We start from the raw sequence: 72,089 nt of genomic DNA, 5'->3' as shown, positions 1-72,089 counted from the left end.
CTAGACGCTGAGGCTAGGCTCACTCTAAGACATTGCCATTCCTGTCCTGATACGTCCCATGCTACTGAGACCAACATTTTAGATTCTAAGTTCTCCCCGACTCAGAGGGGAGACCTGCGGTGTTTCACGTAACGGGAGGGACATTTCGTGTTCAGGCAGTACCACAGCACGAGAAACTGATTGCAAGGACTGCCAGGTACCTCTGGGAGTTTTCCAGGGTGCTAACAATAAGGGAAGGCCCCTCTAGCCAGGTTCTGATGAGTGCTGCGTATGTGGTTTTGCGGAGAGCCAAGAGACTGTAGTTGATGACTTTGTGGCTCTGATAAGTCGCGTTACTTTAGATCCCCTCATCCCTTCAGGGAGATGATTTCCCGAAAGTTCTCATCGCCTAGACTCCATTTTCATTGCATAGTAGGACCTCCGTGCTACAGGCCTATGGCGATCCTCTAACAAAACACAAAAGCTATCCCACAAGCTTAGGGAGCCATAACTTAGGGAGCTTTTACTGCTTAAAAGCCTCTTATCAAAGGAAACATGGGCTACATCCCTCCAAAGTACCTTCTGCTGATTCTGTCCTCTCAACTACTTGCACTTGATTGGAGAGGAGTTTGGCTAGGCAAACATGTGGGCCATATGGAATCGATTGCCACTCATTAAAGTTATCCTTAAGACAAAGGTTTGAATCTTCATCCCTTCACTCAGTATCACTAAGGTAAACAGGACTAAGATAGGGGAATTGAAGGAGATTTCCCAGCCAAGAACACTGATGGCTGAAATACAATCATTTTCTAAGATTTACAATGCTATTGACTTTTCTTTTGCATCATAAATTTCACCGCTGACTGTATGCCCAGATTTTATTATAATATCATATTAGGGAGAACAGCTTTGCTGGTGACAAATGAAAACCACTGATACGAAAGAACTCCCCATTATCAGCTCATCACCTACCCATATTAGCATCCTTGTGTCCTATTATCAACTTTTTACATAAGACAACATGTCCTAATGGCAGGGATCTCGCTAATGCTATACCAGTTTGATGCTAGCATCATTTGTGGTTCTCATCATGCATATCCTACTTGAAAGCAGAGTGTATCTATTTTCTACGTAGACTTTGCAAATATTTTCTAGCCACTCAAGCAAGAACACTGCTTTATGGAAAAACCATTTGCTTGATGAAGATCGAAGGCCCTTGCGAATCTGGTCCCAACCTTCAGTTAATTTGACAATAACTCCAAAATTTGAGGACAGTTCAAGCAGATAGGAAAAAAAAAAAAATAAGCTGCTGGGCCACCACAGGCAAAGACTTTAGTTATCATCGCTGCAATTCTCAGAGTCAACGCACGCTAACTTTAATCGAGTTGCCTGTTACCCAGGACTACCAATGTCGATGTCATTGATACAAATTCCCGTATCAATGGGAACTTGACTCTGCTCGTAGCACTCCCCAATGCTCTTCACACAGCTGGGAGCCTGCCGGATAATGCAAACTTCTAAGATTTTTTTTTTTTTTTAGGTTGTGATCGAGTCATTGGAGTTGGTGGCTGTATCTGCAAGACGCCGAGCCAGCCTATCAGCTCTGCAATTTTGTGTGACATGCAGTCAATGCAGTGAGAAAATCCATTTTGTCAGCTCAATGAGCTGCAGGGACGCCTGTGGACACATGCAAATCACAGCCCTCCATGGTTTCTCTACACAGCAGGGCAGTCCCTGTGCTCTTCTGCTGTGAGGAGGGGTTCTCACCCAACCACAGTCGCCACAAAAGGGCAGCCTGGATCTTTTCTGGATTTTTGGGTTCTCCCTGATATCTGAGACACTCAACAACTATGCAGCAACCTCAGCCTAGGACCCAGCAGCACACGCACCTCCCTATCTCTTGATGGGCGCCCTGCTTGTCCTGCTCACTCTTGAACCAAGGGCTCACCTCAGTCTGTTTTTGTTGTCGTCGTCTTGATTTTTTTTAATTTATTCACTTTACATCCCAATTGCAGCCCACTCCCTTGTCTCAGGCCAGTCCCAACCCTCCTTCCTTCATCCCCCCATCCCCCTCCCCTAGTCCTCAGAAAGAGGAAGCCTTTTAAATGCACACTCCTACCACCCCAGAATGCACAGAAGGACCCCTCACTAAGATTTAACTCGGGGACTTTATTGGATGGCCTCGTGATAGGACCCCATACCTTCAGGATCAGCTGGGAGACTTCAGAATTCCTGGAGTGCTTACACAATCCAGCTAGACTTCTCTGCTGTTTTTCATGTACCACAGCATAAATGCATGTCCTTGAGATGAGGAAACCATGTCTTTATAACCCATGCAATGACTGGCAGGCCACAGGGATAATTAACCCCTCCATGGATGCACTTTGCACTTACTGGTAAGACAGTGGGATTCAAACCTTAGTCAGCATAGATAGATAGATAGATAGATAGATAGATAGATAGATAGATAGATAGATTGATAGATAAATTCAGAGGACACTCTGACAGACTCCTGTCTGCAAGCAGCAGAGTATAGTTCATAGTGTCAGGGGTTGGCTCTCTCTGATAGGGTGGGTCTTTGGTTGGGCCAGGCACCGATTGGGCATTCCCTCAATCTCTGCTCTATCTTCTCTGTCTTTACCTCTGCACATGTCATAGGCAGGGTAAATACTGGGTTGAAGTTTTTGTGGGTGAGTTGGCGGTCCCCGCCCTTTACTAGAAGACTAGTCTAGTTAGAGGATGTCCTCCTCAGTCTCTATGGCCTCTGCTACTAGGAGTTTCCCCTCATGTCCTCCCAGGAGCCTACCCCGACTTAGGTCTATGGCTAGTCACAGGGTTGTTCCCTCCCTCCGTTTCTCTCTTCTGTGCAGGCCTTCCAGCAGAGCCTCAAAACAGGTGCTGAGACTCACAGGGAAACATTGGTTGATGCATAGGAAGTCTTGGGAAACAATGGGAGGAAAGAGAAAAGGACCTGGAAGTGACAGGAGCTCCTCAAGAAAAAAAACAGAGCCAACTAACCAGAGGGGCTTGCTGAGAATGAAGCATCAACCAAGGACCACAAGGACCATGTGTGAACTGGACCTAGACCCCATACAAATAAGTAGCAGATGGGCAGCTTAGGCTTCAAGTGGGTCCTCTAATAAGGGAGGTGGGGACTGCATCGGACACAGACCACTTGCCAGCTTTTAGATCACTTTCCCCTGGCAGGACTGCCTTGCCAGGCCACAGGGGAAGAGGACAAGCTCAGTGCTGATACAACTTGATGAGCTGGGGTGGATGGGAAAGGGAGCTCCCTTTTTCTAAGGCAAGGGGCAGAGGAAGGGGAAGTGAGAGAGGGCAGGACTGGCAGGCGAAGAGGAAAGGGACTACAAGGATGTAAAGTGAATAAAATAAATAAATGAGAGAAAAATAAAATAATTTTTAAAAAACACCTGAAGTACTTTTAAAATGTAAATTTTTGGAATCAGTGTCCTAATTTTCTTATTTAATTCAGCCCTACATTGAGTACAGGTAAATCTCTCAAATAGTCCAGCTGGCTGACAGGCTTTCATTTAAATATCAGTTGTCTTCAACCAACTGATTCATCTCTCATTTGAAAAAAGAAAAGAAGAAAGTATGTAAATGTTTTATACAAACAAAACCTCATTAGTTGACACAATTCTGCCGTAAGTATCCATTTTTACTGCTATTTTCAGGCATTGTTTGTGTAAGCCTACCTAGGAGAGTGGCCAAACATTTCAAACCCGTATCCAGAATGAGGCTGGATGGATGTTAGTCAGAAGGAAGTCCTAGGGAAATTCATGAAAACATAGAAAGCCTGAAAGCCTTAAATAGTATGTGTCTCCCTATTTTCTGAATGTCCCTCAGCCTCTATCAGCTGCACAGAATGCATGCCAGTCCCCTCCAGTTCCCAACACAGGGGAGAGGAGAAGGGTCGCAGAGACCCTAATGACACAGACAGGCTAGGCACCAGTCTAAGGAGAAAGGGAGGGAGCAGGCTTTCAGTAAGCTGGGGGACACCAGTGTGTCACTGCTCACCCAGCCTTGGACCACACACGGGGTACACCTGGCTCTGGGTGTGCCTGCATTTCAGTGATTTGTGCAACAGGGCCTCTACTGTAGCTGGAAGCTCTTTTAGGATGGCGTCTGTGACGGACGCTGAGGATCTGCCACATACTGGCTGTGTGGGCTGGGCAGCTACCTAAACCTCAGCTTCCTCATCTAGAAAGCAGACTAACTTCTCCTGAAGGATGTCTGTAGGGATTGAACTACACAGCCCTTGTAAACTGCTGGGCAAAGTTGCACTGCCCGGATTTGGATCTTGTCGACGCTTGCACATTATCGTTCAGCCTAGGCGTCTACTTCAGCTCATGATAAATGAAGTGGAAATGAGGATGTCACGATAGCCATCTTGCCACAGCCAGCCTCTAGCTCCCGCTGGCCAGCCCCCAAAGGAAGAGAGATGACAGGAGCAGTCAGTTTCCTGCTGAGTACTCTAAGTACCTGCCAACAGCTCTGAGAAATGCTAGCCCATGCACAGGGACCTGGAGCTGGTGGCCCCTCCTCTGGGTCCACCCACTTGTCTCCTCTGCTCTTGAGATTTCAAACGACTATATAGAGAAAAAGTGAGCCAGAGAAAGCTACCAAGAGCAAACTCCTCCCTAAGTCATACTCCTGGGTAGTGTGACCCCCTAGCATAGTTGGGCTGGGCCCTGCTGCCATATTTTTAATAACAGGTCTTGCTCCCTCCTCTCTCAGTTCAGATGATAAGTTCTAAAGGGCATAAACTCTTCCCGTGGGACCACAGTGGCTGCAGCCAAAACGTGCTGAATGACACCAACCACAGTGACTAACAGGGAAGGGAAGCAAGCACAGAGGGAATGGGATCCCCAGATACGAGTGGCTGCCCCAATATTCGAAAAGCTCTGCCTTGGAGTCCAACCGTCCCTGGGAACTCCTTTGGCCTGGGACCACTTCTAAAACTCTTCCTCAGGATGGAAGGAAGGGTCCAGGGGAGGTTCATACAACGTTCTAATGAAGCAGCTCAGCCCAACTCCTGATGGGAACCCAGCCAGAACAAGAGATGCCAAATAACTTCTCTTTTAGAAAGTCTTCCCACAGACTTAAAAGCTAACTTGGTTTTCCATGGTCATATCATTCTCGGATAAAGAACAGGAGACTAAAAAGTACAGTGGGCCTCATGAGGTGGCTCCTGTCCATCAATTGACACAAAGCGCTTCCTCACGCATAGCGACACATCCGACTGTGACATGGTCACTGCAAACTCGAAGTCTACACAGAGAGGTTAAGCATGTTGTTGAGTTCACACAGGATGTGTGTTGCAGCCATGGATTCTAAATCTAAGGCCTATTTCAAATTTCATGATTTTTCTCTAACTCAAAGAGTCACATTATAGCCACTTAATTTAAAGCACAAGTTAAGAGGAAGAGGGAAAACCAAAAGGGAAGAGACAAGGTCGAGGGACCACCAGGTAATGCGGGTGACATCCCAGACACACTTTAGTGCAAGCATGCGTCAGAACTAGCGAGTGTTTGAGGTAGCTGGCACATTCATTCAGACAAAGACAGCTAGTTCATTTAATGCTCAGTGCAAGGATGCAGGTGTATAATGTTGGAGGAAGAAATTTTAGTGAGAGGCAATGTCCAGTTCCCCCCATCCCCCGCCTCCATGGCCCTCTCCACAGAGCTTAAGGAGCACACGGCAGTCAATCTCCCACCACCCAGCACTTGTCAGATGGTGAAGCGCTTCCACACAGCCACCTCACCCGATTATGACTGACCGCCTCTTCCTGAGAGAGGTTGTCCCCACCCTACATGTGAAAAAGGTTTTCTCTCCCTCTCCCTCCCTCTCTTCCTCTCAGCTACTCCCACCCCAAGGGCTAGACTTTCAGGGATGGGCAATTCCTGGGATTGGCCCAGAGGTCACAGGGCTGCCTGCCTCTGAGACAATGACGTGGACAATGCACTTGTCAGCTGCTCTCATGCTGGATGCGGAGGCTGGACCACCCTCCCTGTAAGGCAACCTCAACCCCCACCAAGGTTCTTGAACAAGCCAAGGGAGATGGTGAATCCATCTCCCTGTCACTTTGAAGGACTGGTGCTCACAGCCACTTTTATTTCTCCTGGCTTTACTCAAGATGAAGAAATGTAAAATCTCCAGGAGATTTTACCTCTCTGACTGCAAATTTCTTCCCAGTCTGTGTATGAGGGAAACTGAAACTGCCAAACCCCCAGAAAACACTTTGGGATGTAAGAAATACACATGTTTGGGATGAGACATTATTGGTCTGCCTGATGGGCTAATTTGTGGCTCTTCGTTTGTTTCCTCTACAAACCACAACCATTGAAACTGACCTTGTGGAGTCCCTCCCTTTGGTGACTTACCAGGTCAGCATTATCTGTAGCATGAGTTCTGTCCTAAGAATACAACGTTAAAACAGTTCATAGGGCATCTTAGAAGCCCCAAAAGCACAGGCTGCCAGCACCATGGTCTGCGAACAGCGTTCTGTGTCCTGATGCCAGGGCCATCATCTAAATGTAAGTCGTGGCTCAGTTGTATGGATGGGTTCCCAGCCACACATGGGTCCCTGGATATACACACCCTCCCGGTTCTCACAGCTTACAGGCTTTTCTCTCTCTGCTGACACAGCCCCTCCTTTGATCCAATACATCCCCATGTTCAGAGCCCCGAGGACAGCTTTCTATGGCCCACAGGCTTGCTAGGCTCAGCCTTGCCGTCTCCACCAAAAGCTCATTCTTTCAGCCAACAAGTTCTTGTGCTCAAGAGGTGTCCATCGCTGTGGGACGCGGAGAACACAGCCATGAGCGAGGCAAAGTGCGTCTTCCCAGAGACCTCACAGTCTAGAGACGAACTTGGGCACAGTCGGAGGGCTGTCAGATGCAGAACGAATAAAGGAAGCAGGAGCAAAGAGAACGGCCCAGTGACTGGCAGGAAACCAGACGGCTGCTTGTATGGCCGTGTAACGGGAGTAAGCAGCCAAAACCCATGATCAGCCAGTGGAACAAACTAACCTTGACGTTTATGACCGGGACCTGTTTTAGAACAAAACAGAGCACAGCGCCAAGTGCATTGTAAGATTCACCGCCCAGAAGCAGGGGCCAGCTCCCCTCTCCATCTGTGGGAGCCTGGGGAGTGGCATCCATCCCTCCTGGGTTACATCTTTAAGATCCCATCCAGCTGAAAACATGTTGCCCCCCGCTGAAAAAACACGTCTAGTAAATGTCTTTAAAAAGCTGACTACATCAGCTTGCTAAGGCCAACACTTGCAAACTTAGCTAAAAGGGCAGACTCAAACGGAAAGACTAAAGCAAGAGAGATCACCGCGAGCAGGAGCTCAGTCAACACAATCATGACAGGGCAAAACGAAAGGTCCGATTGCTTTAGGCCAGCGTGTAGAAAGCCGTTTTGCTTGAATACTGGCGGGTTACGTTTGACCCTAGAGCACGGCTCCTCAGTCAGCGCAGCTCTCGACAGAATGCCAAGAAATCTTAACTAACGCAGGTATTGGAGGAGGAGGAAGGTGTTCATTTCTTGGTGTTTTCCCCTTTCCGTGGGGTTCATTCTCCTGAGAGGCTGCCCAGGGCCTTAACAGAGACGAGCGCCTTCACCCATGCAAAGCTCTTGATGGAGGGCACCAACACCTCTATGCTCTCAACAGCGGAGCCGGTGCGACATGAGATAAAAATTCTAAGTGTGCAAAACCATCTTACTTCAGTCGCTCACGAAGTTCTGAATTCCCTTCCCTCATCTTCAGCTCTGCGCAAGTCGCAGGTCCCAGGCCCTTACCAAGGAGGACAAAAGGGGGGACGCAGCGCCACCTGCTGCCCGCGCGTGGGGAGAGCCGGCTCCTCTGCGGAGCGCCACCAAGTTCCTCTTGGGAAAGGAATCCTGAAGATCGGCTTGTCACTGTATGAATTTTGGCACATATTTTTATTTTATTTTTCCTGATAGTTTACACAAATGTCATCTAATTTCGTGCCAAAATAAAATTGAAATTTAAGTACTAGCTTAAAATGTTTTAATCGATTCATTTCATAGAGCCACCACATATATTTTTGTCTCTCACCCTAATCAGAATTCTCTCCCCTGTGTTTCATTCAGGTTCCATAAAATTAATGCCATCACAGATGCTGAAAGAGTTATAAAGATAAAGAGAACTACCAAAGAGGGAAGCTATGTTCAAAGAATGTTCCAGAAGAAACACCACTTTTGAACCCTTCTAGTAAAAAGGAATTTATTGAAAATACACTTTTCATATAATATATTCTGATTGTGGTTCCCCCCCACTCCTCCTGGATGCCCCCCATTTCTCCACACACTCAAATCTACAACCATTAGACTGTAATCAGGCAATAGTAACAATAACTTAAAAAAAAAAAAAAAAAAAAAAAAAAAAAAACAGGAGAAAAAAGAGCCAGAGAAAAAGCACAAGAACAGCACACACGGGAGACTCACACATTTGCACACGCAGAAATCCCATAAAAACATAAAACCAGAAAGTGTAATATATAGGCAGAGTACTCATAGGTCAAAAAAAAAATCCCTGAAACAGAATTATGAGACAAAGAACCTCCAAAAATGCCACTGAGTTCATTTTGTGGGTCATCTATTGCTGGGATGAAGCCTGTTTTGCACCCAGTGAGACTCCCTTGAAGAAAACTGAGTTTTCATTTGTGAGCAGTTAGCAATTGGAGACAGTTCCTGGGTTAGGGTGACCATTTCCCTTCTCAGCACAAAGACCCCATCTGGCCCAGACGTATGCAGTCCCTGGGCTTTATGAGTCTCTAAGTTCATATGTGTAGGTCATGTTGTTATTAGAAGGCTTGTTTCCTTGGCGTCCTCCATCCCCTCTGGTTCTTATGATCTTTCCACCTCCTCGTCTACAGGTTGCCTGAGCCCGAGGGAAGCGATTTGATGGAGACATCCCATTTACGTCTCTCACTCTCACTCTCTGCACTTTGCCCACCTGTGGGAACTAAAAGCAAGTCATGTAGGTGTAGCCTTGCTTTCCTAAAACAATCTGCCCTGTTTGCAGATTTCTCCTTCTTGACTAAACTCAGAGTATAGCTCCGTTTTAATACGGTCTCTTCACTCACCAAACAGTGAGACTCAAGCACTTCTTCAACTACAATAGGAAATGCTCTTTAGGTCCATATCCTGGCTTTCTAACTTGGCTGGTGCAGAACTTATAAATTATGATGAGGGGAAAAAGTGGAGCTAACTGAGAATGGCATGGGCTTTTGAAACCTCAAAACACACACCCAATGACACACTTCCTCCAACAAGGGCATACATTCTAATCCCTACCAAACAGTCCCCCAAGCTGGGGACCAAGCATTCAAATATATGCAACCTATGGAGGCCATTTTCAGTGAAGCCAGTGAGAATTTTGGGTTTTTTGGGTTTTTTCTTTGTTTGTTTTTCATTTTATTTTATGTGCATTAGTTTAAAGGTGTCAGGTCCCTTGGAATTGGCATTATAGACAGTTGTGAGCTGCCATGTGGGTGCTGGGAATTGAAACCGGGTCCTTTGGAAGAGCAGACAGTGCTCTTAATCACTGAGCCATCTCTCCAGCCCCTTTTATAAACACAGAAATGTTGTAAGAATGTGGTTTCATTTTAATCCCAGGAGTGGGGATATGGGGCTGCTTCTCAGCAGCTGACTATGATTTGCCTAGCGCTCTAGCAAGGCTTGATCTTGTCAGTTGCAGATAATTTCTGTGATTGTGTGGCGTTTGGAACTCTGGAGGCATTTCAGAGGGTACATAAATGCTAGGGCCCCAATATGTGGGGTGTGGGCTGTTGGGTGGTTGCTGTTGGTTGTGGTTTGTTAAGTAGTCATGGGCAAAGAAGAGATTAGATACGCTGATGGCAAAGATCAAACTTGTTCCAAGGAGCTGGACACCTCATCAGCAGTAGTCTAACGATAAGGTCATCAACCCCTTTCCTCCTCTCTATCCTTTTTTTCTCTCTCTTCTAGTGTTAGGGAGTTGAAAGGGTGAAAGCATAGGAGTGGAAAAGGGTGGGAAAAAGAAGAACCCACAAAGCAGCAAAGGGTGGCCACATCAACCATCACAATGAAAAAGTTTGGTCCAACCTTCATACAGAAGTTAGTTCAGAGAACTGTTTCAGAGTAGTTCAGACCACTGTCTCAGCAGCATATAGCGGAATGCACCTTCTGGGATGGGCTTCCAATAGGGGCTGACCATTCAGTTATCTAGCCACATAAGACAGCTAAGACTGTGAACTTAAAAGAAGGAGAGGTTAATTTGGCTATGGGTTCGGAGGTTTCTGTCTACAGTCATGGGGCCCAACACCTGTGGTGCCGTGACAGGCACAACATAATAGCAGGAGCACACGGCACAGGATGCCTGTTCACTTCATGGTGACCAGGAAGCAGAAGAGGTGGAATCAGGAAGACAGCCTTCAAGGACACACCCCCAAATGACCTGGCTTTCTTCTACCTTAACTCTTAACTCCCCAGAAGCCACCAACTGTCCTTAACGCCTCAATCAGGGATGGGGGCATCATATTACAAAGCACAACTCCTCAGTCAGTGCAGCCCGTGACAGAGTTCTAAGGAATCTTAATAAACACCAGCATTATGGAAAGGATGTTCATGTCTTGGTGATAGTAATAAGTTTATTCCTGGGACCTGTGAACCCCCAAACATGGGTCTTGGCTGGATTTGCAATGCTAGACACATTCTTCCTTCTGTGTGGTGACTTAAATCCAGTCAGAAAGCAGTTGGTTGCCCAGATAAGATTCATACCACTGACACACCCGTGGGTCTATCTCATCGTTATAGCTCACAGGGTTTACGATTGTGTAGGACTATTTATCATTTTCTCCTCACCCCAGCAGTCTGAGTACTATCTTCTAGTACAATGAGAGCTAGCCAGCAGGAAGCTACCTTGTTAGTACCGACTGGATTTGTTTTATATGGACATGGGATCACATCCATAATGGCTGCAAGAAGCAGCCACATAAACAGCTGCAAAGTGAAAGCTAAGCTTCAGTCTGTACATTTCAAACTAAGAAGGGCAAAGACAGGCTAGATACTATCTCCCCAAAACAGTAGTACAGCTTACCAGAATGAAAAGATCAGACTGTGAATGAGACCATGGATGCTTGCAGAGTACCTCCCTAGCACGGGCTTTATTTAAAAATGAAGAGACAAAACAAAAAACAAAATCTAGAGCTTGCAGCTCACCCCTCAGCACTAGCTCCTCCTGGCCAGAGTTAGAGAACATAATGTCAGCAAATAAGAAAATAAAACACATGAAAATCTGTATGAGGACGGAGAGATGCCTCAGTGGTTAAGAGCACTTGTTCTTCCTAAAGACCTGTGCCCAACTCCTCACCCTCATGGTGGCTCACAACCATCCATAACTTGAGCTTCCATAACTGAGGTCCGCAGGCATCAGGCCTGTGTGGGATGCACCTATGCACATGCAGGCAACACACAAAATAATAAAACAAAAATCTTCTAAAAGAAAATATGTGTGTGTCACTGCTAAGGGCCCCATCGGCCCTGTTGTTTGAGGCTAGCACTTCTTTTATTTTATTATTTGTTTATATTCCCGGGATGCAGTGGCTCTTTATAAAATCATCACGGTTGTAAGCTGCAGCTACTCAGTTGTCAAAAGAACATCAAATATAGCCCTTCCTCTAACTCTACAACGGGCTACCTCTTAAACAGCCTCCCTCCACCACCACCACCTGGCCATTTCTAACCGCTAATGCCTACCATTCTATTCTTTATGCATACAAAATCCACTGTCTGAGCTTCCACACACGAGTGAAGGCATGTAATCCCGGTCTCAGAACACTCCTATACTGTGGCAACAACAATAAATTATTCTTCTTGTGGCTAAACAATATTCCGATAGATAGATAGATAGATAGATAGATAGATAGATAGATAGATAATAGATAGACAGACAGACAGACAGATAGATAGGTAGATGGATAGATGGATATATAGATAGATGATAGACATATAGATAGAGATAGATAGACAGACAGATAGATGATAGACAGACAGACAGTATTTTCTTTAACTATTTATCTGTCCATGAACACCTAGGCTGATTCCATATCTTGGCTATTAAAGGTGGCACTTTAAAAAAAATAAATAAATGTGTGTGAGTGTTTTGCCTGCATGCATGTCTATGTATCACATACGTGCAGTTCCCAAAGAGGCCAGATGGGGTGGTAGATCCCGTGTAACTGGAGTTACAGACTGTTGGGAGCTTTGTGAGGGTGCTAGGTATTGTACCTGGCTCCTCTGGCAGAGCAGCCAGAGGAGTGCTCTTAACCAGTGCTCTTAACCACTGGGCCCAGCCCCATGAAGTTAGTAGTTCTTGAGAGAACTACAAATTATATGATTTTTTTTTTTTACTTCTTATTAACACAGTTTTATTCGTTGTATACAAAGGCATTGCTTTGTTAGTAATTTATAGAGTTGATGTATTTTACCTGTTTTCAGAAATTTGTTATTTGAGGTTTTCTAAACTTGATGTTTTTATATTCCAAATAAAAACTGATGTTTTTATTGCCCTGAATTTTTTTTTTTAATTCTGAAATTTTCAAATAAGTTCATTTTGGATGGTATGTAGGTTCCAGTGTTTGTTTCGCTTAAAACCGAAATAAATACATACCAAAGTACCGGGGGCGGGGTTGTTCTTCTGGCGTGGGGTGGTATCCATCAGAATGCAGAGATACCATGTTGACGTAGCAAGTGAGGGACAGGAAGGAGGGGCCTGCTTTCCAGGCCAAAGAGGAACTATAGAGATCATAAAGGAGTAGCAAGTGGCCTTCTCTCACTGAAGTGTAACTCGAAACAATACTCAGCAATAAGCTAAGACTAACAGAGACCTTCGTTTTTCCATAATGAACAATAAATATTTTAAGTATTTCCTCCCCTCCAAAAACCAGTGTGGGGCTCCTGAACTCATCCCTGCACTAGATACGTCACCATCTGTGCAAAGGTAACCAAACCCCTCCATCACCCCTCCTGTTCTGTTCCAGCAGCCCCCACACACACACACCCATAGCCTCTGGGCCCTTTTCCTTTTCTACACAATTGCCAGTTTCAATCAGCTGGCTCCCAACTTCCCAGGCTCCCAAGCCTTCCTCCCTGCTCTATCACTGCCAGTCATTTCTGAGCAAAGCTCAAAACTACAGTGAGTCTTCTTCCACGTGAATTTGTTCACAGGGCCATGTGAATGAATGCTACGCAGGCTTAACCCTTCCCCTTCCAGATTATAAAACATTTCAATGGTATTAAAAATTTTAATGCTGTGAGTCCTCAGTTAAGGTGATTTCAGACTCAGCATGGTAAGGCTACAGAATGAGCAGACAATGGTTTGGCCACAACAGGGAAAGGGTCACTTTCAAATATGTTCCTGGGTTGTAGAGTTTGGCTACAGCTTCCAAATTTCAAACATGCATGACCGTTGGCTGCATAATTCTGTTCTCTCAACATGTCACAAAAAGGCAAAATGTAGGTAGAAGAACTGGTCACTTCTTAGATGCCATGGGGTGTGAAGTCTTATCCTAGAACTCTGGAACTTAAACAAGAACTTTGGAGAGGGGCTGTTAGGGACGGAACCTAGAACCTTTCGAAGGCAACACAAGTACTCTACCAATGTGCCACATCTGCAGCCCCAGAACTGGAGTTCTAGAAAGGAATGCCCCAAGTTACAGTTTCTTAAAGTCTCAAGTTCATGAACACGCATCCCACGTGCCCAGGACTGAAAATTACAATGCAAAGACCACAGACCCCCAGCAACCACTTACACAGTGAGCACCTAGTCTCTTACTACATTGCAAAAGACAGAATGGAGTGGAGATCAGGGCGTGAGAAAAGAAGGAAGGCTTGACCTGATTCTAAGGCAATTCTCTGTTGTAGTTGAGAATAAAATCATGGAGCTGGAGAGATGGCTTCCAGGGGACCTGAGTTTGGTTCCCACATTGGGCAGCTTACAAACACCTATAGCCGCAGCTCCAAGGAACAGTGCCTTTCTCCGGTCTCCTAGGGTACACTCACACATTTGCACTTAGCAGCTTAACACACACACATAAATAAAAGCAACCACAAAAGCTTTACCAAAGAGAGGGAAAGAGTAAAATCAAGGTGTTCACAGCATGAGATTATCAGAAAATCCCCACACCCAACATCGACCCGACAGTACTGTCCCCTGGGCTTGTTTTAGCTCTCTCCACCCTGTATAGGAAATGATTCGCTTAGATGAGGTCATGTGTGCAGTGTTTCCCGTGGTGGCATTAGAGCTCCTGGAAGAAATGCCCCTGAATGCTGAGTCCAGGTAGGGCACAGAAGGTAGCCAAGGAAGGGCTCCACCAGAAAGGAACTGGCCCACGCCTGATCCTGGACTGCCCAGCCTCCACACCTGAGCCACACAGCCGGCGGCATTTCGCTATAGCCACCTGAACTGTCTTGGACAGAACTGGGATAATTCTACCCCCTAACTGCATTACAAAGTCTTCAAGGGACCTATAACTTGTCATTATATTGTCAGTCTTTAGCACCCTTGGAAAAGAAAGAAAGAGAGAGAGAGAGAGAGAGAGAGAGAGAGAGAGAAAGAAAGAAAGAAAGAAAGAAAGGAAGATTTCCCCAAGTCCTTGCCTAGAATGTGGCATAGCCTGAGCTAACCCTGATGCTAGCTGACAAGTGCACAGAAAGGGAGGGATACATTTAACTTTAAACTTACTTGTAAGATCAAATGACTGGCATGAATCTAGTCTGCAAACGGCAACGCAGGAGCCACGCCTTCAGTAGCTACCTGTATCAGTCACAAACTGTAAGTATGAGCCCCACCTTCCTGCCGTCTCACCACATGGGCAGCAGCCATCTCCCCAGCCCCAGCAGGCCAGCCCTCCCAGAGCTTCTTCTGCTGACCAACAGGCCAGTAGGGGTTTTGGAAGCAGCATTCCAAACGCCTAGGTTCCCTTGTGTGGGGCACCCCAGCTCCAAGGAGGGGAGCATGCTGGCTTTGGGTAATGATCCAGCTGGCTCCACCCAGAGAGCCTAACCCCATTCATGCCTTGAGACTGATGAAAAAAGTTGTTTGTTTGTTTTTTTCCAAAGCTGTAACTGTTACTATTACTGATAATAGAAGCAAGTAAGGTTGTTCCTCCCCCGCCCCCCCAAGCTGTAACTGTAACTATTGCTGACAATGGAGGCCAAATCAACCAGAGATGAGAAGCAGTTTGTAGATTCTGAGTGTGGACTCACCTGAGCCAATTATTCTAAGAGCAACCACCTTGGCTCTCTTAGAGAGCCTTCTTCCTGTGAAGTAAACACATCGACAACTGTCCTGTAATTGAGGAGAAGGCTCCTGGATCACAAATCCATCTCATAATTACCCCAAGATTCCTCTGAGAAAATGTCGACATCATTTCCTTTGTGTGTGATTTCCAAAAGGACATGTGTCCTCTCCAGTGTTCTCTAAATGTTCCCCATTGATTGTCTCCATCCACAGTGTGTTGATTTTTCAGCCCAGAGTGTATAAGGTGAAGGAAACAATAAGCAAATATAGAAAATATCGATCCACAGCCATTGATTCAAGGCCCCACAGTGTGAAAAGATTAGTTACTTTTAAGAGAAGTACCGAAGGTGACTTTCAACTACTTTCTATTGACTTGCATGGGCCAGATAAACCTTTCTGTTCAAAGCCATGCAGTGCCCAGAAGCCACGGCAAGCAACCTTCTATTTCGCCGGGTGAGGGCAACACGGCACGAGGCTTAAAGGCGAAGAGTGCTTGAGTATGTGCTCTAACAGGGCTCCAAGCCACAGCCTCGAAGACGCTAGGGAAGTATTCTCTAACTAAGTGAACTACATATATGCTCAGCCCAACACCTAGGTAACAGTCAAAATACATAAACATGCAATTTATCAAATGACTTGTGGTGTTTTGATTTAATGATACATCAAGTGTTTATTATGTCCTGGCAAGAGATCCAAGTGTGTGTGTGTGTGTGTGTGTGTGTAGGTACACATGTGTGTGTTAATATGTATGACCTTGGGTGGCCCTCATTTGTTCCCTGACTCCTGAACATCTTTTAAATCTGTATACAGTAAAAATAGCTTGCTTTCTCTCTTTCCTTCCTTTCCTCTCTCCCTCCTTCCTTCCCTCCCTCCTTCCTTCCAAGAGTGCTGTCCTGTGCCCCTGTAGAACCTCTCTGTGATCTTATTTAGGTTTTTCTCAGCAATCAATGATAGTTAAGTTCAAAATCCCACCAAAATCCTCTCTGTGGTGGTAGTGAAAACCAAAGAGCTTCAACTCTGCCTTGAGAAGCCCATCCTACATCCTGCATTCTGGTCCGTCTCCCTGACACCTACCTCTCTTAACTTTCATGCTTAAGATATCTTTCTTAAACCTTAACTCTGCTTCATAATGATTATTCCTAAAATTTCGTTTCTGCACTGAAGTCATGAGCTCTTAGTCGAGGACCCTAAACTCTTGGAGAACTTCTCAGGCGACTGCTGGTGACACAGGAGCTCTGTGTCTGCCCCCTGCCTCTGCCACCCTCGATGCTGACAGCTGGTTCACCTCATCCCCTCTCCAGAGAGGCAGCTTCCTTCTCCTCCTCGCTGGATTTTCTACTTTCTCAGCCCAGACGGAGCCTCCAGCAGAACTGGGATTTTCTCACAGCCCCCTGAAGAGGTTAAGAATGGAGAACTGCTGAACTAATATGACTCTCTCCAACACACTGACCCCACAAAGAGAACTTGTGTCCTCACCATGGGTAGAGCCAAACAATGGCAAAGTGTTTGTGCATAATTTCCACAACTCTCCAATGACTATTTTTCACTCAGCAGCCCGCAGCCATTTACCTCATTACTACTAGTTCATACCAAGGGGACGTTCAGTAAAAGTTTGAGGGTGACTGGGGATGAATCTAGGAGGACTTATCCAGAGGAGGGAGTGAATATGGTCAAATTACACCATATTCGTGTATGAAATTCTCAAAGAATTAAAAATATTATATTTAAGAAAAGCTAGCTGATTAAAAAAACAAATAAACGGTCCTAATTGCCTGGTAACTGCTGTCCTTCCCAGAGCAATGCCGTTACTAACAAATCAGAAATGTCTTCCATCTTCTCACTCAGTCACTTGGCCAGTGCCTGGACAAGCTTAGCTTCTGGTTTGAGAGAAAGCTAACCACAGAAAGGAGAGCCAGGGTCCGGCTGAGCCTTACACAACACCTAGACCAGGATTCCAACGTCTTTGTTTGCAGATCAGTCTGAGCACCACAGATGGCACGGGAAACAGTGCGTGTGAGCTCCGCATTTGCATTCTGCACAAACATGCATGGTCGAGAGCGAGGAACCCACCTCAGCCCGCTCCGTCGGCTAATTAGTGGCACCTGCATGGAGGAGCGATTAGCATCTCGCTATTAGGTTACTGTTTGCACTACAGGGTAAGTGATTAGACCTGTCAAACCGTGACAGGACGGGCTTCGGAGTTCAGTTCAGGTGTAAATTTAAATGTCACCATTTTAATAGTCAAAAAACATCTTTAGACATGACAATGGCTATTTTTGAATTTTGGTTTCAGGCTGCATTTGTCTGTGACAGGATTATAGTTCAGTTCCTAAGAAACCGCACAACAGAGGCCCTCTGTTACTTGGTCTGAATCTCCTCTCCAGCCTCCAACGACAAATTCTCAGGCAGTTGGCACACGCTGGTCTGACCTCGTGCTTCGTAATACCCAGCACGCTCAGGTGTCCAAGACAGATACGCTGACCTGACAAAAGTCACCTTCTTCCCCTATAGTGGTGACTCCCGGGTCACCAAGTTGCAGGTCTTCGGTGTTAACAGCCAGGCCCTTCCCTGTTCCCGACAGAGGACCCCTCACTGCAATCAGCACTGACATTATACTCCATTTGCCAAGGCCACTGCCACACCACGCCCAAGGTTTTGTGCTATTATATTTGCCTTCAGATGTGTAAAGGGCACAAAGGATTGTGTCTGAGAGGCTTCAAAGCATAGACCCAGCATGAGGAAGCATGTGTGCATTTGTGTGTGTGTGTCTATGTGTGCCTGTGTGTCTCTGTTTATGTCTGTGAGTCTCTGTGAGTGTGTGTGTGTGTGTGTGTGTGTGTGTGTGTGTGTGTGTGTGTGATGTGTGGCTGTATCTGTGTCTGTGTGTATGTGCATCTGTATGCATGAGTGTGTGTGTGTGTGTGTGTGTGTGTGTGTGTGTGTGTGGCTGTATCTGTGTCTGTGTGCATGTGCATCTGTATGCATGAGATAGAGAGAGAGAGAGAGAGAGAGAGAGCGTGCGCGTGTGCGCGTGCTGTGCTGTGAACATGTAGAGGTCAGAAGAAAACTTAAGGAAGAGTTGGTTCTCTTTTCCCACCATGTAGGTCCCAGAGATCAAACTCGGATTGTGAGTGTTGGCAGCAAGTGCCTTTACCCACTGAGCCATCTTGCCAATCCAAGAAGGGAACAACTTTTTAATAGTCTTTGCAACTAGAATGGGAACTCAAACTACACTTCCCAAAATAAATGAATTAATCTGCTTCTAAGGAATATGACAAAACTTGGCACAAAGTCTAATCTATAGGGCTTAGACACATTACCACGACATGCTGACTCTATAAGATTCTTAATTCTATATAGTCATCTCACTGTAGTAAACGCAAATGCAATTTGAAGTTAATGGTGTGAACATTATTAGCATTTAATCAAACCACTTTTCCCACACACCTATTCACCTTGGCTTCTCAGAAACTAATGAAAGAAAGTGTCCCAAATAATAAGGGACAGACCTAGGTTGCCGACCGGGTCCTTTGTCACATATCGCTGGTGCCTCCATAACCTTGGGCGAGTCACTTCACTTCTCTGTGCCTGGACGTTCGGATGAAGACAGGTGCATACCACATCATGAACAATAAAATTTAAGCTGAAGGAACATGCAAAGACAATGACGTCCTGAAATTATTCCTTTCCAAACTGGGTTCTTACAGAATGAAATTCAGATAGGAAAATTTTAGGGAAACTAAGGATTAAAAAGTGAAACTGTGGGACGGGAGGGGGGAGGGAACCACAGGGGGGATACAAAGTGAATAAAGTGTAATTAATAAAGAATTAAAAAAAGAAAAGGAAAAAGAAGAAAAAAGTGAAACTGTTAGAATAGTCCTTCTGAGCCAGACGTGGTGGCGCATGCCTGCAATCCCAGCACTCAGGGAGGCAGAGGCAGGCAGGATCTCTGTGAGTTCGAGGCCAGCCTCGTCTGTCTACAAAGCGAGTCCAGGACAACCAAGGTTACACAGAGAAACCCTGTCTCAATATATATATATATATATATATATATATATATATATATATATATAATCCTTCTGTAATGGACTAAGGAATCCTTGCCTCTTAACAGAGCAGAATGGGCTATCCAAAGAGATCCCAGGCCTTCCTTAGAATTACCTTATTAGCGGCGAAACAGCTGTCACTTTACAGTTGTCAATAAGAACGCCTGTGCAGACACAAGGCCCTAGGGTCCATTTATGTTTATACAACCTGGCACCAACTTGGGCATCCTGGAGGAGTCAGCTAAAAGGTGAGTGACACTAAGTGTCAGGGGACTATGATCAGTATGAAATGGCTGACAATGGATGTCTGGGGAAGCCCCAAGGTAAATAGTGATGTATTTTATATATATATCACTATTTCTTGAAGAATGTCACTCTTATGTGTGTTCTGTATAAATATGACCTTGGGGCCAGAGACCTGAGCCTTTGCCATCAGCAACCTGCCTGTGTGTCTGAGTGGGCCTGTTTGCATGTGCCTGTGTTTGGCCCTGTGTCCCCGTGTACCTGAGTGCCTGCCTATCTTGGCTGCTTTCCCCTGGCATGAATAATGTCTTATTCACTCATGGCTCCCACTAGCCTCCTGTGACCTTCCTCCTTCCCTGGCATTGAAACATGGAGCTCACATGCATTCTGTGAAGAGCTTCTGTTACAGAAAAATTACCATGTAGTTTCTGTTGTGAACAGCACACTACCACAGATGAGGTAAGATGATGTAAAGAAGAGATTCATTCGACTCACAGTTAATTCAGCCTCATCTGGGGGCCCATCTGGTATGGGTATCTTGTTGGCAGAGTCCCAGGCAGCACTGGGGCTTCCATGGCAAGTGACAGGGAGTATAGGAATGTGTATTGTTTTCTGGTGTCTCTCCTCTTATAAAACTACTCAGATTCAACCAGAGGAGCCTGACTTCTGACCCCAGTTACTTCCCCAAAATTCCCTCTAGGCATCATCAGTGGATAACGGGGTTAAAGTTTCTGCACAGCGCGGCACAGCACAGACTGTAACCTGAGTTTCACATAGGAGAAGCACCGAGTGGGGCAACCCTGAGGGAGTCTGTGCCGGCACCACATTAGGGTCTGTGTAGTCTGACTTTCCTGCATCCAGTGGAGCCTCAGGAAGGACCTGGCTTTCGTTAGTAGTGACAGCAGCAGCCAGTGAGGTCTGGGTCAGGAAAACAGTCATGCAGCAAGAGGGGGAGGCAGGGAACATGGAGTGTTCCCAGGCAGAGACCTTTGTGCTGATGATCGCAGAGCCAGGCAGCATGTGCCCTCTGCTGGAGGACGGCATCAGCGTCACCAGGGAAAGCCGAAGGAAGCCACGGTCTCACCCAGAGAGGATCAGAGGGCCTGTCCTTTCTTCTCATCCCTTCCCTGTGTTTGAGGAAGAAGACAGAAGAGAAGCAAAGCCTACCAGCACTGAGGAAGCGTTCTTATCAGGAATGAGGGTAAAGTTTTTAACTGTTCTAGACTGAATAAGAGGAAACAATGAGATCTGCCCAATGTTTTGTTTGGAGGACAGAAAATGGGATTCAGAAGAATAGAATTATTTAAAAAACAAAACAGCTTATGCCAGGCAGGGGAGTACACAACTTTAATCCCAGGACTCAGGAGGCAGAGGCAGGTAGATCTCTGAGTTTGAAGTTAGCCTGGTCTACAAAGTGAGTCCAAGATAGCCAAGGCTGCACAGAGAAACCCTGTCTCAAAAAAAAAACACCCCAAAACCAAAAAAGTAGCTTATGCCCCAACTTACTCTGCATCTCTACAATCCAGTTACACACTTGTGCAAATCAGAACTACATCGTAGCCCGGCTTCAACTGCCAGGTTGATTATCGAACTTGCAACGGAAAACCAACTCTGTTTACAGACTGAAGTGTGCAATCTAATTTGGGAATTGAGGACTTCCAGCTGACAATGTTCATGCCAAACACCTCACACGGCAAATGAGGAATTGCGGAGTGCACAGTGCAGACATGAGCCGGGAAAGTCCTGTGCCGATGGGAGCTGCTCCACAGACAACACAAGACCTGCATTCACTGTGCCCAGACGGATGGACAGATGTGCATTGATAGACAGGACAGATGTGCATTGATAGACAGACACAGGGTGAACTCTGCAGGTGGAAGGCATGGCACAAGGAAGGTATAGGGGAGACAACCTGGGCATCACGTGTAACCAGCTGTACCTGGCCTCTGAGGTATTCATGTAAAGGAACAAGGGAAAGAGTCAAAGGTCAGGGCTCAGAGGCTGTGACCTACCAGCTAAAGGAACTTGGAGCACATTACAGATGCAATAAGAAAACACCAGGGCCTTTTTTATTGCAGTCACTTTTTGAGATGTCTGTCAAAGTTAGACTAAGAGAAAGAATTTATAAAAGAAAAGAAAAAAAAAAGAACTCTTTTCTAATAGGACAAGAATGTCATACTTCAAAAGAACCAGCTATCCCAAACACATAGAAGGACTTAAACACAAAAGTTGTATCCTAACCCAGATTCCCATGGTGATGGTCACCTATCCAGAAAGAAGAGCAACAGCTTCCTGGAACAGACTGAGATATTCACAAGGTCGCGGCCTACCTTTCCAGCGCGGCAATTACAAGGTGGGAAAATGGCTGAGAGAAAATACGTTGGGTTTACTGTTAGAAGGGCCACCCCCGGGCCACCCCCGCCTGAGCGAGCGTGTTACTTTTGGTTTCCTCTGGTTGTCATACGTGGCATGCTGGGGACAAAGTAGGGTGTCTCTTTTGCTTCTACACGATCAAAGCAGGATTGAGGCCGGCACCTTGGCCGCAGGGGGATCAGTGTGTGTCAATCAGCTACTCAAAGGCATATCACAGAGCAGCAAGGGTGTCCCACAGAGATGGTATCAGCCCCGACAGCTCTTCACCTCTTCTGATAACTGCCAGTTAGTTAATTCAACGGTGGGTGTGTTCCGGAGTTACTATCAACAAGACAAATGAGACGAGCTTCCGAAAGCAGGGGCTGCAATTCAATTATTCTTAATTAGGCAGTGCTCATCTAGGGAGGGGTGCTCCTGCAGATATTGTAGTATATCTGGCTTCTTCACTGCCAACTACGAAACACGGTTGATTCCTCGTTCATTGCAGTTGGGAGCCCATCCTACGCTTAGAACGCGCGGTTGGCGCTCCATTATTACGTCCTTAACCTGGACACAGAAAGAATAGAGATAGAAGTCTGCAACTGCGTGTCGAACTGCTTCAGCCACGCAAGGCTGCTGCCGGCTGCACCTGCTCCCCGGGGCTGGAAGGAAGCGCTTTCAAAACCAGGACGGTGTCTGGTCCTGACGCCTTTTCCCACGCCACCGGAGATTTTCACCTACGCGGGTTTGCTCGCACTTCATTTCAAAAGCGTTGTGTGGCGACACCGTAACGGAAGGGAACCCCTCCTCCGCCTGGATTCTACAAGCAGAATAGGGCATAGTGTAAAGGTTACCATCTCATCCTCTATTTTGCTGCTACCTTTGGCTCTTGGGAGCAGGGTCTCACTATAAGGCCGGTACTAACCCCCTGCTCCGCCTTCTGAGTGCTGGAAGACAGACGTGTGCCAGTGTGCTGGGACGGCTGGCTCCGTCTTACCCATTTCTAAACGTGTTAAACACACTCACACCATGAGACACTCTCCAGTGGGCACCACTACCCTCACCCAGTGGGCACCACTTCCAGCCCCCCTCCGCTAGTCCGCGAGCCCCTTCCATGTCGCCACGCGTCACTACCAACATGGCACCTTCCACGCTGCCTGTCTCGCCTCTCAGTTTTCACAATACGCATCCGCACTCTCCCTCGCCACCCCTCCTCTTTCTTCCTCCTCATGCACTGCCTCCTCTGCAGCACCTACGGTTGCCTTGGCCACTGCTCTTTCTCCTTCCCAGGTTTCTCTTTGGTTAACTCTCAGTCAGCTTTGTTTGTTTTTTTTTTTTTTCAAAGTTCCACCATTCTGGGCTCTTTTTTTTTTCTTTTTCCTGAGCTCTTGCTGTGTAACTCAAGCTGGTTTCTGATTCTTCTGCCCCCACCCCCACGTGCTGAGATTCCAGGTATGTGCCACATGCTTGGTTCAGTCTGGATCTTAAACAAACGTCTTGGGGGTTTCCCAAAGGCTGTGTTAACTACTGTAGAGCAGCAGCGCGTGGGCAGATACAGCAGAACGAGAGACGGGACAGACAGTCATTAGAGCCAGGCGAAATTAACCTATTCAAACTGCAGCTTAGGACAGCAGCAGTGAGCGTGCTGCTCCTGCCAAGGATCTGGGTTCGGGCTCCTAGTACCCGTCATTCATTTTTTAAATATCAACACAAACGTGACCTAACATTCACAACAGCAGCACGGAACACTGCCGCTCCGGGCACACCTGTTGAATGACGCTTGTGCTGGGTCGCCCCTGTGTGCCCCCTACCCAGCTCCACCTCCCACCATATTCCTCACCAGGGGTAAGGAAGGTCTGGGAACAGCAAGGACCTCATCAGGGGCTCCCTGCCAGTCCTCCTTGCTGCTGGCTGCTGCTGCCTAGGCTCTAGAATCCTAGGTAATGGCTGCCCAATTCTGCACGGTACACTAATGAAGCTCCTCCCTATTTTCTCTGATTTCACTCTCCATCTTTTCCTTCTCGCAACGAGGGATATTTGTGTTCATCCGGTCCCATTGCCAGTTGGCCTCTACACTATTTCCATGGGTCTAATTCCATTGTTCTTTCCAGAAAGGGGCCAGCGCTGTTGCTGACCTGGCCTTGATTCTCAAGTTTATCTCCTCTCCTCTCCTCTCCTCTCTTCTCCTCTCCTCCTTCCTTCCCTCGCTCTTTGTTTCTGCGACTTTGCTAACCTAGGAAACAGTTTCCACCCATACTCTGGGAAGGACCGTCCAGGTAGCTAGTAACAGAACACATGTGATATGAAAGAACGAATTTGGGGGTTCCTGGGATCTAAGGGTTTATATATGGATGGGGACAGTGGAGTGAGAAAAAATGAGGGTAGGGAGTAGATTAACCAAACCTAAGGATGTACGAAGAAGCCTTATGAATTCATTTGTTTGTAAGCTAATTATATATATATATATATATAATTATATTTTATTTAATTATTTTATCTAAATATTTATTTAAATATTTTATCTAATTATATATATATTTTTTAACAAGTTTGAACAAAAGTACCCCACTCACATTAGTGAACCATGCTGCTCCCAGAAAATTAAGCAATTAAGTAAAAATTAAATAAAAAAAAAATCTCAGTGCCAGGTTGTAGACTATTCTACAAGTTATTGCTCAGGAAGGCTCCAGGAACACCTACCCAACCCAATGCTGATTATTGACTGTCCATGATGGTAAGACCCTATTTGTGAAGACATAGTATAATTTGGCTGCAGAACACACAAAGGTCAATCCCGGACTAGGATGCTCTCTCCTCACCAGCTAGCTTCCATCTTTCATAGTGGTGAAAGGTGCTGCGCGTGCGGCTGAGGGTGGGGGGAATCAATGGGCTCATTCAGTGCTGCACCCTGCATGCTAGAGCACTGACCCGTCAGGCAGATGTGCCACTGGTACCAAAGTGGCAAGACTCTATGGGGGTGACCAGCCACTCTATTGACTTGAGGTCTGCTTTACGGCAGGGAATTTACACCTCGTACTGTAAACATGGTCAAACCCCACCCCATAGATAGGGAAGTCACGGGGCCTTAGAGGAAACTTTCTATTGTTTCTCCAAATGGCCATTATGGTGGTTTGAACGAGAACGGCTCCCGTTATGAATATTTGGTCCCCTAGTGAAACAGTTTGGGAATATTAGAAAGTGTGGCCTTGTTGGAGGTGTGCCATTGTGGGTAGACCTTTCTATTGATGTTTCAAAGGCCCTGCCATTCTCAGTATCTCCTCTGACCCCTGCTTGTGGGTCAGATGTAAGCTCTCTGTGACCGCTCCAGCACCGTGCCTGCCTGCTGCCAGGAGGATGGTCAGGGACTCTTAACATGCTGGAAGTGTGAGCCCTCAAATTAAATACTCTTTTGTAAGTTGTTAGTCATGGCGTTTCATCACAGCAATAAAGAGAGTAACTAAGACAGTCAAGTTCTCTAACTCTTCTAAGTATTTTTATATCCACAGGTTTGTGCTGTTCCAGGCTTTGGTTAGAGAATCAGCTTATTGCCTGGGTGGTCGTTCAGGCAAGAGTTGTTATTGTTCAAAGTCCCCAAAATGAGTTACACACACACACACACACACACACACACACGCACACACACGCACACAGCCAAGGCTCAGGGGATGCTGCAGAAGAACAGGTAGAGAGAATGTAAGGGCTGGAGTGTAGGGAAGTGTGCCGTGAACTGCTGTCTCCTACAACATGAATGCGGTAGTCATGAAATCACAGCAGCGGTGGTTAGCGCACAAGACCTGCAAAAGATCAAGCCAGTTACAAGCCAGTTATGCAGGGGTTAGGGTCCCCAAGGCTCCACCCCGAGCTGAGATGTTGACAGGTGATAGCTGCTGGGGAGCGTATTTCATGGTTTGGGCCTAGTAACAGCATGACATTCATCAGGAAATTCCAATAACAATTTTTTTTTTACTAAAAAGCAAGAGAAGCAGCAGCTAAGGGGAATCTGTCTCACTTATCCTAATCACAAATTATCTTCAAGGGTAGCAAATAGGCACCATATAAACGAGAGGCAGTGTATTTGTGTGTGCAAACTTAAACGCTAAAGGTCTAATAGCATCCAATAGACCACTGAGCATTCGAATGCTAGCTTAAAAAACTGGTGATATAAAACTCCTACCAAACAGCGAAATATTTCAGTTTCTCCTATTGTTTGTCTACTTTAAAAAATCCTCAATAAAGAGTTGGAGAGGTAGCATCAGTAACTATGAAATGTCAACAGCTCTATCGTTCGCATAGACGACTATTTTATGTCTGTGTAAAATTAAATAATCTGCACTGCCATCTCTCCCTCTTCCCCAGTTGGAGCCCCTCCCTGACACTGTTTTTCACTTCCTGCCACTTTCATCCTGCTCTCCCCCTCCCAAATGCAATGTGCAACCCCCTCTGACCACTCCAGGGTCCCTTCACAGTTCCCTTGTTTCTGCATTTACTCCATGTTGTATATTCACATTGCGGATTTTAATCCAGGAGCTTCATGAGAGAGAACGCGTGACGCTTGCCTCTATTTATCTCACTCACTGTGATCTTCAGCTGCTCACCCCCACATTTCAAGCACCCCACTGTGTACTTGTACCACACTGTCATTATCCACTGACCTGCTGACATTGAGGCTGCTCCCACTTCCTGGCTATTGGGAGTAGGGCAGCAGTGAGCATGGCTGAGCATGTATCTCCAGAACATGATGTCGAGGTTTTGGGGCGTATGCTTCGAAGTGGGACATACAGTAGGTTTATTCTTAGTTCAGAATTTTTTTCTTTTGAGGATTCTCTGTACTGATTTTGACAGCGGCTACACAAATGTGCATGCCGACCAGCAATGAGCGAGGGCTCTTTTCTTCACAACCTCACTCAAATTTGTCAGTTAATCTCAGCCATTCTGACAGGGCAAGCTGAACTCTCAAAGCTACTTTAACTTCGATTTCCTTAATTCCTAAGGACAATGAATACTTTTGGAGATATTTCTAGGTCATTTTTATCTCTTCTGCTGAGAACTCTGTTTAGATCCCTGGCTCATTTTTTTTTTTAATTAGGTAATTTGTTTTCTTGACTTATTTGTATATTCTGGATATTAACTCTACGTCAAATAGGCAAAGACTCTCTCCCATTCTATGGGCTTCGTCTTCCCTTGCTTGTTTCATTGGCTGTGCAGAATCTCTTTAGTTTTATGAGGTCCCAGCGGTAAACTGTTGGCCTGAATTACTGGGCAAATAAAGAGGGGCCCAGTGAGATGGGTAACCAGGTAAAGGCACTTACTCTACACCCGACAGCCTGAGTTTGAACCCTGGGACCACAGGGTGAAGAGAACACTAATTATTTTTTAAAAATTCAACAGGTATGTCCTGGCTTATAAAGTAATTAAAATGTGATATTACTAGTATCTTCATCACAATTTAATTTTTAATGAATGTTGTTTGTTATGCATGTTTGCCTGCATGTATTATCTGTATACCACATGTATGACAGAAGGTGTCGGATCTCCTGAAACTGTAGTTACAAATGGTGAGCCACCATGTGGGTGCTGGGAATCAAACCCAGGTCCCCTGGAAGAGCAGTCATGTCTCTGGCCCCTTCGTCACCAATCTTCAGGAACTGTCTTGTTTTGTTTTTATGAAGCTTTATTTATTATAATTTATTCGCTTTGTATTCCAGCTGTAGCCCCCTCCCTCATCCTCTCCCAATCCTGCCCTACCTCCCTCTTCTCCTCCCATGCCCCTTCCCAAGTACACTGATATGGGAGGTCCTCCTCCCCTTCCATCTGACCCTATTCTATCAGGTCTCATCAGGATCAAGACTGTCTGTATTGACTTCCTCTGTGGCCTGGGAAGGCTGCACCCCCCTCAGGGGAAGGTGATCAAAAAGCCAGCCACTGAGTTTATGTCAGAGACAGTCCCTGTTCCCCTTACTAGGGCACCCACCTGGACACTTAGCTGCCATGGGCTACATCTGTGCAGGAGTTCTAAGTTATCTCCATGCACGGTCCTTGGTTGGAGTATGAGTCTCAGAAAAGACCCCTGGGCCCAGATTTTTTGGTTCTGTTGCTCTCCTCGTGGAGCTCCAGTCCCCTCCAGGTCTTTCTATCTCTCCCCCTTCTTTCATAAGATTCCCTGCATTCTGCCCAAAGTTTGGCTATGAGTCTCAGCATCTACTTTGATACCCTGCTGGGTAGAGTCTTTCATAGACCCTCTGTGGGAGGCTCTTATTCTGTTCCCTGTTTTCTCCACCTTCCAAGGTCTATCCCATTTGCCTTTCTGAATGAGGATTGAGCATCTTACCCTGGGTCCTCCTCCTTGCTTAGCTTCTTTAGTTGTACAGATTTTAGTATGATTATCCTGTATTATATATCTAATATCCACTTATGAGTATATGCCATGTGTGTCTTTCTGCTTCTGGGATACCTCACTTAGGATATTTTCTAGTTCCCACCATTTGCCTGCAAATTTCATGATTTCCTTGTTTTTGATAGCTGAGTAGTATTCCATTGTGTAAATGTACCACAATTTCTGTATCCATTCCTTATCTGGGTTGTTTCCAAAGCAAAAACTCAAGTGACAACACATGCTGGAGAGAATGTGGAGAAAAGAGAACCCTCCTCCATTGCTGGTGGGAATATAAACTTGTACAACCACTTTGGAAATCAATCTGGCACTGTCTCAGGCAATTAGGAATAGTGCTACCTCAAAATCCAGCTATACCACTCCTAGGCATAGATCCAAAAGATGCTCAAGTACACAACAAGGACATTTGTTCAACCATGTTCATAGCAGCTTCAGGAACTTTTAAGTCTTAAAAGAAGTCATCAACTCAACAACCTCCCAAGTCCACTTATATTGTGACACTCCAGAAAACAGGCAACTGACCTGTGCCACATAAGAAATAAAGTGCACAGAGTTGAAAGCTTAGATTATAACATTAACAGACTTGCTATCAGTCACTGACACAGTCGGGTACTCTTCTTTTCACCTAGCATTTAACATTCCCTTAAAACTATAGCAAATACTCGCCAGCAAAATAAAATAGTGTGTGCCCATCCAACAGCTTGTTCCCAAACCCCACACCTCCTACCCTAGCAACTTCACCCAAAACTCATGCTCTGGTTGCCTGAGTGGTCATGCTTCTTCAAGGGGAAGACATTTTTAAATCTAGGGGCAACTCTACATGGTCTAAAGCCAATCAGGTGTGCTTCATTCCCTTTGCAAAGCATTGTTTTAGAAAAGAAAAAAAAATGCTGTCACTAGGGGACCAAGTAAAACCTCGCTCTAATTGTCATCTGCCACCTGGAACATCTGTTGTCACACTGGATCCTGGGAACAACCCAATTTCATGTGGTTATAGTGGCAATGCAGACAAGGTGCTGAGGTTCCTGACAATTTCCAGATGCTGAGTTAGCCAATTTGGGAACTATCCCTTCAGAGACTAAGTTATCAAGCCTTAAACTGTTGATTTCATTTATTTTTCCTTTTGGCGCAGAAGACTGAGCATTAATTTTCTTACCACTGTGTGTATTCTCACGTTTGTACACACTTGCAGACTAAAGGGTTCATGTGGAGTGCCTTCCTCTATCACACTACACTGTTTGTTTTGAGACAGGGTCTCCTTATATAGCCCTAGCTGGCTTGGAATTACACAGACCAGGCTGGCATCAAACTCACCGAGACCCACTTGCCTCTGTCTCCCAAGTCCTGGAATTAAAGGTGTGTGCCACCAGACCCGGGTTTTTAAGATGATCCCTGTGAACCCAGAGTTCACTGGCTAGACTAGCTGGCCAGCAAGCTCCAGGGTGTACCTGGACCCTCACCAGCACCAGGCTTTTGGTGTGCTCAGCACTCCTGGCTCTTGGATGCTGGGGCTCCTACCGAGTGCTCTTACCTGCTGAGCCACCTGTCCAGCCCGGAAATAATTAAGACACATCAGAAAATTCCAACATTTATTGAGTACATATTTAGTAACAGCAATACAGTTTCTCAAGAAACACCTGAGCTTAACCCCTCCAGAACAGAATAAGGCATCATCCAATACTGGTAAGCTAGACCCCCCCAAATCTATAATTTTATACGCCCCTTTGAGAATTTTCAAGATACAAAAAGTAACTGAAAAGATATTCACATTATTATAAAACCAAAATATGTTCAGGTTTAAGCAGTTTTGAGGCAGTGGTGTCTACACACCAGTCTCGTCACGATGCCTGCCCACAGCTTCGGACAACGCAGCACAGCGGCGGCCTCACGCACAGTGCTCGGCAGAAGCCAACACTTGCAACCTTTTCCAGGTTCTGATCTCCACCTCACAGACCTTCTGATGCAGTGCTCATCAAATATCAATGGCAATTCGTGTAATGAAGGCATGTTCTGTGGAATTCTGAAGGGACACAGGCTACAGCAACGCCACAAGCTGTGGATTATTTGATAACATTTCAGTATTCCCTGAAGAGATTTTATACAAAGTTGAAAACAGCTAGTACAGTAAAAATAAAAAATAAATTAAAAAATTTATAAAATCCACTTGTAACAGTTCCAATGGAAGCATCCCTACTGAACTATCACAGTGAAACAATGTACTATTTAAATGGCACAGAGGCTGTCACATTCTCTTAACGAGCTTTTAGAGGGCTGTCATGGTGAATATGCTCTTATAACCCAACTCTATAGATAATCTACGCAGGCCAAAGGCTCCAATTGGTTCTCAAGGTTGATCGTAAAATGTATGGTACTCACAGTATTAAGACAAATTTCCTACAAAGTTCCTGATTGTTTGAAACATAAATTGATAGAAAAGTCTAAGGAAATCCCAGGAGATACTTGTAATCATTAGCTGGAATGAGGTGACAAGTTTTCAAACTCTGACACTGATCTGTAGGCAACTGTAGACTGCCAAGGCCAATATGCTATGGTGCGTTTTTCTCATGATTTTCCAATTACAATATATTTGAGTAATATACACTTTCAGGATTTTTTTTTTCTTTTTGAGACAAGATTTCAACAAAGGCCATACTGGCCTTGAATGTACCTCAGTTTCCCAAGTATTGGGTAACAAGTTATGTGCCACCATGCTCAGTTTTAATCCTTATAACAGCTTTTAGACATCTGCCTTAAATCTATATAACTTAGTTTTTTTTAAATCTATTTTCTCTTCAATGAATTTAAAAAGCAACAAACGTCAAGAACAAGTTAGCCAGGCTTTAGACAAAAGGTCTGCTTTGGCGACACAGAGAACGATGAGCACTGCAGCAGTGGCCACCTCAGTCCACCTCCATTGATACTAAAACGCAGTAAGGCAACTATTACTTTAAGACACTTGAAATTACATTTAATAAATGGATACTGGCCTCAAACCTGACATATTGCACACTCTAGTTTTCTATTCCAAGAAATCAAAGACAGTATTTGAAAAGACAGAGCATGTTTGAAACAGTATTTGAAAAGACTGAGATGTTACTAAAAACATCTCCAAGAGGCTGACTGTGCCTGCACTACTGATTACAATACATGCAACTGAAAAGGAGAATGAGTATTTTTTAATTCTTTAGATTGTTTTATGTGTGTTACTTGTGTGTTTGTATATGCACCACATTTGTGTCGGGTGTCCACAGAGGTCAGAAGAGGGTGTTGAAACCCTTGGAATTGGAGTGATAGATAGCTGTGGACCACCATGTGGGTGCTAGGAACAAGTAGTCCCAACCACTGAGCCAGCGCTCTGTCCTGACAATGAATAGTCTTTAAAGTTTTGCTTTTAATGTTTCTGCCTTCTCCTGTCTTCTTGAAGCCATTCACAACAGTTGACCCAAAGTATCCCCCACTGAGGAGTAAGTAGATGTCACCACTGTTCCAGCCACCATTCTAGGCAAGACAGAGACTCCCATACTGGCCTCTATTAGCAGTGCTAGGGAAAAACCACTACAAAATATTTAGACATAATGGAGTTCTCTTCACAGGCTTCCCCTGCAGAAGCTAAAGACATTAAGACGGAAAGTATGTGTGTTTCCAGAGATCCTAGCTCACACAATGGAGCCCAGGGAAAGAAAAACAAATGTTGCACAACAAAGGCTACATGAGCAGTGAATAAGGTAAACAAGAAGCATGCCTGGTATCAGTAGGTCAAACAAGGTTGCTCTGCTGTCCCCACCCATGGAATCCGGGCACCAGTCCTGGCCCTGCAGGTGTAAAGCAAGCATTGACCTAGGCAGGGAGACGCCATGTTTCCACACAATTTCCTCCATTTTCACTTCTCCAACTCCCCACTGTCATTCCATCTTTCCTCTTACTCAAACTTTCATCTTTCTTTTACTCTCTCTTTCCTTTCCTTCTTTCTTGACTACTCATTTCCATCGTCCTTTTCTTCTCTACGTTCTTTCTCTTCCTTAAAATCTATTCTTCCACATACCATCAGCAAATCTACCTTGGAGGAAAAAAGCAAAAGCATTCAGCCTCAGGAGCAGCCCCTCAACACTGGACTCCAGCAACACTGGTGGCTGAAGAGCTACAGAAGTTCCTCCAGTCACCCCTCCAAGGTCTCCCTTCTCAGGCACCATGTACAGTCGGCATGTCTCAAGCCCAGGCAAAAATCCAAGCTCACTTCCCAATCTGTCCTTGTCATGACACTAACATCTGATGGACGGCAGATGAGAGCCATGTGTCAGCAATGTCCAAGATGAGCAAGCTCTTGGGCTCTTTACCACAGAGGAAAACTGCATTTTCTTAGAATACATTTCTAGAGGTTTTCCAAAATCTTTTCACACAAATGAAGTTTGAGTGCATTTTAGGTCCTTCCTTTAAACTACCTCAACCAGTCACACCAGAGCCCATGGGGTTGAGAGTCTCCAGCTACTGAGAAAATAAGATCTTAGGAAATTTACTCTAATGAATTCCCCTCTTGCCAATAGCCCCAAGTGCCCAAAAATGGCACTCATAATTTAGCAATTGTGCCAGTAACTGTGACACCCTAACTTCAACTTTAAAGGTAGCAAAAATAATTTCCAGTGCTTCCTAAACTAGCTGATATCAAGAACTTCTGAGGAGCTCATAAAAACAGAATCATCAGGTCGCATGCATATTTGAGACAAGCAGGGAAGTTTGCTTAAGGACTGGCTATGAGAGGAAACCCAAAGGCCAGCACTACTTTTTCTAGTAACTATAGTTATTTGTAATTACTGAAGCATTCACTGCAGAAACATAAAATGATGCCTGAGACCTTAATATAAGAAAAAGGAATAAATAAGCAAGCATGGCAAGATACTGACAGGTAATGAATATGACTAGTGAGTGCCACTATGAGGCTCTTAATTCCTTGTTGTTTTTTATTATTGTCATAGTGCTGGGCCTTGCGCACACTAAGCAAGCACTTCTACTATTGAGCTATAGCTCTAGTCCACTTTCACTTAATTTTTAATCTCTTCACTTAAAAATTTCTTGACGACTACTTCCTAGATGCAGTATACATAGGATATCTGTTTTTAGCAAGCTCCCTCAGATTATCAACCACATTTCAAAGCGTATTCTTTTTTCCACCTAGCAATCTAAGCTTTAATACAGCCCACAGGTTCTTACTTCACCATAGCATTCCGCCGAGGAATCATGGCTGCTGCTCTTTCAGCCCATCTGTTCTGAGAGTACTGCCCTGGTTACCAATTCCTCTTCTGGGCACAAGGCACACTTTCAACGGTACTTTAAACCTTCTTAAACAGTTCAGCCTGCCTGTGGCTGAACTGCAGAAGCTGGGACAACTGCACCGATTGCTTGTTTTGAATATTCCTACAGAGGATACAGGAACTTCACAACCGCTATTTTTCCTTCATAATTTCCCTTTCTCTGTGTAAGCATTAACAATCCAAGAGAAAAAAGAAGACCACCCAGGAGCTCAGGGTAGGATGCAATGTGTACCACATGCTACCATTCAGACCATCAGGCGTCGAGGCAAGAGGACAAGGAGCAATGTCTCTCTTCCCCCAGATTTTAACAAAGCAACTGTCCTCGGTGGTGTTCAGAACAGAGAATATGCACATTACCCAAATCAAAAATGACTGTTTCTACTGCTAGTTTAAAAATCCTCTCCCTCCAGACCATCCACCACAGCTGTCTACTCTAAAGGGAGGCTCCGAATCTGCCTCTTCAAAAGGATGCTGGAATGCACTGAGGTAGAAGGAAAGTCTAACTGGACCACTTTCAGTCTCACAGGCTTAAATATTTGGTCCGTTGCATATCCCACCATCCTGTTGGTGTTGCGATTAAAGTTCTCACTTTATTATCAGCATAAAATATTTTGCTTCCAGAATACCCAGTAAAGCTGAAATTTTTCACTTAAAGTGATTTTTAAAAAATGTCCCCAAATATCTTAGAACTTAGGTTTGGCAAGACACTTTAATACATACAAAATGAAAGTACTTCATTTCTTTCTGAACACATACACAAACACACACACACATGCACGCACGCGCACACACACACACACACACACGCACACACACACACGCGCACACACACACACACACACACACTCACATTCATCATATAAAAATGCCTCCTTATGTTTTCACTATTTTCTCCTTTCTCATATAGCTAACCTTTAAATGTGCAGCTTACTTAAAACCTACAAATAATCTTAAACATGATTGTCAGAAAATATTGTAGAGCAGAGATGAAATGTATGCGGGTACATAGATTGTCAATGGTTACATTGGTTATATCACATTTCTTAAGAAACAGAACTTTTCTGCTCCTGTAAACTTTTTTTCTCACACTTTAAAGTGAGGTTAGTGCTGACATAAGATTATTGCTACACTCACAGCTTGAATGTCTCCATTGTGTTCGAGGTACATTGTCTCCATCCATCCCCATTCTGTTCTTTCTTTCTTACTTAAGAGCCAACACAGCTCCACAGGTCACACTGTTCAATGTTTTCATTAACATTGGAATGACACCAAGTAATGTTACAAAATAACAGAGATCAAACTGTCTTCTTATTGGAGCCCAAGATTTTAACTTCTTCTTCATGACACGAACATGCTGCTCTTGTAATTTCTTCAGAAGAGGATTATTCTGGAGACGGAAGTGCCTTCCGAAGCCCTTCACATCTCTGATGCTTTACGGTTTCATCCACTTAGTTCGGCAGCCATGAAGAATCACCTTTCCTTTGGTGGTGTGTCATAGCGGTTTCTTATGCTTTTTGTCAACTGCTTGATAAATATTTTGTAAGTTTTTCCACAGTACGTGTGAACTGTCTTCTGTAATTCCAGTTCTAAAGGCTTTAATAAGGAACGGATGGAATCATCTCCAAGAGAACACTAGAGAAGAAACATAACGGGCAATAATACACACAAAAGTTTAATTATTTTCCAAGTAAGTTCTTCAATCAGTTAAATACTAACAACTTCCATTTACTATTTCATGAGAACTGTGCACTCAGGCAATATTTTTCAGTGAATTAAGCATCAGTGGAGGCAAATCTCTAAGACAGGGAAAACTTCAGAAAGGGACAATGGAAGGGTGTCCTATGTCAGGGAAGAACAGAAGAGATGCAGAGAAGCAACTAATGGTGGTGGCACACGCCTTTCATCCCAGCACTTGGCAGGCAGAGGCAGGGGGAGCTCTGAGCTTCGTCTATATAGGGAGTTCCAGGATAGTCAGGACTACACAGAGAAACCCTGTCTCAAACAAACAAACAAGATGCAGAGAAATTGGCATAAAATGGATTGCTCCTGTTAAAGGCACCTGAAGAAACTAATAAAAGGTAGACTAGTTTAAAGAAAAGGAAGTCTTTCCTTGCACTCTATCCCCTGAAAGCCACACAGCAACAGGTGATGTCTTAGACATCACCACTACAGCCCAGACAGAGAGTGAAACAAATCACTTCCCAAGAAACTTGGATACTTACTATGGTCTGTCTATATGCATCTAGAAAAGCCAGATGTTGGATTGGACCCTAGATCATGGTGATACTAGGAGGTGGTGCTACCTTTAGGAGGTGGGGTGTAGTGGAAGGAAGATAAATCACTGGGGACATTCCTTAGAAGGGGACACAGGACTATAACCACTCCTGTTCCTTTTCTTGCTTCCTCTGCTATCTGCTCCTACCAAGATGAAATGCTTTACCACAGGCAAAGGGGACCAGATGACTATGGACTGAAATTTCTGAAACTGTGAGCAAAAATCAAATTTCCCTACACATAAACTGACAAACCACAGGCATTTCTTACTCTAATGGAAAGTTTGTTAACATACTATACAAAAGAATCCAAAGATAAATAAATATTAAAACTGCTAAACACCACACGCTCTTCACAGGGCTCTTATATGACTGTCAATAAAGCAAGCCAGGAAACATCAGTTAATGTTAATGTTCCTAATAATTTCAAAGTAAATTTTTGACCAGCTTCCATCTACAACATAAAAATATATAAACATATAAACCACTTTAACGCATTGTAGAAGAAAGTAGAAATATCTTTGACTTAAGTGTTTTCAACTATTTTCTATTTAAAAGATGAATGGGTCTTGAAAATTAAACATTTTACATGAAAATTTGGAGTTAGTGAAAACAAAAATCACAAGGAAATTTAACTTGAAATCCAAGATAAAATGAACTGGGAGTGTTCCTGAGGGTCACAGCACATCAAGGGAAAGAAACCAAAGCTCCAATCAAGATGGTACTGCACTGGAAGCGACCCCACTGCTAGCTTAGCTTCAGCAGGTGCCATGGAGACTGGGGGGAAAAGATGAGTGGGCAGCAACTACCAGAGACTCATCAATGGTTAGGCTGCTGACGTAAGTGCTGTTGAATGCTCAGCACTAAGTGAACCATCTCCATCATCCAAGCCAAGGCTCAGAGAATACCACCACAATAGGAGGGTTTAGGCGATGTTAAAATCTGGAATGTTAAATCTGGATGTTAAAATCTGGAACACTGTCCTCAAGCCATGACATGGCTGTCCCACAAACTCTCAGCGAACTTTCAGCAGCTCTGATTACCTGCGTAAGATCAGGCAAGACTGGGCAGAGCAACAGTGGAGGGGAATGGACTTACGAGGTGGCACCCCTCCTTAAGGAGTTAAGAGGCAATTAATGGTTCCTAGATGAGGGAGAGACATTTTCTTCAGTAGTGTACCCAACTGGTAAAATGAAAAGCATGAAAGAAGGAGGGAGGAACTTTAAAAAAAAAGAAGAAAAAAAAAAGTAGACTACCTGGCAGAGGCAGGATAAGAGAAAAGAAGATGTGAGAAAGTGAGGAGAGGTGAAAATGTCCTGAACCTATTATTATATACATTATAGATAATATATGCTAACAAAACACTAGATATTTAAAAGAGGCAAGCTGGCTGAGAGAACAAGCTAGACACAGAGGAAGGCAGAATGAGCCAGAGAATGAGAAAGAGCCAGAAGATTAGGAAAGATTGCTGGAGTTTGAGGCCAAGCAGAGCAATTCAGAGACTGAGAGAAAAGCCAGATTGAACAAGTCAGCTGGCAGAGGAGTTTGAGCCAGCACAGCTGAATTGAAGCAGCTAGCCTAGAGCTCAGTAAGAATAAGAAAGGGTGAGCTTATTAAGCAAGTCTTGGGGGCTGAAAGCATTCTTGGCCTAGGTTAAATTGTATGGAGCCTAGAAGCTTCCAGGAGTAGGCCTCAGTTAGCAGACAGAGGCAGTAAGCCTCCCAGACAATAACTGAAGAAGCGAAATAAAAGTTCCTTTTACAGCTGACAGTGACCTGGAATGAGAAAAGGATGACAGAGGTATCTTCTTCCAGTAAGCCATGTGCTTAAACAAAAGAGAAAAAGAAAAGAAAGCTCCACCCTAAGAAGTTGGTATTGAGTCTGAAAGGACCTGTGCTCCTGAGTCCCAGCTTTACCACTTAGAGGCTGTATGGGCTGGTCTTAGACCCATGCAGAGATACCCCTTAGCATTTCCCAAAAGGACCTGCTGAGGGCAGCAGGTGGTGGCACCTTCCAAGGTAGAAATGCATTCCTGTCCCCCAGCCCCGCTGTATTCTTCTGGGAAACCTAATACAGAAGCAAAGCAGTGTATGGACCTAACATCTAAGGCCCATTAAGGATACAAAGCACCTCTGGCAGACGGCTACCTTCAGAGCTACCCAAGCAAAGGATAAAATAAACCTGGACTACTTTGTTGATGCAGAAAATAAAGAGATAATCTGAAAAATAATGACATGTCAAAAGTGCACACACAGCCAAAGAAGTGCCCAATGGCCAAATATGAAACACCTTCAGCATCAATAAAACCTGAAGGAAATATAAATCGGGAAGGGGTAAGTACCCCAAAGTCCACGCTGGTTATACTTAGACCAATAAGTGGGCACAGCGCTGGGTCCCAGACATGAACTGTGGACACAGCATCAGAACTGTAAGAAGAAACTACACAGCTGTAAGCTAGCAGGAAGTGTTACTAACCAAGGAGATTAGGAACACACGGCAGATACATCTGAGTTTAGTATCTGTATAATGGTTAATAAGGAAATACCCGTACTTGTACTAAAAAATATTGCAGTTGGGGGGGGTGTCAAGAAGATAATATATACAATTCGTGTTCAGAAAGGCAGACAGAAAACCCATGACAAACCACAAAGCCAGATCTTGGGAGCTGGTGACTTTCAAATAAAGGATAAATTCTTTATACTGTACCTACAAACTCTTAATGATACTATAGATTTTTTTTAAAAGATTTATTTATTTATTATATATACAGTGTTCTGTCTGCATGTATGCCTTCACGCCAGAAGAGGGTGCCACCAGATCTCACTAGAGATGGTTGTGAGCCACTAGGCAGTTGCTGGGAATTGAACTCAGGTCCTCTGGAAGAGCAGCCAGTGCTCTTAACCTCTGAGCCATCTCTCCAGCCCCATACTGTAGATTTTAAGTGGAAACTTTGGGCGAGTAAACCTTACATTTCTTAGTGCTTCATATACCGCTCTGAATGCTGGCTGCTTGTCGTCATGGTAGACACCCCTGTTTCCATGAAGAATAAAGACGCCTTCCTCTTCCGCTCCTCGGCAGTTGCTTCCATATATGCAGTGATCTGGTCGATAATTCCATTGACATGGAAATACAAAAAGGCTTTCTACAATGAAGAAATGTCCAACAACAGCAAAGTAAGAGAGCACATAGTGATTAGAGGGAATTAACACTGTAAACATTTTAGCTTAAACAAATTACACTTGCTATTTAGATTTCTCCCAACCAAGTCAAATTTCAAGTCTTATTCTGCCTCATATGAAGATATTGACAACCATTAACATAAGCAAAAACCAAACAACTCTGTCTCCTATGGTTCCAAGGACTGAAGTGAGGGCACCGTACAGGCTGAGTGAGCACTGTACCAGTGAGCTACCCCAGCCCATTGTTTCTTACTCTCATTTCAAATCTGTGACTGTTTTCACAAATGCAAAGAAGTAAAAGAATTTAGATGATTACCTGGATTATGAAAAAACATGATATTTAACAGATCTTGATCACCCCATGTGATGTTTAGTTTGTATTTTTTAAGCAATGGCATAAGTATGTCTCCCCATTGCAGCCGCGTGGTTGTCATGTCATTCTGTTGAAAAAGCATTAAAAAGTCTTAGCATTCAAGTTTAAGTGGCAGCATGACAGCTCCCCACCCTTCCCACAGCAACCATTACGATGCCCAAAGGGGACAACTCCTTTGTAAAACCATGTTTCATTTCTAACTCTGCATGTGAGGAGGGCTGCCGGCATAAGAAGGGAAGGCAGCAATAAAGGGAGGAGCCCAGAAAGGCAAGGAGGATGACAGCTCAACTACAGCTGCCTTTCCAGGTAAGGACTATGAAAAGTACTTTTGTTGTTTTTAGAGACAAGGTTTTGCTATGCAGACCAGGGCTATCCTCAGACTCATGGTCTTCATGCCTCTGGAGTGCAGACTGCAGACCACATCACACCCATCTCTGAGAGGTCGTAGCTTGGTAAGGCAGGGTTCCTGAGGATGTCACTGGTACCCTGTCTAGGTAAGCAGACATTTGTCTATACCTCCCCAGGAGAATTTACACAGCAACCCAACCTTTCAGTGAGGCATTCGCTGGGGCTCCTGTAATGTATTCCCCTCAGGAAGGGGAGGGGCTTCTGCACCACAAGTACAGGGTGTCCTGCTTATCAAGCAGTAAGATACAAAGAACAAGAAAGAAATTTTACTGTTTTAACTTTTTAATGTTACTGTAATGGAGCAGGCTGGAACTGCATACTGATACTCATAATGACAAGAACAGGGTGTCAGCCATGCAAACAATTATGGCCTTCATTATAAACAGGCTGTCTTCTGTTTTCCATGTGATAATATCCATGAGACAACATTCGTGGATCTCTATGGAACAATCTAGGAAGTGACTGCACGTCAAATGGCTAAAGATCTAATATTTATAATCTGTACCCTAAGTCATTGAACAGGGGTAATGAAGGCAATGTTTGCTACAAAGACAGAAAAACAATGAAGAAATCTATTCATGAAAAATATATTTTAAAAATCAGTCAATTCTACAGCAAGCTCATGTACAGCACTGATGGATGACAGAACTTGTGAAAGTGTGGATAGTGAATGCAGTCATCTGCTGTTAAGATCACGCCACTCATCTCTTTTGATGGGACAACTCAGCAGGTTACGAGCATTGGCTACTTTTTTACTTTTTTTTTTTTTGCTTTTGAGACAGAGTTTCTCTGTGTAACCTTGGCTGTCCTGGACTGACTTTATAGACAGAGTTGGCCTTGAACTCAGAGATCTGCTGGCCTCTGCCTCCCAGAGTACTTTCAATTAAAGGTGCGCACTACCACCATGCCCAGCTAACTCTGGCTACTTTTTACAGAGGACTGGAGTTCAACTGCCAGCAACTCACAACTGCCTGTAGCTCTAGCCCCCGGGTGTCTGACAGCCTCCTGGACTACACATGCATGGCATACACACAGTCAGGAGTAAACATAAAGAAGATGCAAACAAAGCTCTTTGAAATGGAAAAAATTGAATGTCTAGAAATTATTTAAACCCTACATCCACATCTCTACCTGGCTGAAGAGCAGAAAGACAAGGGGAAAGGGCCAACAGCACAGAAGATAAACTAAGAGCAGTAATGAATTTGAGCTATATAACCCAATCTTAAAAATCAAAGGGTCAGATTATTTCCACAGCTTTTTGCAATACTATCCTCATAATTCTACGAAGTTCAAATGTAGAGAGAAGTCATATAATTCTTAGCAGATTATCTTACAGCACCATCTTCTGGCATGACATCACCAAGCACAGTCTAACAAGCGGGCAGAACAGTCATGCTGATATGCTGCTTTCACATAAGAAAGCTTTATGGTCTATGAAATGTAAATACTCAAAATATAAGAGCAAAAGAAACAAAGTGTCTGTTGTCAAGCAAGAACAGATGCTAACTGTACTAGCTATTCTTGGTGTCCACTTGACTACACCTGGAATTAACTAAAATCCAAGCAGCTGGGCACATGGTGAGGGATTTTTCTTACTTAAATCACTTCAAGTGGGAAGACGCATATACCTTTACTCTGGTTCACACCTTCTGCTGGAAGCCTATATAAATGAAAATAGACTCAGAAAATGGAAAGCTGAAATAAGAGTTCACCTGATGGATGGAATATAGAGTGACATACACTACAAATTTCTAAGATAGAAAGGCTGGCATACAGTGATGACAGCAACAAGCAGTGCACTGCCCGTACTGGAGCAAAAACTGGCATGGACCACAACCTTAGTCCTAGCACTTGGGGGGCAGAGGCAGGCAGATCTCTGCCTGGTCTATACAGAAGTTCCAGAACAGCCTGGAGTACACACAGAGAAGACCTGAGGTCAAAAGAAAGAAAAAAGAAAAGGAGAGGAAAGAGGAAAGGAAAGGAAAAAGGAAAGGAAAGAAAAGGGAAGGAAGGAAGAAAAGAAAGGAAGGAAAGATAAAAATGTAAATTCTAATCTGTCAGAAGTCACAGAAAAATATTTTAAAAACCCCTGAGAAATACATATAGACTCTTAATACTCCTTAGTTTATTTCTAACTAGACATAAAAGAATAATCATTGGAGGGAAAGCCTGTGTTTTCTCAGAAGTCCCTGTTTTTTACTTAACTTCATCAAATATCAAAAAATTTGACTACTATCATGTTCTATTCCGAACTTTGTAAGGATTTTTGTTTGCTTTGTAAATTTTATATTATGTGTATGCGCCTGAGTAATTAATGTATGAGTGCTGTGTTCACACAGTTACCTGTGGAGGACATGGGAGGGCAGAGGATTTCCTGAAACTGGAGTTAACACAGAGCTGTGAGCCTCCGAATGCAAATGCTGGGAATCAACCCCACATCCTCTGCACGAGGTCATCAGCACCTGTTTAATGAAGCCCCTTCGCCTTCACGGAAAGCCCCGAAGCACAGGTATGTTACATACCAGCCCACTGCGCAGATGAGGAATACCCGGGAGAGTCAAGCTCCCCCCACCCACAGAACAGCTAAGAAGCCAGTTCGGATCCAGACTGACAGGCTGCACAGTCTATGCTGACAACCAAACTTGCCCCGAAGGTCACTTTAGATTCAAGCTCACAGCGCTGCCCAAGTGTAAAACGATGACAGCTTCCCGAGCTGACAGTGTAGAAGATGGCAGTCGCTACCTGGTGTACTGCTACTTTACCTCACTGTGAAAACACCTTCTGAGAGGCTGGAGAGATGGCTCAGAGGTTAAGAGCACTGGCTGCTCTTCCAGAGGTCCTGAGTTCAGTTCCCAGCAACCGCCTGGGGGCTCACAACCATCTATAATGTGATCTGGTGCTTTCTTCTGGCCTACAGACACATAGGCAGGCAGAATACTGTATAAATAATAAATAGATCTTTAAAAAAAAAAAAACCTTCAGATGTGACCTAATTGAATCAGCCACTAATTGGATACAGAACACAATGAACACTTTTAACAATTATCCAAAATAGAAAATTAAAAAATAATTTAGTGTTTCTCCCTTTCAACTATACATACATATATGTGTGTGTGTTTGTGTGTGTGTATGTATATATATATATATATATTTTTTTTTTTTTTTCCCTCAAGCTGGGTGAGATAACATCTCAACTGTGTAGCTCTGGCTGGCAAAGAGACCCACCTGTCTGCCTCCTGAGTGCTAAGAGTAAAGGTGTGAGCCACATCTGGAAATACACAAACACACGTATACACTCAACATATTTATTTTTATCTTACATGTTTTGCTTACAGATAAGTATATTTACTTATAAGTAAATAAGTATATTTACATGTGAATGCCTGATGCCCTTAGCCAAAAAAAAAAAAAAAAAGGCTTCAGATCCCCTGGAACTGGAGTTACAGCTGTGCGCTGGCTGCCACAGGTGCTGGGGACTGAAGGGGTCCCCTGTGAGAGAGCCGAGAGCACACGTAATGACCGAGCCAGCTCTCCAGCCACAGCCCTAGGTGATTTTTAAAAGATCTTCTTCATTTTTATTTATGTGTACTTGTTCCTACAGAAGCCACAAGAGGGCCTCAGAAGCCCTGGAGCTGGGGTTATAAGCAGTAATGAACTAGCGTGGATGCTAGAAACTCACCACTGCCCAGTGTGAAAGACCCTGACCACTGAGCATCTCTCCAACACCTAGTTTAATTAGGTTTTCAGAAAAGCAAAAGCATAAAGAGAAACCTAAATCAACTGCCTGCATTGTCAATTCACCTTGAAGTACTTCCTTCTCATCCGGGTCATGTTCATCAGCATCACTCCAGAGTTCACCCCAGTCTTCCCGTAGTATGGATGCCGAGCAAAGCGATTGTACCATCCTATTCGAGGCTCCTCATGTTCTGGTGCCATGGCAGCAATTTGTGTGGAATTAAACTTCTTTAGTAATGACCAAATATCATCGACAGGTCGTAAAAAAAGGATATCAGTGTCGACATATAACAGTGAATCAACTTCTTTCAGTATTAACTATGAGGAGAGATATTTGAATTAGGTATAAATAAATCTATTTAACAAAAGTATAGAAACAGAAATTATATCTAAGTGATGAGCCAATTTACAATATTAAGGTAATTCTTCTGAAATTTGTCATTCTTGAACAAAACGTAGATACTTACAAATGTAAATGTGTTGCCTACCCTCCGATATTCATAAAACTCAAAGTTTAGGGTAACCTAGCAGGAGTGTCCAACCCTTTGATATGTACAACATGACATCACCACCAAGGTCACATACTGGAGAAACATGAAATCAGGATAGCAAAAGTAACAGTCTCATAATGTTGTACCCAAGTTTTCAACTTTGTATCCATAGTTACTGGGGCAGACTGGAGGTGCCTGGAACACTGTAGTTATGACACAATGAGAACAACACTTGATCCTTGCCTGCAACAAAGTTGAGCTAATGCCTTACTGAGCAGTTACGCTGAAATCTCTATTCCCCTCTCAGTCTGCTAGAGATTAATTTAATATCAGATAGAGAAAATACTTCAGGAGATGGCTGGGCCTGAATGGGGAAGTCCTCCTTACTCAGACACCATGGCTAAAAGGAGATAAGCAAGGTTTGCTTCCCCACCAGTGGAAAAGGGGTGAAAACTACACCTGGAATCAAGCAGCTGGGCACACCTGTGGGTGACTTTTCTTGTTTCAATCACTTGAAGTTGAAAGATTCACCTTAATTCTAAGCCACACCTTCTGGTGGCAAGTTCCAATAACAAGACATGGAAGAAAGCTTTTGTTTTTTGCTTTACTGTGCTCACTCTTGCTGACAAGTTCATCTATACCGCTGCTGAGGTATTACTTTACTAGTATTAAAACCTTCTTTGGGATTCTAACGCAGATGGAAAACCAGCTAAGACAGCCAGCCTTCTTGACTGAACAACTACTGGATTCTTGGCCTTCTGTCAGGAAACAGTCACTGTTGAACTAGGCAGATCACAGGCTGTAAGCCACTCTGATAACCCCCTTAAATATACACAGATTCATTCTATCAGCTCAGTTCACCTAGAGAACTCAGGCTAATACATCTGGCATTCAGCATATAGGCTGGACTTGAAGCCCCTGAGTCTTCCTTCCTCAGCCTCCCAAGGAGGGCTGAACTGAGTATTATACCTAGCCCAAGATTTGTCCTTCTATCAATATTCTGTTTGTGTGCCACAATACACCATCTGTTTAGAGGTTAATATTCTCAGAAAACTACAAAGACACTGCTTTATACTCAAAACCAGGCCTGGAGGTATGAGCCCTACAATGCCAATTATTCAGGAGGATGATATAAGAGGATATTGAATTTAAGGCCAGCTAAGGCAATTTGGGGAGACTGTCTCAAAAGAAGGCTGTGGGTGTAGCTCAGTGGTAGATTACTTGCATGAGGTTACTTATTGTTTGTTACACATTCTTCACGTGTGAGACCTGGGTTGTCCCCCAGCACGGCAGAAAAAAAATAAAGACATGAATAAAATCAAATAGCTCAAAGCTCAAGTTCAAAACCAACATACACATCGCATAGTGACCGCTGTCAGTGTCTTCCCAGGGCTTCTCTGGGAAAATAACGCACTCAATCTCTGAACCATTATAAGAGTTGCTGTGATCACAGTGTCTCTTCACAGTAATAGAAACCCTAACCAAGACATCTTCTGTATAAAATTAAGTTTCAAATTTAAGAAAGAAAAAGCAAAGAAGCAGTGGAGGGAGAATAACTCACGGGTAAGAACAGCCTCTGGGAAGCACACGGCTTAAAGAGTTTTTTCCACTCCACAGCACTGTCGCTCGGGAAGGTGATAGGGTACAGGTTATAGTTAAATCTTTGCAGAAATGACCAGCTGTCAAGCTAAACACATAGAAAGGAATTAAAGATAAAAACATAAAACAACTCAGATTTGTTTTACTTTCAACCTTCTGTTTAACATCACAATAGATACAAACAAAAATGCTAAAACTTTGATGTTATACATTTAAAGGATTCTTTTCTATTACTCTCTCATTTCCATTTCAAATCTAAAAATTATAATGATATGCTACAAACACTTTATCACCAAGATCTAAGGTACAGTGGACTTTTTAAAGTCAGTATTCAGGGCCATGGCGATGGTCAGTCCAGAAAGCTAAGAATGAGAACCTGAGGTCAGATCCCCAGCACAGTGCACTGGAGGAGACAGGGAGACAACCACGCTTGCTCAGTAGCCAGCCTGTCAGAAACCAGTCAGTGCCAGGCTAACCGAGTGATTCCACCTCAAAAAGTGACTCAGTGCACACAGCTGCTTCTTGCTAAGCCCAACAGCCCAAATCTCCCTTAATTTCACCCATGTGAATTTTCCCAGTTCTAAACAAATTGAAATCAGAAAAATTAAGCACTCAAATTATTACCTTATCGTATATATGATAAAAAATGTTCAAATTAAGTGTCAGACTAATGTAGCATCAGTTTAGTCCACTTACGGAAAGTTTAAATGGGAACTAGTATTCCTAATAAACCATCTAATAAACACAGATCCAGTGCCAATGTAAAAAAAAAAAAAAATCCCTACGGACCCCAAAATACATCTTAAAGCCATCTTTAATGTCCTAAACTCACTTCAAAACACTGCCTTGGTACTGACCCAGTTAATGAATCCTATCGTCACTGCTCCAGCAGCATGGCTCCTGATGGCCTTATGCTATTGCAGCTGTGTAAAATAAGGAATGGCCACTCTGCAGAGCCTTAAATCCCAGGCCCCTGCCTCAGCCTCCCAATGAACTGGAATGATAAGCACTTGCCAACAGGCCCAGTTTTAGAATTTTTGGTTCAAATTACCCAAAGAATACACAGAAATGATCAGAGGAGGTGGGGTATAGTTTGCATCAAGCTATTGCCTCTTCGCGTTACAACTGTGTGCAATACTTTTGAAAGCAACGCATCTTCCAACATAGTTTAAGAATAGTTTTATTGCAACACCCTGCTTTGGTGCCCCTGTTAATTATTTTGAAAGAATAGCAATTTCATTTCCTCTTTCAACTTATAAGTCACTTAAAGATCTTTTCAATACTAACTTCAATATTAATTTTAATATTGGAATATTTTGCAATTTAGTCCATCAAATATCTGATATTCTTTCATCAAATCAAAGCCAAACACATAAGTTAAAAATATAGTTTAGAGCTGGGTGAAGTACTCAGACCTGTGTAATCCCCAGCACTCAGGAAATTGGGCAGGAGGACCAACAGGAGGTTAAGGCCAGCTTCAGTTACACATGTGAGAACCCATCTCCAAACAGTAACAAAACACAAGCAATATGTATGTACACTTTAATAAACAATCTAGGGAAAGAGAATAGAATGATAAAGTATGCATAAAATCCAGAGATGACTGGAAAAAGTTTAAAGTACACCTCTCGTACCTCTCAGAATTAAGCAACTTTCTTGGACAGACACTAAGGCTACAAATGGTATTCTTCCTTCAACAAGGAAATGAACTAATTTAACTTGGAAAACAAAGAATCTTTATACATAGATCAAATTAAAAAAAAATCCATTGCAGCTTGAAAGCTAGATTTAGCAGAGATAAGTGGGGGGAGGGGAAGAAGCATCACAATCATCACCTTCCCCCTCAGAACACATGGCTGTGAGATTGGGGTCATCTTCCTTTGTGTACAAGGCCTGACTCCTCTTTGAAATGGATCCCTAATTCCTCCACGGCCATTTGCTGTTGAGGAGGATACAAGGCCACCCTGAGTCCACACTAGCAGCTAGCTATGATCCAATGACTACACTCCACCAAAAGTCAACTATTAATGCAAAGTGACCTTAAAGGGAAAGAGCACTTTTTTCTCTTTTTTTCTCCTCATACTGGATATGGTTGTTTTAAAACATGAGATAGAGCCAAATATTGAAAATGGCCTGGCCACAACCAGAAAAAAGCAGAGCCCTCCTTCCAGATGAAGAACTACCACACAGCAAGCACTGTCCACGTCTGTATTCCTCAGTCCACACACCCTGAAACGAGGTAAGAAAATAAAATCGCCATACCTGGCAGGGTGGAAGGTTGCCTATTCCTGCTCAAAAACCAATCATCCTTTCCACTGCATCTGGACTCCTAGAAAGCACTCTCTCTAAGAGGGAAGGGTACCAATAGACAGTTGTAGTAGGGTAACAGTCAGCTCAGCAATGTTCACTGAGCGTCAAGTACTCACTCTGTCTTTAAAGCTATCATGAAGTTGGTCCTCAGCAAAAATATGGACGTGCAGTGGCTTGATGCTGAAAATCAGAGCTGACTTCAACATAGTCACAGTTTCTTCCAGTCTTTCACCACAGGCAACAACAGCAAGGTGCATTTTCTCAATGGGCTGTGTTTTCAGACCATACCTAACAGCACAGAGAAGCACATTTCCAACAGTTCAGCATGTACTTACTACTAAATGGTATTTTACTATGTTTAAAAACAGACATTTACAACTTCTTTATAACATGTAAAAGAAATCATCAACCAGTTTTCCACAGCCAACACACATCACGAGTAAACTTTCCAAAGAACAAAGGAGTAGCTAACTCCACTCATCTCTCACACTGGATGTCAAGACAGGAAGAGTATGGAAGTCTTCATTCAAATATTTAAGGAGTATTTTTTTTTATCAAAACATCCTCTCATTTCATTTAAAATCCCTCTACGTGCCTTCTTCAACACACACTCAGATCCGTGAGGCAAGTCAGCTACAATTTCACCCATAAGTATTTCTGTATCATACTCCACCCGAAGCCATGCTGATTACAGAAATTATTTCGTGTAACGTTCTTCAGTGGCACACATTCAGTCTACTCACCAAGAGGTGTCAACATCTCTGCAAAGATCTGAAATATCAAAATGTCTTTCTGGAAGGAAAGGCCTCCTGTGTCGCGCGCACACACACACGTACGCACGTGCACGCACGCACACACACACGCACACGCACACACACACACACGCACACACACGCACACGCACACACACACACGCACACACACACACCACCCTGGCAGGAACTTGCTTCTGACAAGAGCGTGGACTTGGGCTGGAGGGCCCTTCCCTTCCTCTGGTGTGGGCTCCCCACACTGCTCCACTGCAGGCTTTGGACAGAAGTGCTGCCTTCTTCCCAACCATTCCTTTAACCCCTTGCCCTTCATTTCCTATGTATGCATACCATTTATGCTGCGACAAAAGAAACATGAATTCAGTTCATCTCAGAACAGTGGAAGCCACAGACATAGAGAAGGCAGTTGAGGTACAATTCTACAGAATTCTATGTCACCATCCTGTTATCTGCATTTACATCCTACTTCTCACAGTGGTTTTATTTATTTATTTTTTTTTTTAAGTCTTCATTAAAACATTAGCCTGGTAATCCCAGCACTCAGGGAGGTAGAGACAATGTGGATTTCTGTGACTTAGAGGTCAACCTGGTCTACAAAGTGAGTCTAGGACAGCTAAGGCTACAGAGAGAAACCCTGTCTTGAAAAACCAAACCAACCAACCAGACAAACAAACAAACAAGCAAAACACCATAAAACATCAGCCTGAAACAACCCAGATACCCCTCAACTGAAGAATGGATACAGAAATTGTGGTAGATATACACAATGGAATATTACTCAGCAATAAAAAACAAGGAAATCATGAAATTTGCAGGTAAATGGTAGGAACTGGAAAAGATCATCCTGAGTGAGCTGTCCCAGAAGCAGAAAGACACACACGGTATATGTTCACTCATATAGACATATAATATAGGATAAACCTACTAAAATCTGTACACCTAAAGAAACTAATCAAGAGGGAGGACTCTGGCTAAAATGCTCAATCCCCATCCAGAAAGGCAAAGAGGATGGACATCAGAAGAAGGAGAAAACAGGGAACAAGTTAGGAGCTGCCACAGAGGGCCTCTGAAAGGCTCTGCCCTGCAGACTATCAAAGCAGATGCTGAGACTTATGGCCAACAGTTGGGAAGAGTGCATAGAATCTTATGAAAGAAGTGGGAAATAGTAAGACCTGGAGAGGACAGGCGCTCCACAAGGAGAGCAACAGAACCAGAAAATCTGAGCACAGGGGTCTTTCCTGAGATTGCTATTCCAACCAAGTACCATGCACGCACGAAGATTACCTAGAACCCCTGCACAGATGTAGCCCATGGAAGTTCAGTGTCCAAGTGGGTTCCATAGCAATGGGAACAGGGACTGTCTCTGACATGAACTGATTGGCCTGTTCTTTAATCCCTCCCCCTGAGGGGGGAACAGCCTTACCAGGCCACAGAAGAAGACAATGCAGCCACTCCTGATGAGATCTGATAGACTTGGATCAGAAGGAAGGAAAGGAGGACCTCTCCTATCAGTGGACTTGGGGGAGGGAGGCATGCGTGAAGAAGGGGGAAGGAGGGGATGAGGGAGGGAACCACAGGGGGGATACAAAGTGAATAAAGTGTAATTAATAAAAATTAAAATAAAAAAATATTAAAAAACAAAACAACAACAACAAAAAACATCAGCCTGAAGATGGAAAGATGTTCCGGTGGCTGAGAGCACACGTTGCTCTTGCAGAGGACCGGGCGGAGGCTGGAACTGCTATCTTCCTTCCCTGACCTCTCATGCACTTAGCAGTAGAGGCTTATGTAACCAACCAAGATAAGATCTCCACTGTCACTGTCCACAAGGTGGCTCACAACCATCTGCAACTCCAATGACAGGTATCTGACACCTTGATCTGACTCTGCAGGCACCAGACCATGCATGTGGTGCGCAGACATATATACATGCAAACACTCACACACATAAAATTAGTCTAAAACAAAAAAATTAAAACATCACAACCAGGCGACATGGCATAAGTCTATAATTTCAGCACTAGGAAGGCCGAGGCAAGAGGATCCAGTCTGGGCTTTGTAACAAGACTATCTCTGGAAAAACAAAATCATAATTTGAGAATGTCCAATAGGTTCAGTTGCTTAACTGGTCCACAAGCCGAGTACAACCCCAAAGTCAGGAGTCAAGAGCCACTATGAACTGACGTGTAACAGTCACATGTTACTCTGCACAGAACTCTCTACAGAGCCTATTAAGAAACACTGTGTACCTTAGGAGAAAAGAAAAATGCTCCTCAAAGAAGGAAAAAAAAATCTGCCTAAAAGCAGACTCAAGGGCCAGTCATGAATGCAACACCAGGCCTCGGGAGGTGGAGGCAGACAGATCAGGAGTCCAGGTTCACTCTCAGCTAGTTCAAGATCTGTGATCTACGCTCCATGAGATCCTGTCTCAAAGACAACAGCAACAGAGCAAAAGTAAAAACAATCCCTCAACCGCCCACATCAGGAAACACGGCTGGACTGTGGGTCGGCTTGTTCTGCAGCATTTTCGCACTCAGCACCCAAACTGAGCAAAGGAAGCAGGCACTGAGGAAGTCTCTACCCACAACCTGACCCTCAGCCCCAAGGTCAGAAAGCACAACTGCAGAAGAACTACAAGAAATCTGCAGAAAGTGTCTACATTTCAGGAACTGATGACTAAAGCTTTCTAAGCATTCACAGAGAAACAGCCATTCTGGTAATTCTGGCCCACATGAATGCCAGGATCTTCATCACGGTGTATAAAAATGTACTTCATCTTAATTAAAATCCCTGCAGAGATTAATGTTACCTGAAAAGAAATTTAAAGCCAAATCTATTTTTCCAAATGATAAGAAGAAATTGCTAGACAATTCAAAGAACACTGGCTCTCCAGTCAAGCCCAGCTTCAGCGAGAAGCACAGCACTGGCTGCCTGTGCCAGCAGGGACTCAGATCATGGCCTGAAGTGGGAGCTAGGTACAGGACCTGACGCCCATCAGGATCCCTCAGACCATTCACAAAGACAGGCAGCAGCCGGGTCACCTACAGAGGAGCCCTGGGCTACAAAGGTGTTAAACTGCTGCAGACAACAGGGACCCAGCTCCCTCTGGCAGGCTTCCTACCCAGCTTTATTTTTATCAAAAACCATTCCAGCCATTCCTCAAGAAATTCTAGGAAGCTCTCCGACTGACAGCTAAACTTACTGTGTCCTAAGCTGCTGTCCTAAGGCTGCCTGGCGTGTAATGGTTCACTCTGATTGTCACCTGGACATAAGGCAATGAATAGGGAAGGAAGTCTCCTAAGGAAAAACTGTCCAAGTGAGGTTGGCCTCTGGGCATAGCCTGTCAAACAGTTCCTTAACTGGGTTTACTGACCTAGCAAGACTCACCCTAAATATAAGCAGCAGCAACTCACAAACTGAGTCTGGACTCAGTAAAAAAGCAAGAACAAGCCAGGCATGACGACACACCAATTAATTCATTGCCCTCTGTTCCTGACTGTGGGTGTGACATCCTAACTTCCCACAACAAGGGATTGCAACGTGAAATTTGAAAGGCAAATAAACCCTTTTTCCTTTAAACTGTTTATATAAGGGCATTTTATCATAGCAACAGGAAATGCAACTAAGGCAGAAGGGGAGCCTCTAAGATGTGTGAGGAAGGAACCTCACTTAGGCAATGCCCATCACTGTAGCATACTTCCCTAACTCAGTGGAGAAGCATCAGGGCCCAGAGCAATGTAAGCAGCCAAGGCTTTCTTACTTGAGTAGTGTCTGAGGGCACATAAATTCTCTCTCATTGCCAGTGACCTCTAGGACCTGAGGAACCCGAGGCTCACAAACAAAAGGGAGAGCTGGGATGCACCTCAGCCATAAAGCTCATGCCCAGCTTGCTTAGGGGTCAGTCTGCAATACCACCAACCTCAAAAACCGAGAACATGACACTAACGAAGAGCATAACAAAATTAATTAAAATCTGAATCATGAAAGTATCTAAGCAAATGGAAAGAACTCTTCAAAACCTGCCACCAAGAGACATAAAATGAGACAATCATTGCGATCACTACTTCACCAAAAAAAAAAAAAAAAAAAAAGGAATGAATGTATTTCCATACATATTTCAAAATGGACAGAGAGTGTTACAGAGAAGACGTGGAGTCCAGCACTGTAACCATGCAATAAAACTTAACCAACCATGTTAAGCTATAAGACTGTCCCGCTACCTACTGCACTAAATGAGGCACCTCAACCTTAAGCTTATGGTAGATACCGCTGACGCCTTCTGACAGCATGAGCAAAAGCCTAAAGCGACACCAAACCCTTAATCTACTCATGGGGACACAGGCAAATCCATACTAAGGGTCATTCTGCAAAACAACAAAACCATCACAAAAGATGGGGGCCAGTGGAATGGCTCAGTGGGTAAAATGCTTAAAGGCAAACCTGCCAACCTGATTTCCATCCTTGGACTCACAGAGGGGGAGAGAACCTTAACTTCTACTGTGGAAGCAGATGGCAGATCCCCAGTTTCTCCCCTGTCACCGAAGAGTCTGTTTCCAACAAGGTGGAAGGTGAGGGGTACCACTGTACCCTGTGACCTGTACACAAGGCCCAGCAGATGCACCTGCATGCAGTCACAGAGCACACACAGCTAAAGCAGGCAAGAAGGGCGTGGCATCTGTGTTCTACACTGTCTTCCTGACACAGGTCACTGAGTATGAGGGAGATTTAGTGCTGCTTAAGAAAGTGAGTTTAAGAGCTGGAGAGACGGTTCAAGCAGTAAAGAACACTTGCTTGCTCTTCTAGAGGACAGACTTCAGTTCTCATTACCCCTATTAGACAGCTCACAACCACCTATAATTGCAGTTCCAAGGAATCTGACACCCTCTTCTGTCTTCTGTGAACACCAGGCACACTTGTGCATAGACAACACACACACACACACACACACACAAAGACAAACAGGAAGTAAAAAGGAAACTATGCTTAAGATATTTTATAGAATGTTGATACATACTGCAAACTGGTTTATATTTTTGTATGGTTTAAGTAGATACAATACTACAAGCAGAAAGTGTAGAAGAGGAGTACGATGTAAAATCTCAAATTTAAGAGCCTAATGTAACCAGGCCGTGATGGCACACACCTTTAATCCCAACACTCAGGAGGAACAGGCAGGCAGAATCTCTGGGATCAAGTCCAGCCTGGTCTACACAGTGAGTTCCAGGACAGCCAGGGCTACAAAAAGAAACCCTGTTTCAAAAATACAAACAAACTAAAACAGTCTAATATAGTCTAGTTGTAAACACGTTTCAGCCTTTCAGCTACTTGAGAGGCTGAAACACAAATATTACTTAGGCCTACAAGCTAAATTATCAGCCTGGGACAACACAAGGAAATCTCAATCTCTCTCTTTCTCTCTCTGTACTTGTGCATATATGTGTGTAAGAGAGAGAAGGGGGGGAGAAGACAGAACTAACCCTCTCCATTTGCTTACAGGAAATGGAGAATTCAAGACTTTATGTATACTATTATACATATTAAGAATGCAGCTTGTATTACAGGCAATGAGTAACTGTCGAAACAGGAATAATTAAGTCTTCTCTAGGGATGAGCCCTCTAATTGGTTATCCAGTACCAAGTGGTCAGTTCCAAAACCATGCATACAAGCTACCAAATACACTCAGCAGGTTTTTAATGATAAAGAGACAGTAAATATGAGACAGTGAGGAGGAGCACAGGAGGAGAGGGAATGATGTAAGTATATTTTATTTTTTTAATTTAAAAACAAAAAAGCCAACAATTGCAGCTCATGAATAAAGCAGAATGACAGAAAAGTGGTGACCAGAAATGAGGCAGAGGGCTGGACCAAAAGGTTTAAAGAATTCAAGATTTACTGCATAGTAAAGTGATCACAGATAGTAAAAAAGTGTTATATATTTCAAAATAGCCTAATGGTTCAGAGAAATGGTTCAGAGGTTAAGAGTACTTGCTGCTCTTACGAGGACTCAATCTCATTTCCCAGCACCCACTGCGGCAGTTCACAACCAACTTTAACTAGTTCCAGGGGACCTGATGTCCTCTTCTAGCCTCCATGACCCCTGCATGCATGTGATGCAGTCAGGCAAAACATCACAAACATGAAATTAAATAATCCTAAAACGGCTAAAGGACTTTACATGTTCTCACTAAAATTGGTAAATTATGAGAGGTGGGCAGGATGAAAATTATTTGGTGTAATCACTCCACACCACAGATCTCTATCAAACTATCAAAGGAAACGCACGTTGTCAATTTAAACACAAACTGAAAACAAACACCAGGTCAGTGCAGGGCCTCTCGTCCAGAGCACGCGACCCTGAAGTGGGCTAGTCTCCCGCTCATCAGCTCCTTACAGGAGGCCTTCAGAAATGCTAGGTCCGTCCTTCTCTGCTGCCCCCAAGTTCACTACTGCACCACCACCCACGCTCTGAACCACAGAGCGGCTCTAACCTGATTGAGAATGCGGTGACCGCCATGGTCCCTGGCAAACAGTGAGGGTTTAAGTTAACCATAAAGATAGGAGCCTCCCTGGATATGTCAGGCCACCCCCACGTTCGCCAGCACCACTGTCTCAGGAGAGTGACTGCCTTCCCCACTCCCATGGACACTTGATTCTCTCCCTGAAGACATGAGCAGGATGGGACACCATGCAATAAATACTGTCTTCTACTTCTTCGGTAAGGATGTTTTAATCTTCCTCATTCCCAAAAACCTCCAGGCTAAAGGTAACATAATCTTTCCTGTCACATCCCCTACAGAATGTGTTTTTAGTACACTAGCTCTTTGGTGGAGGCCAAAGGATCACCTGCAGGGCTCAGTTCTCTTCCCCGCTATGTGGGTCCTGGACATCCAACTCGGTGTCAGGCTTTGAAGCAAGTGTCTTTACCAGATGAACCAGATACTAGGTTGGGTACTAGGACTGGCTGGGTGTGGTGGTGCATGCCTGTGATCCCAGCACTTAGTAAGGCAGAGGCAGACGGAACTCTATGAGTTCAAAGCCAGCCTGGTCTATAAAGCAAGTCCAGGATAGCCCAGGCTATCCTGTCTCAGGAGAAAAAAAACAAACAGACAAAAAATTAAATCCTCTATTAAACCCCAAGCTTTAAATTAGACAGCTGGCAAATGCGTGCGCGCACATAAACGCACACATATGTAGGTTATCTTTAAACATCTGGCAGAAGCCTTTTCTCGTCTGTCTACATAATTTTGACTGTCAACTTCACAGAGCTTAGAGTCATCTGAGGGTAGAAGCTCCTGGGTCAGAATGACACGTGGGCATGTTCGTCAGAGACTGTCTTAATGGTCGATGTGGGAGGGTCCAGCCCACTATGGGCTACTCCATCCTGAGGTAGGTAGGGCTGCGTTCTATCAGGGGAGCTGAGCCAACAAGCAAGAAAACCCGTGAACAGCATTCCTCCATGGTTGACTCCCCTCAGGAGTGGACTGTGACCTGGAAGTATAAACCAAATAAACCCTCTCCTCCCAAGCTGCGTTTATTCCAGTATTTTATTAAACTAGAACACACCTACACATCAATTTATCAGTAAAGTGCAACCATAACTTCCTCTAAAATTTACAATTTATCTTAATAACATTTGGAAAAATTTAGAGCATTGACGTATATGTTAAAATTTAACTAAAAGATGACACCGAGAAATAAAAAACCCACCCAGAAAATCAGTTATTTAGTTATACGATATTGAATTGCAGGAAAAGGACTTATGTTTTATTACAGTGAAAGGTTTGATCATCTACTATCTAGTCTTACCTACTCTGATCTACCAATTAAATATTTTAAGGGCCTACCTAAAAGCCGCTTCCCAAAAGCAGTTCATTCCACAAACATCAGAGGGCAGCATCCAATAGGGATTCCAGTAACACAGAGAGAAATCTTTACACCTGACAGTGAGAAGAAATAACAGTCCTGTGAGTGTTTAGATTGGGAACTGCCAAGGAATTCAGTGAATAGCCCAATAACTTCATGTTCATTTTTACCAAAGTTCAATTGCTATAGGAATTTGAAGCATTTTTCGAACACTGGTGTCTTCTTTACTTAGGGCACATTATTTTAAGTAAAACCTTAAGACCAGTAGGTGAGCGTATCTTACAACTGGAAATGCTTTCTGGTCAGGAACTCTCTGGAAACATTAAAATCTCCTCCCCTATGATGACACATACAAGACACTAACATATCTTTTTCTTCACAGACTATGCACAACATCCCAGAAAACTCATTCCACCCATGTCTGTTTACCACAAAAGTAAAATGTCACAAATGCAGGTGTGATGGGAGAAAAAGATCATTACACAGATCCAACTTAATCATCAACTCAAACTACTCATATGGTGTTTCAAAGTGGAGAGCAAGACATCATGCTGACAGTGGTGGCCGCTCAGTCCCATATCCTCTGCTTCATCATTACCTCATTACCACAAAGGCTGAGATGGATGCTGTGCGCTTTCTTCTTAAGGCTGGGGTTGAGAAATTGTATGTCTCATGTTGCAAAAACGTTTCTCACTGCTACTTCCTCCCAAAGCAGACATGAGACACTAACTACCCTCATGAAGTCAGGGCAGACCACCAGCCTAGGACGCATTTACTTTTTCTGAGGATTCAATTAAAAGTTGCTATTCTACTATCAAAAGGTCTGTGAAATTTCAGACTTGCAAACTCTTTGGTCTGACTTCCCACAAACCTCTACCATCTCTGATCTAAGGCCTGAAGGTATAATACCATCTCTTGGAGAGATGCACACCAGACTAACGGACTACATAAGACTCTGGGACCAGGGTCTGACTGGTGATCCTTTAAATACTGCCTATGAAATTCTGTATGCTATTTCACAAACAACTACAGCACTGGAATTTTAAAATCACTAGGAAAAGTTATACTGTTATACTTGGTTTTCCTTTGAGAGATACATCAAAGCCCACAAGGTTTTGTACATATCTTTTTTATTTGGTTTTTGGAGACAGTATCAGAGCCCTAACTGTCCTGGAACTTGCTTTGTAGACCAGGCTGGCCTTGAACTCACAGAGATCCACCTGTCTCTGCCTCACCACTGGAATTAGGGGTGCACCACCATGTCCAGCAAAGTTATGTATCTTAATTAAAAAAAAAAGAGGTTAGTCAGGAAAGTAAATATTTACCTAATAGTAATGTGTCTCTTGATTAGATGCTGCATTTTTATAGGCAGCTAAACTCAGTGGCACCCTAACAAATATGCATATATTCTTTCAAATTCAAGTTCCTGCAGATCCATTTAAGTCACACACAAACTTAGGATAAGGACATCATCAGTGTTAGTTTAACATAGTTTATTTAAAATCGACACCAGCATGTACCTTTGCTCTTGTTGAGGGCAGGGGGAGCAAAACAGTCTGGGTTTCAGAATGAGATGTTCAATGTAGAGTTGTAGCCACAGTCTTTTAATGCTTAAAAAATTGTTATTGTTCATTGTTAGTTTGTAAACTGCTGAAAAGCTTGGAGTTGTCACAAAGCAAGGAAGAGGAATGTAAGCCATAATTCCCTTTAGAGTATAAATTTAGGGACTAGTAAGCAGCTCTGCAGGTAAAGAGGTTCGAAGCTGTTCATGATGACCTGAGTTCAATCTCTGGAACCCATGCGGTGGAAGGAGAGAAGTGAACACTGCAGGTTGTCCTCTAAGCCTCCACAAAGTCACTACAGCGCACACACATGTACACACAAAGTGAGTTTTAACAAAAGTTAATGGTTTGAGCAACAACAGCCCACAACTTTCACTCCTAAACACTCAAGAGCACTAAAAACACCTATGTTTATAGAAAAGATATATGTGGCCAGGTAGTGTTGAGAGTCAGGGAGGAAGAGGCAATAGTGTGTCTGAGGCCAGATTTAGCTACAGGACACCCTGCTCCAAAGCAGTAACAAAATACATGTAAATGAATTTCCATAGCACCACTATTCACAACAGCCAATCAGTAGAAAGCCCACCCAAATGCCTATCACATGATGAGCAAAATATGTCAGATCCACTTAATGAAATATTATCAAGTGTAGTAATAAATGCTACAGATGACCCTAAAAATACAAAATGAAAGAGACCAAACTCAAATATTCACACTTGGTAAGATTCATTTATGGGAAATGTTCAGGAGAAGCAAATCTACGGCGACAGACTCAAACCTGTGGGAGTCCAGAGAGGGAGTGGGAAGTTACTAAGATGGACACAGTTGGGGGGAAGTAATTAAACTACTAAAAGCTAAGGCAGACATAGCTGGACAGGAAAAGTCAAGTATTAGGGGGTTTCTTGATTGTAACACCATGTTGGAAAACACACTGTATGTAGGTAAGATTTAAAATTCATTATTGGGGAGCCGAGGAGACGGTCTATTCAGTAAAGTGTCTGAGAAACAGTGTCTTGAGATCCTCAGCGCACATGGAAAAAGCCAAGCGTGGCAGCGCACCTGTGACCCCAGCACTGCAGGTGGAGACTGGAAGATCCTGGGGCTGGCTTGCTGTCCAGCTAGATCAGCGAGAGACATGTCTCAGAAAAAGGTGATTGAGAGAGACATCAAATGTCAACCTCTGCTCTATACACACACACACATTCACACACACATTTTCTCAAACACATGTATATACATAAGCACACGTGCATGCATACACTACAAACACAGGAAAATGTATTTGCTATGTAAAAACACTTAGGAAGAATATACACATGACCTACTAACATGAAAAACAAAACCCAGAAATATCAGAGTGCAAAGAGATGCTTTAGCAGTTAAGAACACTGGCTGCTCTTTTGGAGGACCAGAGTTTGGATCCCAGCATCCACATCAGACAGGTCAAACTGTCTATCACTCCAGCTATAAGGGATATGACATCCTCTTCTGTACTCTGCAGACATGCATTCACACATGCACGCATGCATGCGTGTGTACACATACACACAGAAATAAATACAGAAAAAAGTAACACTAGAGATGTGCTGGCAAGAAAAAAATTACTTGAGAGTCTTCACTTAACCTATCTACTCTCCCATTCATGAAAAACTGAATTTTTTTTTTTAAGGTCAGGGACAGTGGCAAACACCTGTAATCCCAGCATTCAAGAGGCTGAGGCAAGAGTCTGAGTGTAAGGCAAGCATGGGCTATAAGGCAAGACCCTGTGTTGGGGGAGGTGGGAGAGGAAGCTGTTTAGAGAGCACGGTATGTGCTATTACAGGTACTAAGGAAGGAAGGCAGCAGCCTGAAGACAAACAGCTCCAAACCTGCAGTCCTGCCCACACTCAAAAGTTCTGGAAAAGCAAAGGTGGGTACCCAGCTTATACCTGCTTAACAAGGTGTGCAAGAGGGTCAACACTTAACTACTAGGTAATCAGAATGTGGGGGAGCAGCACAGGAAGCGGCCATGCCAGCAGCTAAGTGTACTGCCTCTGCTTGTTACCAAGCTTCCTAAGGCTTAACACAGGACATTCTCGGTGGCTGGATGTGAGCAAACTGATCAAGGGGTAGCGCAGGTCACACAAATTTTAACATATTATTAAAATGCTCAAAGCCACACACACACAAACTGCACAAACATGTTTTCTGAATGAGTTCTGGAGACTAAAAAATGTCAACTTTAGGACATATATAGACACTCTGTAAGACGTTACTATTAGGAAAATTGGGTGAAAAAAAACATGGGGAGTCTCCAAATTTCCCATGAATTAGCATTATTTCAGAACAAAAATTTTCTCAAGAGAAAACTAATTAAAAAAAAAAAACAACCCATCTTCAAAATTGTCAATAATTACAAATGTTTAGAAAATTACACTCTGGGACTGGTGGTACACACCTGTGATCCCAGTACCAGGGAGGCTGAGATGGAAAAACTAAGTTTAAGGGCCGCCTAAGCCTCACTAAAACCATGTCTCAGAAAAACAAAAACAAGAGGCTGGAGAGACGGTCCAATGGTTACAAGCACTGGAGGCTCTTGCACAGGACCCAGTTCATCGGTAGCTCAAGATCCAGGAGATCTAACCACTTTCCTAGCCTGAGAGCACAAGACATGCATGTGGTACACAAACATGTATGCAGGCAATCCACATTCATGAACATAAAATAAAAATAAATAAATCTTTTTTAAAAAGTTGTTTCAGGGCTGCAGAGATGGTTCAGATATTAAGAGTATTGACTACCCTTCCAGAGGACCCAGGTTCAATTCATGGTAGCTCATAACTGTCTATGACTCCAGTTTCAAGGGAATCTGACATTCTCACACAGACACACATACAGGCAAAACACAAGTGCACATGAAATAAAAAATAAATTACTTAAAAAGACATTTTATTTTCTACATTTAAGAAAAACCATAAAGCCAGCCAGGTGTTAGAGGCACACATCTTTAATCCCAGCACCGGGGATGCAAAAGCAGTTGGATTTCTGTGTTCAAGAACAGCCTGGCCTACAGAGTGCATTCCAAGTCAGCCAGGGCTACACTTGTCTCAAACAAACAAAAAGAAGTGTAAAGCCATGTTCCCTGTGGTAGTGCACTTTTTAAATTCCAGCGTTGAAAGTCAAAGGCAGGTGATCCCTGTGAATTCCAGAACAGTTGGGGTTAAAAACAAAACAAACAAACAAACAAAAAGTCTGGTACCAGCTACTTGGAAGGCTGAAACAGGGGGGGTTTGAGTCTAGGAGTTGACAGCTGATGTGGTTAATAGTGAGACCCTGTCAAAGACAAAAACAAACAACACGGAACAATCTTAATGCTCTCCTCAGTAACCTCTCAAGCTTGAAGGAGACTTAAACCCAAGAGCAGACATCTTCTGTGGGGGAGCTGAGGAGGCCCCAAGTGAGCGTGAAAAGAACAGGTGAGGTCCTGAGTGAGTATGTAGCACTGACGTGTCAAGGACCTAATGCCTCAGACCCACAGAAGGGGAAAAGGAAAGGCTCTCCCCTGAGACTCAGTGGGGTGACAATCCTCTGGCCTCATTCAATTACTGACAGTGCAGGCAAGTACAGAGGCTAACTGCAGCTTCCTCCTCCCTGGTGTCTACAGCCTGCAATTCTCCAATATGGTCGTGCTCACGGATAACCCCTCCTCCTGTGCTATGGTTCCACTCCATCAGACAACACTGGCCCCAGCTTCTCTGAACATGTCTGTCCTTTCCTCATTCCCTCACTGCTCCAGCCAGGTTTCCAGGACCAGATCATGCAGGAGACAACAGTCTTCTGTATTTAGCTAAGTTGAAAGGTATTTCTTTTTCATTTCAATAATAATAATAATCACAAGAGTTCTGTAAAATCTGTATGCGACGAAGCATCCCTTGGCTCCATAAAGAGTCAAGGAAAATTTCAGGCAAATCCACTTTAAGACTGTGGAGGGCTGAGCATAGGGCAACAATGCAATCCAAGCCACGGTTACCCGTGACGGGGCCAGGATTGTGCATGCACCACGGCACAGTTCATTCTCCGAATGCTGCCAAGTTACCAGGACTTAGGATCTGCCTGGGCAACTCACTGGAGACTGCTCCGTGTCTAGACCACTTACTTTCTAGCTCTGAATCAGACCTTCCCCTCTTTCTTAGATCTCTAACTTCATGGATACTCAGAAAGTGAGGAAAGGGCGGTTCACAGCAGATGCCGCTGAAACGGGGTAACCATTTCATAAAATGACCACACAGCAGACTCTCTTCCCCTGACCAAAAAAAAAAAAAAAAAAAGAAAATAGATAGATAGATGTATATATTACAGATTTAAGTGTTATTTTTTTAGTGTGTAGGAGTGTACAGACTATAGAAGTTGTTCTATGTGTGAAACATAAAAACAATAAAGAAAAAAACAGCAAATCTGAAAACAAAAATTTCAAACTACATGCAACATATTCTTTGCAAGCAAGAACTATGCAGGGAGAATTTCAACAGACAGGAATATTTGATACTTTAAAATAAGATATCTAAGCCAAAAGTATACTTTTTAGTCAAATGAGTGTCTCCAAAAGCTCATAATATTAATTACTAGCTTTTATTCAATATTATGGATCAGGATTATGCTAAGTTTTCAGACTGTTTTTGTTGACTGCCCCACCAGAAAATTCTTATCTTCCATGCGCTAACTAATGTCAGGGGTTGGGGGGCATTCGGTAGGTGATTAGAGCATAAAGGTCAGTACCCAAGAATGGGATTACTGTCCATTTAGAAGCTCTGGACCTCCCTGGCTATATGAGACCATAGCAAGATGGAGTAAGAAATCACTTATTCCTGTTGTTTCCAATCTATGAAGTTGGAATAGTTTTGCTACAGCAGCCCAAGTAACACTCAACAAAGATGTGACGTAGATGGCTCTATGCTGTCCAATAACCTAGAAAATGAAGTGTGACTAACAAAGCAGGGTAAGGAGCCTTGCCTACGATTTCCACTTTCTCCAGTGTTCAATGGCCCAATTCCCCACGCCCTCAAAAACATTCAAGGAAGTTGGGGGGAGGGGGGGTGACCCCAACAGTAGTGCAAAAATTAATGGTCACATCTATCTCTCAACTGTATCAGTAGTTCTCAGTGTTTATTTGCATCTTAATAACAGCTCGTGGTTAAACACAGATTACTGACATTCTAGTTTAACAGGTTTCTTACTGGGCCCCAATGAACAATTTCCCCAAAAGTATAAGGGGGGGAGGGGCTTACACTTTAAAATTTAAACAATCACATCAGCTACAGTTTTACTGTGCCAGTACCAATCATTTCAGAATGTACATCAAAATATTAAGTTGTAAGTATTAAATGTACATAAATTTTATCGATTATATCCCAACGTGGCTGGAAATTCATTATCTATGTTTTACAGTGAGTAAATTAATACGCAGAGACACAACCACGTGATCAGGGGATTCTGAGCCCGTGAGTGAATTGAGGGCACAGATCTAAGACTCACGCATTCTCTGTACTAAGACTGGAGGGAATGAACTCAGCACTTGGCAGGTCCTTTACCACTGGGATACATACCCAGTCCTCGGCCTGTTGAACCTGGGTCTGTCTCACTAGGTAGCCCAGGCTGGCCTCCGAGCTCTTCATGATCCTCCTGCCTCTGCCTCCTTCAGCAAATCCTACCGGTGTGGGACACCACAACCCGAAACACTTTCTTAGAGGTGGGCAATAGAATCTGAGAATAATACCTAGACCCCGCATTTCTGACTACAATTCAACCGTGAAACAATAACTCATTATCCCCACTCGGTGTTTTTTTTTTTTTTTTTTTACCCGCTTCCCTCTGGAAGTAACTATCAACTCTCAGAAGCTGCACAATAGCTCAAAGTGGATGTTACCTTTTTCACAATTCCTCTGTCTTCCACTCTAGAATTAGCTACACTCAGAATTGCCCACAAATGCAGGATCCACCAAGGCAGTAAGAAACGCTCAAGATGCTAAGTACCTTGCCAAAACAGTTTTCCATTTAAACTTTATAACTCTAACACTGGCAGTGATTTATGAAAATCCACCGAATCACTATATTGCATTATAAATAGCCATTTTTAAATGGTACCTTCATTCCCCACCACTCCCATAAAATAGGGGCAAATATTTCGCTCATGTTTCTGAACTTCCTTTAAGTTTCCGCATAGGCAGTGTTTCCAAAACAAAAATTCACAGCTCGCTCTATGCCCCGGCCAGATTTATCTAACCACGGCTACGGATGAAAACTTAGACACCTGGAGGTGGGGGCTCCACCAGGGCGCCAGCCAGATTCTTAAACAGCTCAGCTTCCGACTCCATGGAAACAGGAGGGAATTCCCACTGGCTGTAATCAGGATTTGGTCGGCCACCACTCACTTCCAACCAGCCCTCTAGAAAGTTGCAAATCAACTCCATTTCTAACTGCTCTAAACACTGGGTCTGAAGCCAAACAGAAAGTGCTCGGTGGCGGGCACGGCGCGACCCGCCGGCGCCGTCCCGGACCCCCGCGCCCGGCGCTGCGGCCCGTACCTGCCCGGCCAGCCGGGGCCCGCGCTGCCCGCGCCTCTCCCGGGGCCGCGTCCGCCGTCCGCCAGCCAGGAAACCGCCGCGGCCTGTGGCCTGCGGCCTCCCGCCGCTCCTTCCTCCAGGGACACTGCGAGCTGGCTGAAGGCGTACAGCAGCGAGCAGAAGCCGCAGGCCAGGCACAGCCCTACGACCCGCAGGTAGCGCCGCATCCCGGCCCGCGCTACCGCCGCCGCCGCCGCCGCCGCCGCTGCCGCCGCGCTCGCCCGGGCCAACTGCGAAGAGCCGCAACGCGCAGCCGCAGCGTGACCAGCCCGGTTCCCGCCCCGCCCCGCCCCGCCTCCCGAATCCTGGCCAGGTCCTACTCCATCCTGTCCCGCCCAAGCCCCGGCCCCAGACACCGCCCCCTCCCTCGGCTTCGCCCCGCCCCTACGCCCCAGCCACGCCCACACCCAGCGTTAGCCACGCCTCGCCCCTGGCCCGGCATTGTCCCGCCCCACGCTCTATCCCCGCCCCCTCCCTCAGCTTCGCCCCGCCTCGCGTCCTAGCCCCGCCCCAAGCCCGGCTCTAGCCCCGCCTCCGGGACACGCCCCGACCTCGGTCCCCGGATCCGCTGCGATCCCGGAAGTGGAGCTGCGCAGTGTCGCAGGCCCAGCGTCCGCGCAGAATCTAGACGCGGACGCTGGTTCCTAACTAGACGTTAGCCGGCTTCCAGCAACCCTCAGAGAGGTGTCCCGAAAGGAGCGGGTCTGTAGGCGCTTGGCCTCAATCTGCGATTTTTCTACCGCGTAGTTTGTGACGCTGAGCAACTTGAATTTTAAGATATCGCTGCGTGACTAAAAAGACAAGTGGTTTTCCGCACTTGCTAGCTCTTTCCGGCCCCATCCTGCGTCTCGTGGACCCCAGCCTCGAGCCTAAAACGTTGGTGCGTCGTGGGTCTTCAAGGCGGCGGTGGGTCAGAGGTGCTGTGCTTTCGCCTCCACGCAACAGGCTGGGCTGCCTGGGACCTTTTACGTTTTCAGACTTTGCTTACAACTCATTTGCATGCTCTCCTTAGAGGCCTCCCTTTCCCGCCACTCCTTCACCGGTCACTCACCCCCACCCCCCCACGAGCTAGGCTCGTACGGAAGCCTAGTTGGAACGTGGGTGGAGGCACAGAGATTAGAAACGAGTGCAGCTAAGACACTGGCTGGTGCTGGAGACCCGTGCTGCCGATTTTACAAGGTGCGATGACTAGCTTAAACTTCATGGCTATTCTTAGATGCGTTTAGTCTCTGAGTAAGGATTTCGTTGGCCACCCGTGTCTGATCTAACATAGCTTTGACTCAAAACCTTTAAAGCAATCTCAGTGAACCACTGGCTTCCTCCACTTTGGAAGCTAAGAATGACATAAGACCTGAAACCTGTCAGTTTTTCCCGTTTGCTGTAATCAATCTGATGATCCATCTGGAGTCTGGAAAATGCCTTAATTTCTGACTCTCTTTCATTCTCTGATTATAAAGCTGTAAATGCTTCCATGTTGGAACATGTTATTGCAGGTAACCCGAACCCATGCTCCCAGGCCGTGCAGGGGTCTCTCATATTTGGTTCAAAATAAATCCTCTTACTCCCTTTGAAAGAAGGCTGTTGTACAAAGACAGGATAGCTATCTGTAAGGGTGTGGACACGCCCCAGAGTATCTCAGAGTACAGTTGAGATTTCTTAGCGAGGGTGGCCTTCATAAGGGAAGGAATTGTAGGTTCAGTGAGCAATGAAAACAGCTCTTTTATTCAGCAGACTGTGAGAAGTGTGATGCCAGGATAAGTGAATGCAAGAGTGGACATGAGGAGTGATAAGACTGCAGAAAGGGTTAGCTAATACAGTGCCTTGCTTCACAAACTCCTGGGAGTTTAAACTTGATCTGCTTGAAGGGTTTTTAAGGAAGGAAGTAACATGATCACATTTGCATTTTAGAGGGCGATTCTGGCTGGAGTGAAGGCTGGGACAGAGATGAGAGACTGCAGAAGGTGGGTCCAGAGCCAAAACCAAGGCTTAAACACACACACTTAAAAACGCACTTAAAATGCACACAAAAATACATTTAAACATACACTTAGAATGCACACACACTTCAACAATACATTTAAATACTTTAAATGCACACTTAAAAGTACACACAAATGCATACACTTAAACATCCAAAACTACTGGTAAAATGAACAGTTAAAATATATAGAGAGATAAAAACACACTTAAAAGCATACACTTAAAATACATGCATACTTAGAAACACACTTAAAAACACACACATATTTCATGAGAAAAACTACACTGTTGCATTGTTCAGGTTGCATCTGGGTCACTGAGAAGTCGTCTGTCCACAAAGGACAATGTGAGGGAAAGTGCAGGCATAAGAAGCTCTCAACACCCACACCAAGAGCTGGCTCTGCCCCCACGGGAAAATCACTAGTGTGGGCTATTTCCTCCCCATAGGGATTAAATTTCTTGCCTTACCTAAAAAATAAAAATGAAATCCAATCAACTATCAACATGTATAAAGAGAAAGAAAACATACATTTGTTCATTCAATAAATATTTATTGAATATTTTCTACATGCCAGACAAGAGACTCAGATGCACAATATTCAGGAATAACGGGGTACCCTGCCCTCAAAAGGGAGAGAGGCCAGTAGAAACAAAGAGAACACTACATCTTTCTCGTAACACCTTACAATTCTTAAGAGAAATAACGACAACCTACAAGAAGTACAGAACTTTTCAAGAGCACTAACAAGAATGGAAAGTTGGAGTATGGGGTACTAGCTGGAACACAGCAAATACCCAGGCAAAGAACAGCCCATTTAAAAGTTGCTGAGTAAAGCGGGCTTGATAAAACCTAAACTCTGGAGACCACGGCAGGGTTACGACCACAGGCTCGAGGCCAGCCTAGTCAACATAGTACCAGATCAAACTGGGCTACAGAGTGTGGCCCCATTTAAAATATAAATAAAAATCTTTAAAAAATTTAAGGTTTTACTGTTTCCCACTTCTTTCATACGATTTCCTGCACTCTGCCCAAAGGTTGCCCATAAGTCTCAGCATCTGCATTGATAGTGTCAGACTCCTGACTTGTTCCCTCTTTTCTCTTTCTTCTGATGTCCATCCTCTTTGCCTTTCTGGATAGGAATTGAGCATTTTATCAAGAGCCCTCCCTCTTGATTAGTTTCTTTAGGTGTACAGATTTTAGTAGGTTTATCCTATATTTTATATCTATATGAGTGAATATATACCGTGTGCATCTTTCTGCTTCTGGGATAGCTCACTCAGGATGATCTGGAGAGGACAGGAACTCCACAAGGAGAGCAACAGAACAAAAAAATCTGAGCACAGGGGTCTTTCCTGAGACTGATACTCCAACCAAGGACTATGCATGGAGATAACCTAAGACCCCTGCACAGATGTAGCCCATGGCAGTTCAGTATCCAAGTGGGTTCCATTGTAATAGGAACAGGGACTGTCTCTGACATGAACTGATTGGCCTGCTCTTTAATTACCTCCCCCTGAGGGGGAAGCAGCATTACCAGGCCACAGAAAAAGACAATACAGCCACTCCTGATGAGACCTAATTGACTAGGATCAGAAGGAAGGAAAAGACCTCCCCTATCTGTGGACTTGGGGAGGGGCATGCATGCAGAGGGTAGAGGGAAGGATTGGGATGGAAGGAGGGAGGGAACAACAGGGGGATACAAAGTGAATAAAGGTAATTAATAAAGAATTAAAAAAAATTTAAGGTTGCTAATGATTTTTTCCAAGAAGAAACCTGTAGGAAAAATGAGTAATCTCTTAACTCCTAGATCATAAAACCTTGGAATAGTATAAAGGGAAGCCAGCCAGCAATGTATGCAAAGAGCATACAGAATAATCATGCTCTTGACATGGGGAGGGGAGGTGTTAATACTGTATCATCTTTACATTCATTTTAATCCTGTAATTGCAAAAGAAGTTGTTGCAAAAAGGCACTCTAAAAATAAAAATGTTTATACTAACTACCACACACAAGGCCCTGGAAAGATGAGAAATTGCTGCCATGTTGCTGTCTGGCCAGGCTTCACACACTTCATTTTTATATTCCTAAATTGACCTCTGTTACCGAAAACAGCTTAACCTATTTCAACATCAAGTGGGTATTTCTTTCATCTACTGCAGGTACGTATTCCAAGTCTCTCTAGAACCATGCTCTTTAATCTCCAGTGATAGGCTGAATGACTCCAAATTCTCAACTCAAAAAACAAATGTGAGCAAAGGAAATAATGATCAGGCAAATTCAAGGTGTTAAGGTTGTAGGCAAGGACAGGAAATGAAATTTGAAACTAATATGTAGAGGATTTTTTTCTAAAATTAGACAAAAGAGCTCTGTGAGACTTAAAAAAAAAAAAAACTCAGAATTTAAACCAAATTTTAGGCATCTAGTTGAAAAATACAAGGCTAGAAGAAAGAGGCTGAGTGCATACTGCTCTGGCAGAGGACCAGAGTTGTGTTCCCAGTACCAATCCATGTTGGGCAGCTTACAACCACTTATAACTTTCCATTGCAGGGGATCTTACGCCCTCTTCTTAACTTCACATGCACGCAGACACATACATATACCTAAAAATAAAATTTTTAAATGTTGGTACTCTCTCCTTTCTCATTCTTTCCATCTGTCCCTCTCTTAGGCCACTCAAATATGTATGGATTCTTGTCCAATATTTCCTTCTAATTTCTACCTTTGAGTTATTGGGGGGGGGGGGGAGTAATCCTATTGGACAAATACTGCCACTCAGATCCCTCAAATGCTGGGATTACAGTTGTGTGCCATTTCCTGCCTCCCCGTATTTCTATATAGATATACCAGTTTTTAATAAAATGATTCTTGGGCTGGAGAGATGGCTCAGTGGTTATATATAATAAAATAGATTTTTAAAAAGCCAGGTGTGGTGGGGGGCAGAGACAGGCAGATCTCTGTGAGCTCAAGGCCAGCCTGGTCTACAAAGTTAAGTCCAGGACAGCCAAGGCTACACAGAGAAACGCTGTCTCAAAACAAAAACATCACAGAAAAGTGATGACCAGACTTTCTTCTACTAGTCATGAGGTGAAACCCAAGATTCACACTCAGGATGTAGAAACTACCTCTTAACTGCAGAGAAGGGCAGTGGTAGCACTAGATGGTTAGCCCAAATTTACCTCTGGCTTATCCTCATACTTAGAAAGAAAACCTTTTTTAAATTATTATTAAGGGCAGGAAAGGCGGCTCAGTGATTGAAAGGCCTTATTGCCTAGACTCAGCTGTGTTCAGTTCCCAGCACCCACATGAGAGTTCACAACCCAGTGTAACTGCAGTTCAGTTCCAGGGGATCAACACCCTCTTCTGACCTCCATGCACACGAGGCACACAGATGGCTCCCAAATGTACATTCAAGCAAAACACATTAATAAAACATCTTTAATTAGTCATTTCAAGCCCCATTACCCAAGAGAATTGAGGCAGTTTATAAAAACAAACTAAAAAAAAGTATAAAGTCAGAACTGGTAATATATACATATATAATAAAAAGTGAGTAAAGCCAGGAAGACATAGAGAGACCCTGTCTCAAAAAAAAAGTTAACAAGAAACCAAACATGGTGAACAGCTTCTGAGGACTGATGCTAGCGGCACCACACAAACATACCTTCCGCACACATAACACAGAGAATAGGAAACACGTCCCTGAACACCGAAACCTTCCCGACTTCTAGTTGAATGTCCACTCAAGTATCTAGTCTTTTCATACTATTTCAAATGGCCAAGAATTGGCCCACTCCACAAAGACAGAAGGATCTATACCAAAAACTAAGACAAGCCTAAATCATAACATTTAAAAGGGCTACTAGGTATGTGTGTTCAGAAAGGTTTTTTATATAGTTTAAAGAGAACTTGCTATTGTAGCTTACACTGAACTGGCTTCATGAAAAACTACTCTAAATTAGTTCACATATTGATGCCCTACTTAACAATGTGCTGAGGAAACTGCTTATGACTAATTATAAGGATGACTGATTGCTCTACGTCAATGACAGGTTCCCAGGGGCTAGCAGACCGTAAGCTGGAGTTCCCTCCCCAGTGATGTAGTGTCCAGAGGCCTGGCCACCCTGGTGTTTTTTCTACTGCCTCTTTTCTACTTTCTTTCCTTGCTTTCTCCCACGCCTACTCTCCCTTACCGCTGCTGTTACTGCAGCTCGCTTTTCCTCACTCTTAATGGCAAGCAAAGGCCTTCCTCGGTTTCTGTTTTTAAAAATCAACAGTAAAAGGGGCTGGAGAGATGGCTCAGATGTTAAGAGCACTAGCTGCTCTTTCAGAGGTTCTGAGTTTAATTCCCAGCAACCACACGGTGGCTCACAACCATCTAAAATGAGATCTGGTGCCCTCTTCTGACATGCCAGCATCCATGTAGGCAGAACACTGTATACCTAATTGATTAATTAATTAATCCATCGAAAGAAAGAAAGAGAGAGAGAGGGAGGGAGGGAGGGAGGGAGGGAGGGAGGGAGGGAGGGAGGGAGGGAGGGAGGGAGAAAGAAAGAAAGAAAGAGAAAGAAAGAAAGAAAGAAAGAAAGAAAGAAAGAAAGAAAGAAAGAAAGAAAGAAAGAAAGAAAGAAAGAAAGAAAGAAAGAAAGAAAGAAAGAAAGAAAGAAAGAAAGAAAGAAAGAAAGAAAGAAAGAAAGAAAGAAAGAAAACCAACGGTACTGTGCTTGTTTTCTGCACCCTTTACTGCTCCCTTGGGCTATTTTTGTCACTGATTTCCCTGTACTTCGACTTTTCTCCATGCTTTGCTCCAGGCTTTTATACATGCCTGCAGTGGGGTGGACAGTAATGTAGCCAACGCCTTTTTTTTGCTTTTGGCGTTTTTCAAGACAGGGTTTCTCTGTGTAGCCCTTGCTGTCCTTGAACCTGCTTTACGGAGCAGGCTAGCCTCAAAGCCAGAGATTACCCCTGCCTCTGCCTCTCCAGTGCTGGAATTAAAGGCATATGCCATCACACCAGGCAACACATTATTTTACTGCTATCCTACACACTCTCTTTCTTTTTCTCTCTCTCTTTTTACTTAATTCTCAAACCACAAGCAAAGTTCCTACATCAGATCCTTACAAAGAGATAAGCTGCTAAGGAAGTGTAATAGGAAACTCAAGCCATTCATCAGTAATCTATACAATATGCCAAAAATACATTCTTTTAAACACTGGGGATTTATACCCCCCAAAAAACTGACATGCCATCAACTCAGTTGATTTTCTTCCTTCTATCAATGTACTTCATCTTGTCTA

The 72,089-nt window shown here is 44.0% G+C and overlaps 1 protein-coding gene and 1 long non-coding RNA gene across 3 annotated transcripts; one reads left to right on the top strand and one right to left on the bottom strand.

Annotated features, from left to right (window-relative positions):
- Positions 1-29,920: 29,920 nt before the first annotated feature.
- On the bottom strand, positions 29,921-65,026 carry Gxylt1 (glucoside xylosyltransferase 1). Of its 2 annotated transcripts, XM_060388783.1 has the most exons (8): positions 64,776-65,026; positions 56,635-56,727; positions 48,136-48,307; positions 45,672-45,797; positions 43,686-43,937; positions 39,420-39,543; positions 38,894-39,066; positions 29,921-35,283 (listed from the first exon to the last, which is right to left on the bottom strand). In XM_060388783.1, the coding sequence occupies exons 1-8, from the start codon at positions 64,979-64,981 to the stop codon at positions 35,122-35,124; spliced, it is 1,308 nt and encodes a 435-aa protein (XP_060244766.1). In that variant the 5' UTR covers positions 64,982-65,026; the 3' UTR covers positions 29,921-35,121. The 2 variants fall into 2 exon arrangements, with proteins under 2 accessions (XP_060244766.1, XP_060244767.1); XM_060388784.1 differs by lacking the exon at positions 56,635-56,727.
- Positions 65,027-65,401: 375 nt separating this feature from the next.
- Positions 65,402-69,041, top strand: LOC132655763 (uncharacterized). Its single transcript, XR_009593584.1, has 2 exons — positions 65,402-65,993; positions 66,723-69,041. It is a non-coding gene; the product is annotated as an uncharacterized LOC132655763 (long non-coding RNA).
- The last annotated feature ends 3,048 nt before the right edge of the window (positions 69,042-72,089 follow it).

The sequence above is a fragment of the Meriones unguiculatus genome, chromosome 8 (genome assembly GCF_030254825.1).
Source record: "Meriones unguiculatus strain TT.TT164.6M chromosome 8, Bangor_MerUng_6.1, whole genome shotgun sequence".
Classification (NCBI taxonomy): Eukaryota; Metazoa; Chordata; class Mammalia; order Rodentia; family Muridae; genus Meriones; species Meriones unguiculatus.
Note: the sequence above shows the minus strand (reverse complement) of the source record. Positions and strands in the feature narration are given on the sequence as shown.

Bases quoted from the DNA above. Each gene is read 5' to 3' on its own strand.
- Gxylt1 (XM_060388783.1), bottom strand. From the start codon at position 64,981: ATGCGGCGCTACCTGCGGGTCGTAGGGCTGTGCCTGGCCTGCGGCTTC. The intron at 45,798-48,135 runs GTGAGTACTTGA...CTATGTGTTTAG, and splicing joins ATGATAGCTTTAAAGACAGA to CTTGACAGCTGGTCATTTCT. The intron at 43,938-45,671 runs GTGAGTTATTCT...CTCTCCTCATAG, and splicing joins CCCAGAGGCTGTTCTTACCC to TTAATACTGAAAGAAGTTGA.